At 37.3% G+C, this 60,948-nt stretch overlaps 3 protein-coding genes across 3 annotated transcripts; 1 reads left to right on the plus strand and 2 right to left on the minus strand.

Annotated features, from left to right (window-relative positions):
• Nucleotides 1–32,757: 32,757 nt before the first annotated feature.
• Nucleotides 32,758–35,493, plus strand: LOC110864991 (plastoglobulin-1, chloroplastic). Its single transcript, XM_022114166.2, has 4 exons — nt 32,758–33,452; nt 34,420–34,615; nt 34,719–35,034; nt 35,218–35,493. The coding sequence occupies exons 1-3, from the start codon at nt 32,887–32,889 to the stop codon at nt 35,028–35,030; spliced, it is 1,074 nt and encodes a 357-aa protein (XP_021969858.1). The 5' UTR covers nt 32,758–32,886; the 3' UTR covers nt 35,031–35,034; nt 35,218–35,493.
• A 15,072-nt stretch (nt 35,494–50,565) lies between these two features.
• On the minus strand, nt 50,566–53,707 carry LOC110864992 (binding partner of ACD11 1). The gene is made up of 5 exons (XM_022114167.2): nt 53,497–53,707; nt 52,004–52,107; nt 51,843–51,918; nt 51,393–51,476; nt 50,566–51,318 (listed from the first exon to the last, which is right to left on the minus strand). Exons 1-5 carry the CDS (start codon nt 53,500–53,502, stop codon nt 50,740–50,742), a joined length of 849 nt encoding a protein of 282 aa, XP_021969859.1. The 5' UTR covers nt 53,503–53,707; the 3' UTR covers nt 50,566–50,739.
• A 2,981-nt stretch (nt 53,708–56,688) lies between these two features.
• Nucleotides 56,689–60,244, minus strand: LOC110864994 (UV-B-induced protein At3g17800, chloroplastic). Its single transcript, XM_022114168.2, has 3 exons — nt 59,960–60,244; nt 57,809–58,071; nt 56,689–57,633 (listed from the first exon to the last, which is right to left on the minus strand). Exons 1-3 carry the CDS (start codon nt 60,110–60,112, stop codon nt 56,805–56,807), a joined length of 1,245 nt encoding a protein of 414 aa, XP_021969860.1. The 5' UTR covers nt 60,113–60,244; the 3' UTR covers nt 56,689–56,804.
• Nucleotides 60,245–60,948: the final 704 nt, after the last annotated feature.

Raw genomic sequence — 60,948 nt, forward strand, 5'->3', positions numbered from 1 at the left:
GGGCTACCGAACGTACGAGTAGCATGTAATTCGTTCACAAGTTTATATTGCATAATTATCCCAAGTTATAAAAATTATTTTATGCCATGTGCATTTAAATAAATTTTCAATCATTTTCAAAATGAGTCAGTTAACTTGTATTTACCAGTGTAAACTGACGTATTTTCCCAAAAGGTTAAGTGCAGGTACTACACGTACTAGGCTGGCTGTCTCCTAGAGCGTCCACAATAGTCTCGCAAGCTCGGACGACAATAACTGTTGAACAATTATCTTATTTTATTTGATCCGCCTGTGGATCCGGTTCAACTACATATGATATTTATTATTACATTTTATTTAAAGTTGAAATGAATCTATTCTGCTTCCGCTGTGCATTATTATATTGTGTTGTTTGTCTATGATGACGCCAACCACGTCACCTTACCCCACACCGGGCCCACCGGTGACACGTGGAGATCGGGGTGTGACAGGTTGGTAGCAGAGCCAACGCTGAGTGAATTAAACACTATCCTAATGTGTTTAATCTCAGTGACACGATTGCACATACTTGAGTCTAGACTTAACATAGGAATACTCCCGATTCTAATCTGGAATTTATTGCTTCCAATTATTTTATATATTGGATACGTCGCCAAGCGAAGGAGCCGTAATAGGAGTTCTCCACACCCGGAGCCCCGAGATGCTGAGCTTCGTACCACGGCTAAAATGAAATGAACATCCAAGGAGAAAGCATTCAGAAATAAAATATCGAGGAAGAGACTCCTTTTACTGAAGATCGTTTCCTTAGAGGTCTTTATAACGGTATTTATCTTTTGGTCCCTTTGAGGACAACATTATTTCCTTTAAATTCCTTTTAGGACAATTCAGTATTTTTAAAATCATTGGAATACTTTATCAAAAATTTCCTTTATTCGATATATAAGAATATAATATATGAAATAAATTAAAGTAACATTCCTTTTTGCAAGATCTACCATTATTATAAGATGGCAAAATCTAAAAAGGGCCAAGACCTAGCTCAGGTGTCATTTAAGACAGAGCCAAGATGGTATCTCCATAATTAGATTCAGATCCATAATTAACGTCTCAACTTAGGATTGATCTGCGTTATGTTAAAAAGAGAATCTTAGGGGTGAAACCTAGCCACGTGTCGTCGCAGACATGGCCAAGATGGTAGAACCTGTCAAAAAGATTCCAAATTTATGTTAACGTCTGAAAGTGTGTTAACATGCTGGGCAAATTGTGATGCAGTATAAATCACACAGGCCAAATTTGAAAATTGGGATTTATTAAAAATTCCCTGTAAGTAAAATAGCCATCCATTAAGGATGAAGTGCCTACGGGTAATAAATTTGAAAATTGGGATTTATTAAAAATTCCTTGTAAGTAAAATAGCCATCCATTAAGGATTAAGTGCCTACGGGTAATAAATAACGTCCTCTGGGACTAAGAGACAGTAGAAGTCTGCAACTCACTGTCAAGAAGGGTAATGAACTGTAACTCAGACCCAAATACCTCAATTCTGTGGAAATCCTGGTTATAAATTAAACTTGTCTACGTGACTAGGCTTTTATGCCATAGTTATATTTTAAATAAATGTAGGATAATTATAATCCTGAATAAAATAAATATCATTCTTCTCCTGCCAGTATTTATATTAAAAAAGAGTCTCAAAGGGTATAACCTAGCTTGAATGTCGTTAGGGACCTGGCTAAGATGGTAAGACCTGTTTAAAGAGATTCAGATCCTTATTAAACACTTGAAAACGTGTTAACACTCCCGACAATAGTGATACGATAAAATCACGATTGTCACCTTTATATTAGGAACTTCCAAACCCCTTAATTAGCCTATATGATCGGTAGGAATCATGGCTAATAAACGTCGAACATGATGTACACATCTAAACATCCACCTGGGATGTATACCTACGGGCAAAGATGCATACATGAAAACGATAGTTATATTTCATAACTTCTTGTCAAGACAATGAATTATGAAATTTTCCGATCCAAAGGAATCATTGATTATGTTTTAAAATTTCCCTAGTGACAAGGCATCTGTGCCATCGAAAAGTCCTATGGAACAAGCCGTTGTGCTATATAAGATGTCACTATGACATTGACAGTCGTGACTTATGTCGCCTGTCTAGTAAGTATAAAGGATTTTATTCCATTTAAACGCCAAGGATGGCTTATTTAAAAACCTAGGCAAAACATGATCAAATAAACTTAATACTATCTATTGGCCTATATGGTTTGTTGCACCATGGCTATTTAAATTATCAAGTTCGACAATTCCCTATAATTAAGTAAGCTATTACTTCTTGGTTTGTAGCCTTAGAAGCATCATCATGGCCGACCCCTCTGAAACTCCCAATCATCCAATTAATCAGAATAATGATGCAAGACTGAATTTATCGGGGACCGAGTTACAGACTATGATAGATACGGCCGTAAACAACGCTGTGGACCGTGCGTTGAAGGGACACAAGCGAAAGTCCGATGACACCCCGAGTAAGGGTTGTAAAAAGGGTAAGGCCAGTTCAAACTATAGCCAGTTCAAGCCAAAGGAGGCAAAACCCAAGTGTAAAACCTGCAAAAGAAGACATTGGGGGCAGTGTCGATTAAACCAAAAGATAAAGCAATGTGGCATCTGTAAAAGAGCTGGCCACCAGTCCCACGAATGTAGGGACATGAAGGATGCAAAATTTTTCAGCTGTGGTGAAAAGGGGCACATCAGTACTAATTGCCCTAAGGTTGCCAAGAAAGGAGCAGCTAGGTCTGGAAAGGACTCGAAAGACAACCGGCAGTTAGATAAAAAGCCCAAATGCAAAACCTGTAGGAAAAACCACCTCAGGAAATGCAGATTTGAATCCCGGCCTTTACTCTGTGGAATTTGCAAGTCCAAGGAGCATAAGACCTTGGATTGCAAGAAGTTTAGAGACGCAACCTGCTACGGTTGCAAAGAAATAGGGCACATCAAAACTAACTGCCCGAATAAAACCGAGAAGCCTGGAAAGACTAAGAAGAACAACGCTGGAAACTCTCAAATGGATGCTCAAGAAGCTAATCAGGATGCCAATATCGCAACAGGTAATTCCTTTATCAATAACGCTCATGCTAGAGTAATACTTAATTGAGGTTCAGATAAGTCTTTCATAGACAATGGATTTTATAAATCTTTGAATCTGCCTGTTAAAAAACTCTAAGCGTTAAGTATAAAGTAGGATTGGCCAATGGTACCCCAGAAACTGTTTCAAATATCAGATGGATATATCCGTTAGGAACCATCCTTATCCTCTATCCTTGTTTCCGCAGTATAGGAACTCGGCATAATAATAGTAATGGATTAGTAATCCTGTAACCAAATCTATAGTCAAGGTAATGAGAAGCAAGTAGTTATCAAGAGTTTTTATATTAAGCCCTTGGCAATTCAAGGAAGACTCATGGTAAGGACTGCCTGAGCACTTGTTGAATCTGGTATTTAATACCAAAGCTTCGAGTAGGGAAAACTCGTATAAGGCAAACAACGGTCGCAATGCTAGAGATGCGACAAATGTTGTCGGTGCATCGAGAGTAAACCTCAATATCAAGGGAGTTAATCTCCAAATCGGTAATTAACGCAGCCATTGGAAAGGCTGGGAGAAGAGCCATGAAAAGGATCGAGGAACTGAATGTTGTTTGCTGTTTGCTCTAAAACACATGTCGCTGCTCATGAGAGGAACTTTATTCGCGCTTCAAATGCGAAGAATGAACTCAGCAAAACCATAAATGGCAAGGAGCCCATTCTTTTTGGATGTACTTAAAAGTACTTCGTCTCGGGGAAGTCCAGAGACTTCAATGAGTAAAAAGGGGCCATCAATTGTAGGAAATTAATTGATGAAGTAGAAACCATTAGGTGCATCAGTGGTTAAGTTGAAAAGAACACTGTAATGTATGCATCATAGCCGTTCGATGGTAATACCCTTAATTAATAAGGACATTAATGAAGTCCACAAGAAAGATTCTCTTATACACTATGGGATGGGCCAAGTGTTAAGGACCTTATTAGAGATATCTATTATTCGCATCGAAATGGAAAAAGATGGAATGAGAATTTTCTGACTCTCACCACAAAAGTTTAGACTGTCGACAGTAGGTCGCGGATCGTAATTCATTGGCTGAGATAGTACCCTATTCCAATTACCCAAAGCCTAAGCTTAATGCAATAGTTATTTGTGGATAGCACCGGCGATAAGAGGGCACATTAAGGTTCAAAGCCTGCTTGTCATAAATCCATTATGGATCTACCTCAGCTACTCGCGTTATATAGATTTAGAAATAACCAGTCAAAGCTAAGACTGCCCCAAAATTGTTAAAGATTCTGTAGCTGAGTTTGAAAGGATTAAGAATAGAGGCGTTTAACCCTCCCGATTAATGATTAGAGGCAGTTCGCATTAATAATGATATTAGACCAATCCCCTATTGTGATTTTTAGTACTGAGAAATTTCGTTTGGGTTCAGGTACGGATAAGTTTCTCATAAAACCATAAGCTTAGTAGACTTTTAGAGAATATTCCGTAAGAACCCCAGATATTAAGTGTAAGGTAAAACTTACAAGCAAGATCGTAAGAACCATTTCTTCTGTTCCCATCAGAAACCTTCAGCCGTAAAATTTTTGAAGTATCTTCTCTATGGAGGAAGTGCGTCGGCATATACAGTTGATATTTCCTTAATCTCAATCGATTACGAATACCAGACGGTATGATAAAAACGCCATATGGGGATTTGTGTATCTTAATATGTCCCATAGATTGCTTCCATGCCTGATCAGTATGGAGGTTTAATGCATGGGACCACAAAGATGTTCGGATGGTCATATGGTACTAAAGTCAACTAATGGTATTCAAGGAAGATATCCAGAATGGAATTGCCAAAGTAAATGTTCCAGATTAAAGAATTCATGGACTTGTGACATAAATGTGTCACTTATCTGACACAGAATATGACAGATGAACGGAAGCCTGAGATTTGGAAAATCTCTGTAACCTAATTGTATCTTGACTTCCCTGTTTACCTCCTGAGAGGCAGGTAGAATTAAGATTTATATCCCATTTAGGGTTGTATCTTTATGAATCTCCAAGTCGGCTAGTACCATCATTGGATAATTCGAAACCCCAATTAAGTAAGTTTTAAAATAAAGGATTCATATAGCCTAACTCGATATCCTGAAGAAATCGGTATTGTTAATTAAGAAAGACGGTTCATTTTGCTTATGCATTGAATACCGCAACCCAAATTAGGCAACAATTAAGAATTTCCATCAGCTGCCCAGGATCGTCGATTGTTCGACTAACTGTGAGAATTAACCATCCCTTAAGATTAGTTTTAAGTAATGGTTAGAATAACCATTTCTCATTTAAGATAAGCTTTTCTATAATAGTTGATGTATAAGTATCAAGGCTGCTCCTTTGGAGACCTTGCTTAGATGGAATATTGATTATCTATTGTTAAATAGAAGATTGGTAAGTCCAATCGTCAGGTCTGATAATTGCCTTGGAAACAACGAATAGGATCCTACAAATCCTTGATCATCTGTAAGATTGCCAGTTTTGGCAGAAAAATCGAAGAGTTATGAAAATAGCAACCCTCCTAAGTCCTTGTTAAGAAATAAGGTTCATCAAAGACATCATTCTGGAAGGGTGTGCCAAATTAATAAGTATTAGGCTAGTTAAACCCTGATTATATATAAAAAATCATTCGAAGGAATCGAATGTATCATAGATCATATAACTTATGAGCTAAAAGCCTATTTAAGGAGCTTAGAGGAGCCCGCAATGTATTACACCCTAAGGATTAAGGGATATGTTTCGCCAATAAGTCAAAAGGCACTATCACATAACGGTTGGAAGACTTGTGATATTATGATAAACCCGTATCAAATGCGGATCCAAGGCGCAAAGATTTTCACGTCGAAGTAGGTGGAAAAGTGTTACTTAAGGTATCGCCCTGGAAGGGGGTAATGCGATTTGGTAAGAAAGGCAAGCTAAGCCCGAGATACAAAGGACCTTTCGAGATTGTCGAACGTGTCGGGTCAGTCGCTTATAAGTTAAACTTGCCTGAAGAGCTTAGCGCTATTCATAATGTGTTCCACAACTGTAATTTGAAGAAGTGTTTCGCGGACGAATCACTGGTTATACCGCATACATATATACACATAGATGAGAGTTTGAAATTCGCGGAAAAACCTTTGTCGATTGAGGATCGACAGGTGAAGAAGCTTCGAAGGAAGCATATACCTATTGTCAAGGTCAAATGGGATGCCCGTAGAGGTCCCGAATGTACGTGGGAAGTAGAATCCACGATGAAAGAGAAATATCCTCATTTGTTTCAGTAAATCTCGAGGTTGAGATTTCTTTTAAGGGGGTGAGGATGTAACACCTCGAAAATTTACGTCCAATAATGTATTGACACGTGTCATAGACTTTGCATATGCAAAAAAAAAAAAAAACAAACTTTAGAGGGACTAAAGTTGACAAACGGTGAAAACTATGGAACGTAAGGGTCCAAAGTGTCAACAATGGATAAATAGACTCTATAATAACCCTACATAATGTTTATGACCTTAAACGGATGGATCATGGATCATACGAAGCGGAAATTGCACAAAAGTGAGGAATTACAAACTATAGGGGCTAAAAGTGTCAACATGTTGAATTTATACCTCTGAGTGAACTTTTGGCAGACCCGAAGCTTTGTAATGCTAAAAGATACTCACTAGAATATGTGGTAAAAATTTCATGAAGTTTCGTTATCGAATGAGAAAGTTATGGCCAAAACCGTACTTGAGGGGTTAAAAGCGTCAACGTCGAATTTCATGGCTTTTCGGGTGAGCGCAAAGTTATCCGAGGACATTACCATGTTGGTAAATGTCCCAAGGTTCTTAAAAACCAAGTTTGGGGGTTTACGAGTCAAAATAAATAGCCGAAACCTCGCGTGCAAAGACAGGGACCAAAGCTGCCATTTTTAATCAAAGTTTGGCAGCCCCAGGTGCAGAATTCGCGATCAGCTGCTGTTAAGTCCGAATTTTTGAGTGTTTGACAGCTAATATCACCTCCCTTATGCACCAATGGATGGACATGCAAGTATAGACACATGTAGACTCCTTACAACATCTGATTTCCTTTATAATTCAGATCAAAGCTCACATTTTGGGCACTTGAGTTAGAGAAACAAGAACATAGCAACTATCAAAATTTCACAAGGCTTCTCCAGGGATAATCTGATCGACAAGGCAGCCTCCAAGTGTTTTCTAGGCTTCATTAGGACCTTTGTAAGCATTCATATCATTCTATAATTCGTTCTAGCTTTGATTATTAGCAAAAAGTCAATCCGTTGTTCATATAGTTTGACTTTTCGATTAAACGAGTTTGGCTCTGTCATTTCTCAAATTGAAACCACTTATAAGTTGGTATTTATGTGGGAAACAAACCCTCAAAAGGGCATTCTCTGATTCCCACTCTAAGCATGCTATTTGTCGAGTCAAAGATGTTCTTAAAAAGTCAACAGAAATCGTTTTTGCAAAATATAGCATAAATGGTAATGTAGATAACATGCAATCAGTTTGATCATCAAAAATAACTTATAATGAATATAAGAATGTGTTTTATCATAATCAACTCGACAATCTTTAGTATAAACTCGGATCAGAACCGAAAGTCTTATAAAACGACTTTTTCGTAGACTATCGATTCGGATCCGTGCATGCATGTTTGAGATCTGTATTAGAGTGTATTTTTGACCATTTTTATTTATGTATAACTTTCTGGAATTTTTACATCTTGAGTCTATGCTTAACCGATTCATATGCGTGTTTCCGATTATGCTTAAAAGTTGACTATTTTGCCCTTTTTGATATAAAACGTGATTTTTGGAAAAGTGAAAGAGTAGAAATCTTTATTATTAATTTATAAACTTGCACCGAAAATTTGAGATCAGTTGGTGGTCCAGATTTTGAGTTATGGCCGATAGCGTAAAACTATATCTTTATGTTAAATAAACGGCGCATTTAGCGTATAACCTATTTCAGGCCACTTTTCGATATAAAACTTTTTACCCACTGATGTTATATAATATTCTGGGATTTTTGAAGATTTTTATTTAATTTTTGGCTGATCGGATCATACGTCGCTAAGTCGATTCGGTTAATGCCGGTTTTGACCGTTTAAGCCATAAAATGAGTTTTATACATTCTTTTGACCCCAAACCTTTTTCTACTGATTTTATTTGTTAAATAAATTATTTTGGGCATTCTGGAAATATAAAAATCTCAGCTTTCTTTTAAAAAAACCGGAAACGGCTCTAAATCGCATTTTTAGCGTTTTTAGCGCATTGTAAGCGTTAAACTCATATTAAACATATAAGACTCATACCTACTGATGTATTTAGCATATTTTCATATAATAACAGTAAGTATAAGATTTTGAACTCAGATTTCCAGTTTTGACGTTTTTAGCCCTTGTGAAATTACTAAAATACCCCTACGGTGCATAGTTTGATTTTAAATGATAAGTTTTGTCTACGGGTCATACCCTACTGTTATAACATGACAAATTAAGTATATTTACTGTATAATTCAGACCCGTAACTCAGATTTCCAAATTGACTCTTTTATAATCTTTTAAATGACCAAAATGCCCTTATGAGGCGTAAATTGAGTTTAAATCCATTCGGGGCATAATAGAACATAACTTGCTGATATTATATCATATTTAAAGCATATTATCTCAGGGAACTTGCATATGACTCTTTTGATTACCCGTAACGCCCTTTTAGCGTTCGGTTCGGTTTATGTAACTAGTTTGCATAAATTGACCGAAACGGGTCAAACGTTATCATTTTTATCTCAAAATCCAGAATGTATTTAGTATACCCATATTATACAAGTATTCAAACTTGTCGGGTCTAAATCACATTCTATCCGGTCTTTCGCTTAATCGTGCGCTTGAACCGTATCGTCCTTAAAACTAACCGGTCTAAGCTTAGGCTTAAATAAAGACCCGTTAGGAATCTAATAGGTTATTATAAACCTCTGTTCCAGAATAGGAGAACCAGTAAAAGCTATCTGTACTTGCTTGGTGGTATACGGCTGAGATTGAATTTATATTTAGCTCAGGTAAATACATTTTAACTTATTTTCCCTATACGGGCTTGGGGTACGGTATATAGAATACCGCTTGATCGAGCGTACAAATCTTGCACCCTTGGGTATGCAATTGGAATAATTTGATCGGCTCGTTTAAACAGTCTTGTTTTACTTTAAGTCTTTGGGGGGTTAATGACCGTGTCCCGGATATCCTTGGCATTATCTTACGAGATGGCCACGACCTGAGCATGGGGTGTAGGCGTACACTCGTCATGTATAACTCATTAATGTGGTGTGTCAATTAATCTTTAACCCGGACAAGATCCCGGGCTACCGAACGTACGAGTAGCATGTAATTCGTTCACAAGTTTATATTGCATAATTATCCCAAGTTATAAAAATTATTTTATGCCATGTGCATTTAAATAAATTTTCAATCATTTTCAAAATGAGTCAGTTAACTTGTATTTACCAGTGTAAACTGACGTATTTTCCCAAAAGGTTAAGTGCAGGTACTACACGTACTAGGCTGGCTGTCTCCTAGAGCGTCCACAATAGTCTCGCAAGCTCGGACGACAATAACTGTTGAACAATTATCTTATTTTATTTGATCCGCCTGTGGATCCGGTTCAACTACATATGATATTTATTATTACATTTTATTTAAAGTTGAAATGAATCTATTCTGCTTCCGCTGTGCATTATTATATTGTGTTGTTTGTCTATGATGACGCCAACCACGTCACCTTACCCCACACCGGGCCCACCGGTGACACGTGGAGATCGGGGTGTGACACCCTAGTGGTTACGTAGTGTCATATAAGAGTGTAAGTCAAAGATGATTATTTTGATATCATACTTTATGTTATGTTAAACTCCAAATTTATAATCTTCCGTTATACGCCAAACTCACACACCTACGTTTCCTTGTGTAGAAGGACTAGGTGCTCCAACTTAATCCATCCACCACACTCGCTCGCGGGATTTCAAGTGGGAAAGCTTGCAACCACCGTGAGTATACTCGAACCCATTTTTACTTTTAAACAATTTGGGTGCAACATGTATTCTATATTAAACGCACGTGACACTTGAAACTTATTTGAAACATGCTCGATCCATTTAAACATGAAACATGAAACTTGTGATACTTGAGACTATTTTGTGCTATGTGAACGTTTAATCCCTGTGTGTAGTTCCGCCTTAACAATAGTAGCGCTATAGGGGTAATGCACCTCCCCCATTTGTAGTCGAGGGGTATTGTTAGGAGGAGACATATTAACCTCCCGTGAAACTTTGGGTTAGGTACTTTAACGCATTGGAAACTTGGGCTATCACTTGGACTGCGTAAACTAGCATGGCTCAAACTATTTTATTATGTTCATGTTGTATATGAGTTTTTATTCTATTATGCTATGTAAACAAACTTGTATACTCGCTCTTTGCTTTTGCATTGAAACTCTATTTTAATACATGTTGCAGGTTGATTATTGAAGTATGGATGATTGATGAAACAAGTTTAGGGTGGCTAGATACACACCTAAATTTATCTATCTTTTGTTGTTATGTTATTTGTTGAAACCATGTTGTTATTTCCTTTTGAATATTGTATAACATTTAGTTTTGAAATGAAATTTGAATTTAATTAAATATTGTCACATAGTGTTATGACGTCTCTAGCAATCTTTACACACTTCGTCTCATCCCGATGTTTCTGCCATCGGTTGGGGTGTGACATTAACCGACTCATTTGAAAAGGGTTTATGAAAATTGATTTAAGTGCACAAGGCACAAAACCTTTTATAACTTGGGACAATCTTTATTAAGATCTTGTATACAGTTTTACATGTTTGTCATACATATGGGGCCAGTTTGGAAGCCGGACATGATTAACTGACTCACCACTTATAGACCCACAAAGGAGTTATCCCCAACTTGTGTGTAATTTAATATTTAGCATTTGCATCTGTCAGGTGCATGCCTGCACCCCGTGCATAGGTCGTGGCCATTAATAACTTAAAAGAGCCGAGGATATCCAGGATACGTTCGTTAACCCCCAATATTTATGTTATCAAACAATACAGATTAAAACGGGTTATGCGGATTTATTGAATCACAATCCGACAAAATAATCCCATACCCGACCAAGCGGTATTAATATACCATATCCCAAGCCCGTATAGGGAAAATAAGTTAAAAGTATTTACCTGAGCTAATACTTGATTCACAGCAAAATAACTCAGTCGTATCCAATCTATCTACATGCAGGTAGCTTTTACCGGGTGGCTCTAGTCTGGAGTGATGGTAATATATAACCAATTCAGAATGCTAATGGTCTTTATTTAAGTCATAGACTTAGACCGGCTAGCTTGAAGTATCTAAAGCGGTACGACACGCTAGATTAAGCGATGACCGGAATAGAATGTTATTTAGACCCAACAAGTTTGGATACTTGTATAATATGGGTAAACTAAACACATTCCAGATTTTGAGACAAAGACGATAAGGTTAAACCCGTTTCGGCAAACATACGTAAACTAGTTACATAAACCGATCCGAACGCGTAAAATGCGTAACGGGTAACCAAATGAATCATATACAAGTTCCATATGTTATTATGCTTAGAATATGTCAATACATCAGTAGGATGTCAACATATACGCCCAAAAAGTATTTAAAACCATTTTAAGTCCCGTAAGGGTATTTTGGTAATTTTAATACTTATAAAAGAGATTTTATAACAAACTGTAGTTCTGGTCCTTTCTAATCAGTAAAAATATTTGATTTATTTCATTACATCAGTAAGACATTACATATATGTGAAATTTACTGTTTATGACCAAACTATGTCCCGAAAGGGCATTTTGGTCATTTCACATATGCTTTTAAGGGCATTTTTGGAATTCTGAGTTCATAACTTATACCTACTATAATGATATTAAAATTTGTTTAAAAATTCAGTAGGTAACAAGTCTTAGGTGTTAATTATGGTTTGAAACCATACTATGCACCTAAATAGCGTAAAAATCGCTAATTGACGATAATTAAGGGACTTTATGGAAATCTGAGATTTTGATCAGTTTTGAATGCTCAAAATAGTTTATTTAATATATGAAATCAGTAGGAAAAGGTTTGGCATTCAATTCATTGAGTAAATTACAAAACTCGTCCTTTATGTATGTCACTTATATCAAATCGTGTCCTTTATCTTCAATATATTCAAGAAACATACTCGATGTTTGCAAATCCTTACAAGTTATGTCCTTTAGCTCTAACACAGTTAGTTTTTATGGTTAAATCTGACCTAATGGACCCCACATGAGGGTATTTTAGTCTTTTTACCCTGTCTTTTATAATTTACTCTAAAATTAATAATCATAATCATCTTAACATTCACCTGCCACCACACCCTCTCTCTCACACACACACCAGCTTTCTCTCTCTCTCTCTCATCGCAAGACCACCACCACCACCACCGGCGTACACCTCAGCAGACCGACCACCACCGCCGTACACCTCAGCAGACCGACCACCTCCCCTCTTACTTTCTCTCGGATCAGAACCCTAGCTGCCGTCCTCTGGTTCAGATCCCCGCATCCTAGTTCAGTGCACCCCCACAACTGCCCCACTCTTTATAAGAATCGCCGCATCCTCTGGTTCAGATCGCCGCATCCGATATATAAGAATCGCCGACGATGTTGCAGTTTCCGGCGTCAAAGAGGTTCTGACTTCGATTCCGTTTCATGTGTTGAATGCGAGATTGAACTCCAGATCGACCAGATCTGCGTTTTAGTAAAAGGTTTTGTGTTGAACCTGATGATATTGTTGATTTTAAGACTCGTTCAGATGATTTTGATTGTCCTTTTGAAGGTTTTTATTAGTTTACTGTGTCGTGTTGATCGAGAAAAGTCATGTTTCTGGGTTTGTTTCTTGATTTGCTTGATTATGGACAAAATTCATGTTTCTCAGTCTCTGGGTTTGTTTCTTGATCTGCAATTGGGTTTTCGTTTTTTTTATTTTTTCTGTAGACCAACCCCTCCATTTTTTCTGCAATTGGGGTTTGTTTCTTGATTCTGGTTTTTTTTTTATTTTTTGTTGGATACCTAAAGTACATCTTAATGTCATTCTTGTTTTTGGATTTTGTAATGTAGGATGGAAGTGGTTGAGAGAGAGAGAGAGAGAGAAAGAGAGAGAAAATGGAGGTGGAGGTGGCAGCGGGTGGGTGAGGGTGGCGACAGGTGGGTGGGTGGTGGTTGTAGGGTAGTTTTAGAGAGAGAGAGAGAGAGAGTTGAGATAGTGAAGATTATTTCTGTATATGTATAATCTTTGTTAAAGATGATTAATCTATTTATTATTTATTATTTTTATTTTTTATGATTTTTTATTTTAATATTTAGGGTAAAATGACCAAGATACCCTCATGTGGGGTCCAATTGGTCAGACTTAACCATGAAAATTAACTTAGTTAGGGCTAAAGGACATAACACGCAAGGGTTTGCAAACATTAAGTATGTTTTCTGAGCTTATTAAAGATAAAGGACATACTTTGTAATAAATGACATACATAAAGGACGAACTTTGTAATTTACTCCAATTCATTTGTAAATCTCATTTTATGCATAAAAAAGGGTATTATCGTCCTTTACCGAATAATACAAGAACTCTATGATATGATCAGTTTATAATCTGATCAATAACTCCAACAATCCCTAAAAATAATATCTTAACAGTAGGTAATGAGTTTCGGGTCAAAATCCAAGTTTAAACATGCTTTATGCAAGATATCGCAATTTACTTAGTTAAAAGCCTCTAATTACGATATCGAGCATAACTCCTATTTAGGACCAAGAACTGATGTCAAATTTTCGAGACAAGCTTATATATCAGTAACAAAGGTTTTTGTCCTCTCACATTTCTAAAAGTCTCATTCTTATGTCAAAAGGGCAAAATAGGCGTTTATAAGCATAATAACGGAAACTAGCGTATAATTCAAACCACAAGGAACCATGCAATATAACTCCAGAGGGTTATACTACTGAATAATATGGTCCTAATGGAAGCTTAAAACATGGAAGAATCAAGCTTAATCGGGTCAGAACTGAAAAGTCAAAGCAAAGTCAAGCTTTTGCGACTTTCGGTTGTGAACCGACCCTAAACTTAGAATTGTCGAGTTGGACCAGCTTAGACATGTTCTAATAATCATTACCAAGTTATTAGAGTGTTAAAATATAATTTATAACATCTGAATCTATGGTTTTAATTAATATGCACAAAACTGCCAAGTTTGACTTTTCACCTATACGGTTTGACCCGACAATTAACTAAGCAAACGAAGGAATTAGGAGGTGCCCTTTCAGGGGTTAATCACCTACCTAACTATGGCCTTATATCCACTTTCAATTCGATCAGTGGCTGGACCATGAAAGTATAAACCGAAAGTCAAAGTTTATATGCGATATTTTGACTTTTCGGTTCCTATATCATAAAAGTGAACTAATGAGTGGGCTAAGGCACTTACAAATGGTCCACGCTATCTTTTCTACTAAGATTATGTTCCACTTCAGCTTAGGAAGTTCCAGAATTGAGAGGAGTAGTGATAGAATGGAATGAGCAATGAAAAGAATGATGATTTCATTTATTTATAGGTTTTGGGGGAAGTTAGAGATCATTCCAGGTGTTTGAGGAGTCCTTAGGATGATGACAAGTGCCTAGACATGTGTCCTAAGTCGGTTTGCAGCCCCTGGTTTCGAAAACAATGAGATAAGCAGATTAATTGGGCTGCAAGGAAACTTTTGTGAGCTGGCTTGGGCCTCGCGGCCCGCGTAACAGGAGACCCTTGGCCTACGCGGCCCGCCTAAGGGTGTGGCCAGATTATAATTTTGCCAAAATTGCTGAAATGGTCCCTGTACTTGCTCAATGCCATTTTAGATACATCTAAGGCCCGCCAAGCCAGGTTTAAGCCTATACAAGGTCATTAATGTTTAGAGGAGTCAAAATATACTCGGAACACTCTCGGATGTCGGTTCGTTTGGCCGTACGGTCACAATATTAGTCGAATTACGACGAAACACGCACGGACGCTAAAAATGGTCCAAATCACGCGACGAGTGGAATTTTATCATGCCACACACTAAAATAAGATATTTTAGTGCTTACATAAATTTTTGGGTGTCCGGGGATATTCAGAATGCGAGATATGCGCGAAAGTGCAAACTTGTGCACTTTTTGACACTTTTAGTCCCTGCATGACATAAAAGTTCATTTTTTGCGCACCAAACATCTCTAAGCCTATATCTAAGCTATATGAAGGATAATTAGGGTATGTTTAACTCATGGACATATTCCGGAAGGTCCGTTATCAAACGATTCGACCTACTTTTGCAGTTTGACGCAATTAGTCCCTTAATTGCGCAAAGTAGCGCGAAATGCCGTTTAATGATATTCAAGCCTTCCATAGCCCATAATGGGCATCCCCGAATGTATGTCAAATTATTACAACGCTCCGGTTCGCTTAAAAGGCCCCCGAGAGGCGTAGATTCAAAAGTTGACGCTTTATTGCGCAAACTTGCGCATATCATCGTTTAATAACTTCGAAGCCTTATCCAGTCCATGTTAGGCATTCTTGAGAGTATTATAATACATCACGATGCTTTGGGTTCGTTAAAAGGTCATTCAGAGGTATAATTAAACATATTGACAATTTTAACCCCTCTAACTTTCAAACTTGCGCGTAATTTCACTTATAGGCATAAAAGCCTTGCATAGCCAATATTTGGCATTCCCGAGATTATGATGAAACATAATGAAGCTCTCGGTTTTTTAAAAGGTCACTCAGAGGTAAGAATTAACATGTTGACACTTTTAACCCTTCGACGCGCAAACTTTCACATAATTACGCAAACGGCTCCTCTCGTCCAACAAGTGGCTCATTTGAGAATACGGACACCGTATGAGGTCACTCAGAGGCCTAGTTTAGGCATGTTGACACTTTCAGTCCTTCTATAGTCAAGGTTTTTGATTTTTGACAAAATTAGTCCCTCATAGTCAACGTTTGACTTTATTAGGGTTCATTACACGTGTCACCACATCATTGGACACGATTTTACGAGGTGTTACATCCTCACCCCCTTAAAAAAAATCTCGACCCCGAGATTTGCTCAAAAAGATGGAAGCACTTTCTGTCGTGAACTGAACTTAACTTCCACAGTCATTTAGGGACTTTTACGGGTATTCCAATTGACCTATCTAATAGGTGCATGCTCCCTTTTCGGAGTTTCTTATGTCGATCCTTGATCGATATAGGTCTTTCCATAAACCTCATGCTTTCATCAATCTATACGTCTTCATGAGACATTGCTAGCGATTCATCAGCTAGGCATTTCTTTCAGTTAAAGATGTGGAACACATTGTGAATTCCACCGAGCTCCTTAGGCATGTTTAGCTTACAAGCTATGCTGCCATCACATTCGATGATCTCGAATGATTTTATATATCCAAGGCTTAACTTGCTCTATATACCGAAACGTACGGTACTCTTTCATGTTTGATATTTTCGATAGAGCCTTGTTCCCCATTTGGAACTTTAAGAGATTTGCGCCTTTTGTTCGCATTGCTTTTCTGCTGATTATTGGCAGTTTTCAGACGATTACAGATTTATAATATCCTATCCATCGTCTTTAATATAAACCTTAGATCCTGAGAATTGGGCTTTCCCAATCTCCTGCCCAACAAAGGGGCGTTGACTATTTCCTCCAAACAAGGTCTCCAATGGAGCAGCCTTTATGCTTATATCACACTTTTGGTTATAAGAATTTATTCAGGGTGAGATAGTTATTCCAACTACTACCCGAATCAGTCTTAAGGAATCAACTATCCTCATGGTTAGTCGAACAAGTCGTCGATCCTGGGCAGCTAATAACGATTTTTAATCGTTTCTTAGTTAGGTTGCAACAACCAATGCACAAGCGTATTACCTTACGCTTTCTTTTGTCAACCATAATCAGAGCTCTTAAAATGATGAGCTAGGCTGTCCGAGCCTTTCTCCAAAAACTCATCTAGTTAGATCTTAGTTCTTCCATTTCTATTGATGCTGACTGATAAAGAGCTTCTGTAATAGATACAGCTCTCAATAGGATGTAAATCTTAATTCCATCTTGCCTCTCAAGAGGTCAAGCAGAGAAGTTCTAAGGAGAAGAAATCAAGTTATCCAAATATGATAAAGGTAGCTTTAATCTTTGACCTTGGTCCATTCACCGTCGATTGTGTCACGCAATGACATATCTGTTTTACGAGTGCACGGAGGCCTTAAGTAGAGACGCCTACTTAGGCATTTTATTATGGATATCTCCTTTGAATACCACTAGCTGACTTTAGTACAATATGACCATCAATATATCTTAATGGCCCCATGCATTAAAATTCCATACTGATCAGGCATGGACATAATCTATGGGACGCACCGGGATACACAAATCCTCATATGGCGCTTTTGTCAATCATAGTTGACACTCGCAGTTGATAGAAATCAATGAGAAAAGAAAATAATTAAAGATAACATATATTGTCGTACTCTATTCAAAGAAAGAGTACTCTTAGATTATACAGAAAGATCATTGCCGATAACAGGAGAATCGGTCTCTTAGATTTCATTGGTAAGTTCTACCTGATTTAGAATCTGAAGTTCTTATGAATACTATCATAAGTTTGCCGAGCTTGTGGTCTATGAAAGACTTATTATTGCCTGTATTTGAAACAGGATACTTGGCAGAAATTATCATTGTCAAAATGATAAGAAAAGTACTGGATGACATCATGTACTGTCTCTTGACATTCATCAGGTGAGTTCAGGCACTTCCTTCATTAGCCTTTCCAGACTTAGCTGCACCTTCTTTGGCAGCTTTCTGGCATCTAATTCTGATGTAGCCTTTCTCACCACAGTCGTAACACACTGCATTCTTTTTTCCCTACATTCATGAGACTGATGACCAGTTTCTTTGTAGATGTCATACTGCCTTGGTCTTTGATTCATTCGACACTGTCCCCAGTGTCTTTTATAGCAATTCTTTACATATAGGCTTCTTTCTGAACTTTTGATGATTCTTATTAAGCCCGAAATTTGCTCTATTGATTTCTGGGAGTTATCCTCCTCCCTTGGTTCATCCTTCACATTCGAAGTGCGAACAAAACTCTTTTCACGAGCAATTGATTGAGGTTTTGAATGAAATTCAGAGCGAGAAGCATTCGTGTAACAACCCGCACTTTTGTGCGTAGTTACTACTCGTTATACTCGTTACGCCTAGCACCAGAGATTCGGATCATAATGTAACAATATCAGGTACATCGCTATATCGAAGTATAATCGAATAATTACGCATATTTTGTCACTATTACAAAGCTATTTTCGCAAATAATAACGCTCACGATGACGTTGAGTGAGGACCTATTCTACCCTCCTCGATAGTCGTGAGGTGTCAAAACGTAAACAACCAACGCTAACAAGGACTATCGTGTGAGTACCATGTCTCCAGCCGTCATGACGATGATGGCAATACGAGCAAGTAGTACCCCGATAATCACTGTGGCACATCACATCGAAGAACGCACTCAAAGGCACGCGTAACTCGATCATCACACCGAATATTGAATATATAGATGCGTATATGCGACCCTTTCGTGATTAATTAACATAAATAAATAAATAAATAATATAAATATATGAAAATATGGCCCAAACAGTCGTAAACGCACCAAAAACGAGAATCGAAGGGCTTCCGTACGGACGGGCCAGCCAAACGGCTGGGCCAGTCGATCGAACGGACCAGCAGATCGGCTGGGCCGGCCGATCGAACGGGCCAGCCGATCGGCTGGGCCGGCCGATTGGACAGGCCAGCCAACCGGCTGGGCCGCCCGATCGAACGGGCCAGCCGATCGGGTGGGCCGGCCGATCGGACAGGCCAGTCGATCGGCTGGGCCGACCGATCGAGCGGGCCAACCGATCCAGCCCACTTTTTCTCCTCTTCCCTCCTCCCTTGCCTATAAATACCCCTCATTCACCCCCAAACACTTGTTGTTGCTGCTGCTGCTCGACCAAGACGTTCCAGCCCCTTAATCCCTCGATTTCTCGCGATTCTTGTAAGTTCTTAACTCAAATCTTGTACTTCCTTGATCTATATGCATTCCTTCACCTTTCTACCTTTCAAATCTTAACTTTCAACCGTGAAATCAACGGATTTGGAGTGTTCTAGGGATATGTCACCATGGAGTTCTTCAAAGGTGATGTCATCCCATGAAGAACAACTCAGATCCGAATGGTTTCCATATGATTTTACATAAATCTCGTCTAAATCAATGTCTCTAATCAAGAAACTATGGATTTGAGATGTTCTAGGGTGATGTCACCATGAAGTTCTTACGAACTTCAAGAGTTGGCCTCATTCCACCAAGAACGACTCGAATCTAAGAGATTCCACGAGTATAATCAAGGTTTTCACATCAGATCTACTCATAACCACGAATAAAAGGATTGAAGGATGGTTTTCCAACTTTCTTTCAACTCTTTTACTCTCAAAATACTTAAAAACGGTAGAACCAAAGCTTATACCGACCTTCTACTCATTCTTAGTGTCGTGTTGGTCAAAGATCTGATTCCTACCGAAGAGACGACCAATTTCGGGTTAAACACGGAAAAACCGCCAAGAACGGTCGGTTCTGATGGAACGGGGTGATTCCCGGCCGTTAGAACAGGTCGGAATTGATGGGATTTCAGTTGTTCAACACGTCACAACAACTTCTCGACCAAAACCACCGAAAAACACGTGAAAAATCGACGAAAAACAGCTGGACAGGCTGGCCGATCGAGTGGCCCAGTCGATCGAGCGGCCCAGCCGACCGAGCGGTCCAGCCGATCGGCCAGGCTAGCCGATCGGACGGACTGGCCGATCGGGCAGCCCACTCGATCGAGCTGACCATCCGATCGAACAGCCTATCCGATCGGACGGCCCATCCGAATGGGCCAACTTTCAATCTAACTGTCGTCCAATTTCGTGTATTCTGATACCATTTAACGCGTAATCCAATACTCATGTAATCAGTCTAAAATCAGGGCATTCTCAGGCATTACCCCGTCAATCCAACCAAATACGCACTGTGAGTATACTTGACCCCTTTTTATCGAATTTTGGGTGTAACATATACGTTCCTTATAAATCGAACTTATCAAACGAATAATTCAATTTGTCAATTTATCACTTGCGAATAACTATTTGCATAGAATTACGTGATGCTAGTTGCATGTATACTAGGACTTATACTCGTGACGTCCGACGGGGTCTAGTTATGCCATTGAAGAATCGAGCATCGAGGACTTAGCTGGTAGTATCAGTTTTGTGAGTATATATGTCGTGTATTAGGTTTATGCACATGGGAATTCGCAGCACTTTTAATCTACTATACTATTACATATCAAACCTGTATACTCGCCAATACTTTTGTATTGACAATATTTTAACGTATGTTGCAGGTTTAGTCGAAGTCTACATCAAATCAAGTTAGGAAGTCTAGAAACTCACCTAAAATCTAGGTTGTCGGATTTGAATTGTTCGAGAGGACAAGAAATCTGTGATAACTTATGTGATTGTATTGTTTGTTAGTATGGGATAACAAATGTAATGAATATTATCGCAATATAGTTGATATGGATTCTCTTGAGCAATCTGATTCGCCTAGTGTCGCGCCCCGATGATTCCGCCATCGGTTGGGGTGTGACAATTCGGCTCTTTGAATTGTTTCATGACCTTTTCCATGGTCTTTCAAACTGATGTGTCAACTACAGCTTGGAGATTAACTCCATTAATATTGAGGTTTACGTTTGTAGCATTATTAGCTTTTGTCGCCTTAATGGTACTGCGACTGCTATCCACCTCATTCGAGTTTGCCATACTCGAAACTTGGTACTAACCACCATGTTAAGCAATCGTTAGTCATCATCCTGATGACCTGTCATAGATCAGCCACGGCATCCATAAACCGTATAGGCTATTATTTTCCAAACATTCCTTAATGAATGTTATTTGAATGTATATCCATTACATTTAGCCTAGGTCACAAAAGGACCATCAGTGGCACTTAAGGTTTGGAGCGAGTCCATTACCCTCCTAACAGGGGATCATAATGTCACAACTGCCTTTGTCACAAGGACGATTATGAATAGCTCAAAGGCTAGCCTTACATGACTTTTATTATAGTTATATACATATATGGCATAAATGCCCGTCGCGAAGGACGTGGAAATATATGGCATAAAGCCTAGTCATGAAGGACATAGATGATTATATGGCATGAAGGCCTTGTCGCAAAGGACATTTAGATATGGCTCAAAGTGGCCTTGTCACAATGAGGTTATAAGATATGGCACCAAGGCCTGTCACGGAGGACATTTGTCAATGCTGGCACAAAAGGCCTGTGACTAGGAATGTCAACACTTAATATGTTAACTTGTCACGAATGACAAATTATAGCACATTGGCTTGTCATTGATGAGTTTAAAACATCACTCGTTGATTTGTCACCAAGGACATTAATTTATAAGTCGCAATCTTATAGGATTAAAGGCGTCCATGTTTGAACATAGTTCTTCACTTTTGGACAGGGAGTCATAAACTACAACTGTCATTGGCTCTAAAGACGACTTATTTAGCACAAAGATAACCCAATTGACATCACTAATGGATGTTCATATATCATTATTGCATTTGGTGATATTAGTCATGACCATACTGATCATATAGACTGTTAGGGTTGGGTATAACCCATTACTTTGTACAGGGGATCATAAAGACCACCACCATCTTTGTCTTATCGACAATAGAGTAAAGTGTAGCCCGTAGGCATTTCATCAAAAGGGATGTTATTATTATGGTCATTATATTGATGATACAAGTCAGGATCGCAATGATCATATAGACTTTTGGGATTCGAGCATGGCTCACCCCCTTTGGCAAAGAATCACAAAAGATTACAATTGCCTAGTCTCAGATGGACAATATAATATAGCCCTTAGGAAAAACATCATTAAGGATGTCAGATTTAATCATCGTACTGATGATTTTAGTCGTGATCGCATTGATCATGCAGACTATTAGGCTTGACCACAGCTCATTACCTTGGACAGGGGATCATAAAGATCACAATGTCAATATCATAGAGACGTCCTTATATAGCACAAGGCTTGTCTCAAAGGGCAGTTAGATGGCACAAAAGGCCTTGTCACAAGGACAATTAAAACATAATCAATGATCTCTCAGATCAGTGATCTTTAAGGGTCGAACATAGTTCATCGCCTTTTGACAAGAAGTTTATAAAACTATCATTGTCATGAATATACCTTCACCCAATGGCATACATCTTAATTGGATGTTTTGATGTATTCTTCATACTGTTGTTTGATAGCCGTGATTCGTATTGATCACACAGGCTATGAAGTGGCTTGGAAAAATCCAAGTACTTTTGGAAGCTAGTGTGGTCTCTCAAGTCACACAGCCAGGAATGTTAACATGTTCTCAGATGTTAACAAAGATTAATTATCTTAAGAGGGTTTTACCATCATAGCCATGTTCATAAACATATAGGCTAGGTTATACCATTAAGAGGATCTTTTTGAAATATTTCAGCTGATCGATAAAGTTCGAGTAAATTCAGAACTATTGTTGGATAAAGGGACGAAATGAATACCTACATAAAATTTTCAAAACTTTTCTAAATTATTAGGAATTTACAATAGTGCCTTAAACAGGACTTTTAGTAATATATTTGTCCACAGAGGACTCAAAGAAAAAATATAAGTCCGTATAAGGACTATAAAATATTACAAATCCAAATATGGATTATAATGAAATATCAATGTCCTCAAAAGGGACTAATTCAAATAGCGTATCCCCAAAGGGATCTTAATGAAATAACATGTCCATAAAAGGACTATATTGGTACAGCGTGCACACAAAAGGGCTTTGCTGTACAGGTGTCCTCATAGGGACTTTTAAATAACTCTAGTCCACGCAGGGACCAAAAGGGAAATATAAGTCCCAAAAGGGACTATAAAATATGTCCGTATAGGGACTTTTATGATATAACATGTCCTGAAGGGACGTCAATATACAATTGCCCTCGAAGGGACTTTATGATTAAATAATATGTCCGCGAAAGGACTATGATGAATCATTATGTCCGCCAGGGGACTCTGATAAAATAATATGTTTATGAAAAGACTTTTAATGAAATACTATGTCCATGAAAGGACTAAATAGCAAATGCCCATATAGGGTCTTAAGTCGAAGGTATGTCCACACAGGGACTAAATAAAAGAGATAGGTCCTTTTAAGGACTTAAAAGACAAGGAATATTATGAAGGAATGGTTTTCTAACGTCTTCCTTGCTCCAATCGATTGTTTCTCTTCTGTGTTTACCATACACGGTGAAGGTACAAAAGACCTCAGTGGATAATGTAGATGATAGCAAACGGTTCGGTAACGGCTATGAAATTAAAACTCTAAATAAAACGGATAGATCTAACGGTCTCTTGTGATACAGACACACCACACAAGAAATCGATTAGGGCAAACTAAACGAGAATCAAGATACAGATACACCACTTGACTCTAATCTAGGCTCCAAGAACACCATTCAAGTTGCCAAACTTGAACTAGCATGGAAATAATTAATCAACTCATAATCCAATGAGAAAATTAACCAAAGAAACTTTTCATAAACTCCAAAAAAACTGTCTGCATTTCATTTAACTTTCGATACATATAGATGCAAAAGAAACCCACCCACGTTTCCTTACATATAGGAAATTGAATAACTTACTTGAAAACAATAGTAAAACAGAACTAACAAATAAATAAAAATAACATTGGATGAAAATAAAAGTTAACTACTGATTGAAAACGTGGGGTGCATGGTCATGCATGGAATCAATTCATGTTGAAGACGTATTCGGGTCGACCCGGATATAACTGAACCAACCCTGGCCCGACTTTGCCTGACTCGTGAAGTTCCGTTCTTGGTCTGATTGTATTAACGATTAACCGGTCGCAATTCCTATCATTCTCTCCGTCTTCGACAAAGTTTGTCCTCAAACTTGGGACAATCGCATCAACAACAAATATTGTATTTTGCATCGGAGGCGGTTCAGGGGGTATTTCATGTAAGAAATCATACATGTAGCTTTCAAACATCCGATCAACCTCATCAACAAACTTAACAGTAAGCACAAATTTAATAGCTAGAGAAAAGATTGTTTTGACATGTGTTTCTCTTTCCCTAGATCCTGTTAAAGTAAAACTTGACTTTGAAATGTTGATAATACCAGCCTTACTTACAATAGTTTTTGGCATTTTGAGGAACGTCGTCTTTTCAACTTCTTCTACCACCACCAGCTCAGATCGCATTATGTGTACTAGACCACTTACATCCAAAACCGAGGTTTCATACGCCTCATTAGTAACCACATCTTCGTCTAGTTCGATCTCCTCCGGCTTGTTGTTACGATCAAATATAATTTCTGTTCTTGGTTCCTCCTCTTGAACAAAAGTCCCGTCAATAACTTTTCTCAAAAATAAACACTCTTTTTCATCTGGAAGAAACCCGTCTTCATCATACCAGGGTCCTTCGTCTTGTTCGGATTCACCAGGTCCCTTGTCTTTAGTAGGTGTTACTCCTTTTGGATCATCCTTGCTTCGATAAGGCTCGATATATGCTCGGATGGTTGTAAAATTGCTTCTGGTTGTTTGTTGATTGGTAACTCCATGAACTTTCTCAGATATCTCCCAAAGTCGATCTTGCAAAACCAACAAAGTGAGCTCCCAAATATGATCTTGCAATTCTCTAAGTTGTTATGACATCGATCTTTTTTTATAGGCCATTGACTGATACTTTTTTTTATTTTTTTTGAAAAATGGATGTTATACGGATGTAGGAAAATTGGAGTCGAAACGGATCGTTTCAGCTCTGATACCAAATGATAGCAAACGGTTCGGCAACGGCTATGAAATTAAAACTCTAAATAAAACAGATAGATCTAACGGTCTCTTGTGATACAGACACACCACACAAGAAATCGATTAGGGCAAACTAAACGAGAATCAAGATACAGATAAACCACTTGACTCTAATCTAGGCTCCAAGAACACCATTCAAGTTGTCAAACTTGAACTAGCATGGAAATAATTAATCAACTCATAATCCAATGAGAAAATTAACCAAAGAAACTTTTCATAAACTCCAAAAAAACTGTCTGCATTTCATTTAACTTGCGATACATATAGATGCAAAAGAAACCCACCCACGTTTCCTTACATATAGGAAATTGAATAACTTACTTGAAAACAATAGTAAAACAAAACTAACAAATAAATAAAAATAACATTGGATGAAAATAAAAGTTAACTACTGATTGAAAACGTGGGGTGCATGGTCATGCATGGAATCAATTCATGTTGAAGACGTATTCGGGTCGACCCGGATATAATTGAACCAGCCCTGGCCCGACTTTGCCTGACTCGTGAAGTTCCGTTCTTGGTCTGATTGTATTAACGATTAACCGGTCGCAATTCCTATCAGTAGATATTCCAATTAGGATCCGTTACAGAAGTAGAATTCAAAGGTTTAATGGTTAAAGAATAATATGGATCATGGATTGGATTTTGACTGATATAATCCAAGTCTGGGATTCCAAACTTGAAGGTAAGAAACAAGGGTTATCAGCAAAAACGGGAGTCTCAGGGACCAGCTGGTATGGACTCCACTGGTACAGACTTTAAAATTTGAGCCTCAGGGACCTCCGGTATGGACTCTGAAGTCTGATTCCAAATCAAATAGGTTTGGTTGTGGGAGTGAATCCATAAAGGTCTTCCTCCAAACCGGTCGCACGCTTATTTTAGCCGTATGGTGAAGCTTGGCATTCCTTGGCTTCGGATGAGGAAAATCTCTATTAACGGCTTCCTTGCTTGGCGACTTATTTAAAATACATAAAATCGAAAACAATGTTTACTTAATAGGGATGAGGGCATTCCTATGTTAAGTATAGACTCAAAAGGTCTAAGGAATATGCTACTGTGTCATTGAGATTAAACACAAAAGACTAGTGTTTAATTCACTCAATGTTGGCTCTGATACCGACCTGTCACACCCCGATAATTCCACATATCACCGGTGGGCCCAGTGGGGTATCGTGACGTAGTTGATATCATCATGTCAAACATACACAGGATAGCACAGCGGAAGTCTTGGAATATAAAATATTATTACAAACTCAATGTCTGAAAATATCAAAGTATTTATTATGGACGAGTCTGTAATATCAAATCCACAGGAGGATCATTACAGAATGTATAAAATGAAGCTTAGCAGACTTTATGGCATCTTTAAGGATTTGCAAGATCCTCTTTTTCGACATCGAGCAACTCCCAGCCTATTACGAGTAGTACCTGCCACTTAGCCTTTTGAAAATACGTCAGTTTTCACTTGTAAATACAATTTAACTGACTCATTTGAAAAGATTTTATGAAAATTGATTTAAGTGCACAAGGCACAAAACCTTTTATAACTTGGGACAATCTTTATTAAGATCTTGTATACAGTTTTACATGTTTGTCATACATATGGGGCCGGTTTGGAAGCCGGACATGATTAACTGACTCACCACTTATAGAACCCACAAAGGAGTTATCCCCAACTTGTGGGTAATTTAATATTTAGCATTTGCATCTGTCAGGTGCATGCCTGCACCCCGTGCATAGGTCGTGGCCATTAATAACTTAAATGAGCCGAGGATATCCAGGACACGGGTAACCCCCAATGTTTATGTTATCAAACAATACAGATTAAAACGGGTTATGCGGATTTATTGAATCACAATCCGACAAAATAATCCCATACCCGACCAAGCGGTATTAATATACCGTATCCCAAGCCCGTATAGGGAAAATAAGTTAAAAGTATTTACCTGAGCTAATACTTGATTCACAGCAAAATAACTCAGTCGTATCCAATATATCTAAATGCAGGTAGCTTTTACCGGGTGGCTGTAGTCTAGAGTGATGGTAATATATAACCAATTCAGAATGCTAATGGTCTTTATTTAAGTCATAGACTTAGACCGGCTAGCTTGAAGTATCTAAAGCGGTACGACACGCTAGATTAAGCGATGACCGGAATAGAATGTTATTTAGACCCAACAAGTTTGGATACTTGTATAATATGGGTAAACTAAACACATTCCAGATTTTGAGACAAAAACGATAAGGTTAAACCAGTTTCGCAAACATACATAAACTAGTTACATAAACTGATCCGAACGCGTAAAATGCGTAACGGGTAACCAAATGAATCATATACAAGTTCCATATGTTATTATGCTTAGAATATGTCAATACATCAGTAGGATGTCAACATATACGCCCAAAAAGTATTTAAAACCATTTTAAGTCTCGTAAGGGTATTTTGGTAATTTTAATACTTGTAAAAGAGATTTTATAACAAACTGTAGTTCTGGTCCTTTCTAATCAGTAAAAATATTTAGTTTACTTCATTACATCAGTAAGACATTACACATATGTGAAATTTACTGTTTATGACCAAACTATGTCCCGAAAGGGCATTTTGGTCATTTCACATAGGCCTTTAAGGGCATTTTTGGAATTCTGAGTTCATAACTTATACCTTCTGTAATGATATTAAAATTTGTTTAAAAATTCAGTAGGTAACAAGTCTTAGGTGTTAATTATGGTTTGAAACCATACTATGCACCTAAATAGCGTAAAAATCGCTAATTGACGATAATTAAGGGATTTTATGGAAATCTGAGATTTTGATCAGTTTTGAATGCTCAAAATAGTTTATTTAATATATGAAATCAGTAGGAAAAGGTTTGGCATTCAATTCATTTGTAAATCTCATTTTATGCATAAAAAGGGTATTATCGTCCTTTACCGAATAATACAAGAACTCTATGATATGATCAGTTTATAATCTGATCAATAACTCCAACAATCCCTAAAAATAATATCTTAACAGTAGGTAATGAGTTTCGGGTCAAAATCCAAGTTTAAACATGCTTTATGCAAGATATCGCAATTTACTTAGTTAAAAGCCTCTAATTACGATATCGAGCATAATTCCTATTTAGGACCAAGAACTGATGTCAAATTTTCGGCACAAGCTTATATATCAGTAACAAAGGTTTTTGTCCTCTCACATTTCTAAATGTCTCATTCTTATGTCAAAAGGGCAAAATAGGCGTTTATAAGCATAATAACGGAAACTAGCGTATAATTCAAACCACAAGGAACCATGCAATATAACTCCAGAGGGTTATACTACTGAATAATATGGTCCTAATGGAAGCTTAAAACATGGAAGAATCAAGCTTAATCGGGTCAGAACTGAAAAGTCAAAGCAAAGTCAAGCTTTTGCGACTTTCGGTTGTGAACCGACCCTAAACTTAGAATTGTCAAGTTGGACCATCTTAGACATGTTCTAATAATCATTACCAAGTTATTAGAGTGTTAAAATATAATTTATAACATCTGAATCTATGGTTTTAATTAATATGCACAAAACTGCCAAGTTTGATTTTTCACCTATACGGTTTGACCCGACAATTAACTAAGCAAACGAAGGAATTAGGAGGTGCCCTTTCAGGGGTTAATCACCTACCTAACTATGGTCTTATATCCACTTTCAATTCGATCAGTGGCTGGACCATGAAAGTATAAACCGAAAGTCAAAGTTTATATGCGATATTTTGACTTTTCGGTTCCTAAATCATAAAACTGAGCTAATGAGTGGGCTTAAGGCACTTACAAATGGTCCACCTTATCTTTTCTACTAAGATTATGTTCCACTTCAGCTTAGGAAGTTCCAGAATTGAGAGGAGTAGTGATAGAATGGAATGAGCAATTTGAGAGGAGTAGTGATAGAATGGAATGAGCAATGAAAAGAATGAGGATTTCATTTATTTATAGGTTTTGGGGGAAGTTAGAGATCATTCCAGGTGTTTGAGGAGTCCTTAGGATGATGACAAGTGCCTAGACGTGTGTCCTAAGTCGGTTTGCAGCCCCTGGTTTCGAAAACAATGAGATAAGCTGATAAATTGGGCTGCAAGGAAACTTTTGTGAGCTGGCATGGGCCTCGCGGCCCGCGTAACAGGAGACCCTTGGCCTACGCGGCCCGCCTAAGGGTGTGGCCAGATTATAATTTTGCCAAAATTGCTGAAATGGTCCCTGTACTTGCTCAATGCCATTTTAGATACATCTAAGGCCCGCCAAGCCAGGTTTAAGCCTATACAAGGTCATTAATGTTTAGAGGAGTCAAAATATACTCGGAACACTCTCGGATGTCGGTTCGTTTGGCCGTACGGTCACAATATTCGTCGAATTACGACGAAACACGCACGGACGCTAAAAATGGTCCAAATCACGCGACGAGTGGAATTTTATCATGCCACACACTAAAATAAGATATTTTAGTGCTTACATAAATTTTTGGGTGTCCGGGGATATTCAGAATGCGAGATATGCGCGAAAGTGCAAACTTGTGCACTTTTTGACACTTTTAGTCCCTGCATGACATAAAAGTTCATTTTTTGCGCACCAAACATCTCTAAGCCTATATCTAAGCTATATTAAGGATAAATAGGGTATGTTTAACTCATGGACATATTCCGGAAGGTCCGTTATCAAACGATTCGACCTACTTTTGCAGTTTGACGCAATTAGTCCCTTAATTGCGCAAAGTAGCGCGAAATGCCGTTTAATGATATTCAAGCATTCCATAGCCCGTAATGGGCATCCCCGAATGTATGTCCAATTATTACAATGCTCCGGTTCGCTTAAAAGGCCTCCGAGAGGCGTAGATTCAAAAGTTGACGCTTTTGGTCCCTCTAATGCGCAAACTTGCGCATATCACTGTTTAATAACTTCGAAGACTTATCCAGTCCATGTTAGGCATTCTCGAGAGTATTATAATACATCACGATGCTTTGGGTTCGTTAAAAGGTCATTCAGAGGTATAATTAAACATATTGACACTTTTAACCCCTCTAACTTTCAAACTTGCGCGTAATTTCACTTATAGGCATAAAAGCCTTGCATAGCCAATATTTGGCATTCCCGAGATTATGATGAAACATAATGAAGCTCTCGGTTTGTTAAAAGGTCACTCAGAGGTAAGAATTAACATGTTGACACTTTTAACCCTTTGACGCGCAAACTTTCACATAATTACGCAAACGGCTCCTCTCGTCCAATAAGTGGCTCATTTGAGAATACGGACACCGTATGAGGTCACTCAGAGGCCTAGTTTAGGCATGTTGACACTTTCAGTCCTTCTATAGTCAAGGTTTTCGATTTTTGACAAAATTAGTCCCTCATAGTCAACGTTTGAGTTTATTAGGGTTCATTACACGTGTCACCACATCATTGGACACGATTTTACGAGGTGTTACAATATTCGAAATAATCCCAACAAGCACTTCATTTGTTTCAAACCATAATGGGCTTCTTTGGTCTTCGACTTCATTGAATCGTTTCTTTGAATCGCGATCACCTTGCGGTGACGTTTTCACAAATTTGAAGCTTGCGCTAATCTCATTTGCATGCATCATGTACAGATTTATTTATTTATTTATTAGTTTAGATTAAATCCGCTTTGTTGGTTTATCATATTAAAGCAATCTTAACACAATCATGTGTTAAGATAGTGGTACACAAATTCATGTCGCGCCCCGCGAGGGCACCCTAGCTACGGCTAGGGTTGCCCGGTCAGCACCTAGGCTCGACACGTGACACGACACGTGTCATAAGCAGTGTCCGGCAAGCAAAGGGCCGTCGCGCCCCACGACCGACCCCCCCTTAATCCTGTCACGGCGCGCGACAGGTAATAAAAATTTGATTTTGAAAATTTTAATTAAAATTAATGTTACGTGGGTTCGGTTTTGTAATTACGGAACGTTATAGGGTGTTTTTAAGGGTTGTTATACTCCGGCTCGATTGTAGTTTTGTATCAAGCCTTGGACCTAAGACACATAACACTCAAACAATCGGGACAGAGACTGATTGGTGCATGTACCCCGTGTCTTTCAGCTATCAACGTCACCACATGATGCATGATTAACCATCCGCCGCTTTTAACGTTATTTTCACGAAATTAGTAAAATAACGTAAAATTAGTATCATTTCACTTTTGCCCCCCGAGCGCCCACATATATATACATTATATGTGTACACCGCAAGCGGGACATGAGATTACATAAGTGTAAAGGGGCTAAAAAGGGTCCAATGTAGATAGCCTAAAGTGAGGATACACAAGGTAGGGGGTAGGGCAAGGTTTAGTCAACCAAAGTCATGTTAAGTAAGACTATGGGGTATGGGGCGGGGTTGGGGCGTGAGTTGGAGAGAAACGACCAAGTCACCACCCCGGGTTGGCTTGGGTTTGGACGTGGCCCCTTGGGCGGGAGTTTAAGGTCGGGCGTGGGGCATGCTAGTGATTCTATATGGCCGGCTCTTACTGGCTTGTTGGCTAGGGCATAGCGATCCTATGTGGCTTGGCAACGCCAGCCCAGCCACGCCTACCATACCCCTATGAACTTGGGTTTGTGTATTATGATAATCCACGTGTCAACCCATGCCCCAAACCCCCGCCCCACCATACCCCACGGTCTAATAGCCTAAGGTGAGGTTACACAAGATAAAACAAGTTTACGTAAAACAAGGCTAAGATAGGTAGCCTGAGGTGCTTATCCTTAGTCATAAACGTACTTGTGTCATTATATATAAATAATAAAATGATTTTAACTCGTTTGTTAGAATCTTTTAAAGCAACTCAAGATTATTGTTGACGATTTCTCTCATGTGTTCTTTTTTAATTTGATCTTTGTTAGACATTTGGCCTTCACTCTTTATAATATATGTCTCCTTAAGAGCATCCAACGTTGCCGTTCTTGGCTATCCATGGCTAACGTGACGGTTGACGGGAGCCGATGTGCATAAGAGACCGGAGAAAGGGAGAAATAAATTTATGGAGGTGAATACCTATTGTTAACTAGTAGGACGATTCAGTTTTCAAAACATTGTCTAATACAAACACCTTTAACAACATGTATCAAAATAAGGGACACAATTTCCAACTCATCTTAAAATTAGACAAAACCAATATGAGCATGTTTTGGGTTAGCCACTTTAACATGTATGTTTTAATAAACCATCTTTTTCATATCAACTTAAAAGGAAATTGGTTGACCAATCGATCCATATTTAAAATGATACATCTAACACATGATTGGGTGATTGACACCCTACTAGTCTCCTTAACAAAATAGGGCAATAAAAACATGTTCACATGCTCATGACTTTATAGCCTAGTGATATTTTAGGGGTGGGATAAGGCTTTAGGACCAATAAGTCCTGGGTTCGATTCCTACAAGAGGGTTTTTCCCATATTTATCGGGTTTCCTCCTGAATTGGTGTATAAGCATTATGCCTAGTAGAGATGGATATGATCGGGTGATTCCACTGGTAACACGATGATACTCCAGTGATCCGTCAGTAATCCAAATTTGCCGTTAAAAAAGAAAAACATGTTCACATCCTTAAAAAACCAAGGGTTGAACCTTCAACTTAAAAATGACAAGATAAACAACATAAAACAACTCAAAACAAGTGAATCACAAAACCCATTCACCACCACCAACCAGAAACACAAACCACCATGTCTCTCCTCTTCTCCCACAACCCATCACTCCTCTTCTCCTCCCCCACCACCATCACCACCACAACCACCAGTAGCACCACCACAATCCCCATCTTCCACCGCAAACCAATCAAACCCACATCCATCCGATTCTCCTCAAACAAGCCCCCATCTTCCCCAGGATGGAACCCATCCGATCAAACCCTCAACGACGACGAAGAATCCGACGGCTCACAACCCATCACCATCACAGACGAGTGGGGGGAGAAATCTGAGCCGGTAAACGAACAATTGACTAAATTATCAACCTCAGATCCTCCACAAGAAATAGATGAGTGGGGAACGGGTGGTGAAAAGGTACAGTTAGAAAGTGGAAATGGAAGTCCGGTGGTTGAAGAAAGTGGTAAGATTGATGAGCTGAAGAGGTGTTTGGTGGACAGTGTGTATGGGACTGGTCTTGGGTTTAATGCTTCGGTTGAGGAGCGGGCGGAGATTATGGAGTTGGTGACTCGGTTAGAGGCGGTTAACCCGACACCAGCTCCTACTGAAGCTTTGGAGCTTCTTGAGGGTAACTGGGTTCTGCTGTAAGTACACTAGATACTTCAATATTAGTTAGATTGTGCATTAGTTGTTACTTGAAGATCAGTTTATTAAAACTGTTGGGTTTGGTTTGGGTTGGGCTGAATTTATGAACAAGTCGGTTGGATTAGATTAGATTAATTCATAAGTCAGATGGATTAGGATAAAGATTTAGACAAGTTGGTTAGGAATGATAATTAGAGTAGGATTAGGTTGGTTGAGTTATAAGTTTTTAGTCTTATAAATACCGGCCGGAGTTATGGGAAGATTATTGTAATGCGGTTTTGTTTTGAGTTAATGAAGGTTTTCAGGATTGATTTATGATCTAAACCTGCGTTTTATTTGTTTGTATTCTTTGGTTCGGGTTTACCAATTCTTAACAACCATATGTTAGCAGTAATTTACAGTTATCATTATGAGTACTTTTCTATGGTTGTTTGCACTAATTCTTTTAGCTTCATTTTATACGGTAAAAAATAGGTTTTTGGACCCGGGGGTGTGAGTGAGAGCCGTTTCTTTACCCTTGGGATAGAGGTAAGGTTTTAGTAATGGCTCTCCTTGGACTCTATAACCAACTGGGGTAGCCCAGTTGGCCACCGACACCCACCTCTTCCCAGAGGTACTGGGTTCGAGTCTTGGGAGTGGCATATGTCGCCCAGGGTAAGAACTCGGCATGGGGAAGTCACCGCGGAGCTAGCTTGGTCGGGTAGCGACTCCCGGAGTGAGATCACTCCGGCGGTTGGGAGGACCGTGCACTATCCCCCCCCCCCCCCCCCCCCTCCTCCTTGGACTCTATGCATATGCTTCATGAAAAAAGTTCATCCTTTAGCCCAATATCTCATCCAATGATGACATGAAGTGGATATCTTGTGGAAAGAATCAATGTTAATTTTGTGATGAAGTGGAAAATAAGTAATATTGTAATGAAATTTTGATAGCTTATGTACTAACGATGGTTTTTAAATCTTTCAGGTACACTGCATTTTCTGAATTATTACCACTTCTTGCAGTTGGCACAACTCCATTGTTGAAGGTTGACAAAATTTGTCAAGAAATATTTACGAGCAGCCTTACGATTGATAATTCCATTACATTTTCCAGCCCTTTTGCTACTTTCACATCCACTGCATCTGCAGACTTTGAAGTGCGAAGCCCGTCAAGAATACAGGTACCCGTTTTTTTTTGTCAAAATGACGTATTTACCTATAGTCATCATCTCTCATCGTTGTTTTTTGGTCCACAAGACTTATAATACGTCGTGAGCTTTTCAGGTTCAGTTTAAGGAAGGGAGTTTTCAGCCTCCAAAGATAAAGTCAAACGTAAGCCTTCCTGAGAATGTTGACATTTTTGGTCAAAATGTCAATTTGTCACCATTGCAGCAAACTCTCAACCCTTTGCAAGAGGCTGTGGCTAATCTAGCTGGTGTTATTTCGGGCCAGTCTCCTCTTAAGATTTCCATTCCGGGTGAACGGTCAAAGTCTTGGCTGCTTATTACATACCTTGATAAGGATTTGAGGATATCAAGAGGTGACGGTGGCCTTTTTGTTCTTGCTAAAGAAGGAAGCCCTCTTTTGGATCAATGATCAGGTATTCAAATATAAACCTAATTCCTGGAAAGATGTAAACTTTGACTTTTTAAGGTCAAAATGTTGATAATTTTGTTGAACACACCTGCAATTTTCGACATGAAATTGCATTGGTTTTGTTATCCTGTTGTGAGTGGTTACAGAAAATTGAATCCATCCTCAATATGTTGTTTATTTTGGGCAGATCGTTAATTCGTTATATGCGGAATCGGTTCAGAAGTGTTGAATGAATCTAAGGGGATTGGCAAGCTTAAAGATTCATATATTTATTGGATAGAGATGAAAACATGTAATGGAAGGCTAATAGATATGATTATGAAGGACGTTCATGTGTATATTACTTACTATTGATGATGATTCTAAGATCTTTTACCACCTTTCTATGCAGTGTTTGAGCTTTCTTAATATAAAGGGAAGTATGCATTTTATGATGAAAATAAAGTTTGAGATATTTATTTCACACTGATCGTTATTTGTCCTTTTAACTTTACATCAACTTATACCGTGTGTCTTTTGTCTTTAGAAATTACAGCGAGTTTCCTTTATTTGAAACTTTTGCACACCACATGTCTTTTACACTAAATTTCATCCATTTTTTTGGTAAGACCAATCATGTGCCCCTTACATGAGGAGTGAAACTGTCATTTTATCATTTTTATGTAAATTACATGTATTGTCCTTAAAAAAACATCACAGGTTAATATATACAGTCCATTCAATCGTCTCCTTATCTTCTCACACACGACCAGCTGATTTTAAGCCCTAAAATGACGTGTTTTTTTATCAAAACTGCAATAAGGTAGTCCTCTTATCTTATTTAAAAATAGTTTTTTTTTTTTTTTTTTTTTTTTTTAAATACTCGAACTACCACTATCCAGGTGGATACACAAGGTATAATTTTTTTCATTTGAAAACAAATGGTCAATCTCAATGTGGAAGTGAATACAAGGGACCATTTTGTGATTTGAAAAGATGGTGTGGTGGATTCATTCAATCAGTGGGGTTTTCTGTCTCCGTGTCAACTCAATTGACTTGTGGTTTTGAGTCTTTTAACATAGTATACGTGGCCTCATTGCATTGGTAAGGGAGTCTTAGCCGCTTCTATAACTCTTTTTATTTTTCGAACACGTGCACACCTTCACTCCACTGGGGGGCTCTTTTTTTTTGAACAGCAGAAGAAAAATATATTAACTATGAACCGACTAAAAAGCCGGGACAAAATTTACATCACTTGGAGAGGGTTTTTAAGCCACTCGTCCCATCCCAACTTAACTTTTTTTTTGTATCTACTCCTAAACCACAAAAAAGAGTAATTAACAATTAAATCAAATATAGTTTCTCAGGTCGGGTCAAAAATTATTTTATTCCAGAATCTCTAAAGCACCCACCAAGTAGAGAAACACATTGCCTCGATTAACTCCTTTTTCTTCCTAGAAATCTGAAGAGAAGTAATATGATCAATCACCACCTTTGGCCGGTAGGAAATAGATAAGGAAATATCAAGCGATTTAAAAACTGATCTCCACGCTTTGCATGCAATGTGACAATCACCTAGGATATGCTCCAACTCCTCCACATAGTCTGAGCACCAAGGACACAGAATCGAAGGAATACAGTGGCGGATCCAGTAATTTTTTTCACCAGCCGTAGATTCTTACTAATTTTTTCCAAATCATACAAGGTTTCTACTAATTTTTTCCATTTTTTACCAAACCGAGGGGTTCCTGTGAATCCCCAAAATACCTCTGGATCTGCCCCTGAAGGAATATCCAACCCCTTACGGCTGAGATTAAGGTTGTAAACGAACCGAACGAACACGAACAAGGCCATGTTCGTGTTCGTTCGTTAAGGAAATTAACATGTTCGCGAACTGTTCACGAACACATACCGAACATAAGTTTATGTTCATGTTCGTTCGTTAAGGAAATTCAGTTGTTCACGAACAGTTCGTGAACACGGGTCTCGAACACATACGAACACTTAACTTAAAAATAAAATAAAAATAAAAATATGGGGTTATCCTTAAACATTGGATATAAGTAGTTAAATACAACCATCAAATGATAAATCAAAACACAAGAAGTCTAATACACCACCAAACGATTAATCAACTTTAACTAACTTAGACATAATTATCCCCAAAAATCTCTTACCATGTCCAAATTTTTGCTAACTTAGAAAAAATAGGTTTTAAGTTTTCAATATGTTTAGATAAAATGTTTATTATTTATTATTTTTTTAATATAATCAAACGAACACGGACGAACGTAACCGAACATATTACCGAACGTTCACGAACACAGTCGAACGAACGAGACCTATGTTCGTGTTCGTTCGCTAAGCTAACCGAACGAATTTTTTTGTTCGTGTTCGTTCGTTAAGCTAATCGAACGAACATAAACGAACTTCCCGCCGAACGGTTCACGAACTGTTCGCTAAACGTTCGGTTCGTTTACAGCCCTAGCTGAGATTGATTCTAGTAGGAGGGCGATCCAATAGAACGCGCCAGACCATAATATTAACTTTCCTTGGCACATACTTATTCCATCTCGTCAATAAGTAAGAATTTGGCAAGAGCGCAAAATCGATATCCCGACGAATAGATTTAACCAGAAACTCATCATTCCCATCAAAATCCCAAATCCAAGAATCGATTCTATCAAATAGAGAAAAACCTTGTAGGATTTGATCCAGATCCTCCATTTGAGCTTGCTCACATCCACCTCTTAGAGCCCTACGCCACTCCCAAGACCATAATGAACCATCAAATCTATTAGCAATAGAGTAACTTTTATTTATCTCCAAACTGACGTGTGGAATCTAGAAGCAAGAGAAAAATCTCTGTTGGTGCATACGTCTGTCGACTTCGTCTTGTATCGAGTCTTGTATTAGATTAGATAAATCAGGGTACATTATACGAGAAAAATGTCAAAATGTGTTTGGAGGCTATTTCGCACTAAATGACTTTGTCATTTCGTATGAAATGAACCTGGTCATTTCGCATGTGCTGTTTCGTGCGAAATACCCTGCCTATATATAGCTGATGTGCCATTTCATTTGTAACTTTCCGGTTTCAGTGCTGAACTGCTGCCGAAGTGTCTACTCGCTGTAAAACTTTGTCAAATCAATCAAATAGACAATTGAGGTGAATATCTAGTTGTTTCGAACTCGATATGTTAGTTTCCGCCTCTCGTATTGAGAAGAACACCTCTGAACGACTCGTTTCGGTCGTGAAAACGATCCTACAAGTGGTATCAGAGCTCAGGAGGAGGAGTTCTTACCGAATTCAGCTTGATTTCATCAAATTTTCTGTCTTCTACACCTTCTTTTCAAAATTAAATAAGATTTAACGGTTAAAATGGATTGAATTTCTCACATTATAAGCGAATTACTGTTTTAACAAAGCCTTGAAAGAATTGGACCAAAATTCGAACTAAAACCTGATCAATTTGACAAAAATATGGCCGAAATGATGACATCAGCAGTATTTCGCACGGAATAGATCTTTGATTTCGAACGAAATCACATTTGTGACTCATTTCGCTTGAAATTGCAGTTCATTTCGCACAAAATCAGTATTTCGTGTGAAAATTGATTGATTCCGCAGGAAATCACCATTTCGTGTAAATTATTTCGTACGAAATCAGTATTTCGTACCAAAGAATTCTCATTTCGTGTGAAAATCATTTCATTTCGAGCGAAATCAGTATTTCGTTTGAGCATTGAGTTGATTTCGTACGAAATCAACATTTCGCTTGGTTATTTCGCACGAAATCAGTCATTTCGTGTGAAAGTTTTGTTTTCGTGTGAATCATTTCGTTTGAAGTCATTGTGCAGGTCATTTCGCACCAGAGGTTCATTTCGCTTGAAGGATCATAGTGTGTGAAAGTTGTTTTCGTTTGAAAGTGTCTGATTTGAAAAACTTGTTATAAAATCATGGAAGAGGAATTCTCTACCGCATTTGCTACAGCCCCGACTACTCCTGCTGCCATTGCTCAAAGCATGAATATGGAAAATGAGACTGGAACTTTGCAAAAACCCTCGAAGTTAATGGGCATTGAGGAGTATTATGGTTGGAAAGATCGATTCGAAAACTGGGTTCAAGCTAATCATTTGAGATCTTAGGAATGTATCGAGAAAAAGTATGTTAAACCGCGTACAGATTTGGGAGTTATTAAAGCTATTTCTGAGTTGATTGACAAAGAACGAGACATGTACAAAGCAGAAAAGATGATGATCAGTTTACTCCAGCAAGCGGTGAAAGAAGACATCTTTATTTTGCTTCAACACGATAATACTTCACGTTCGATTTGGGAAGCACTTCGAATTAAGTTTGAGGGAAGTGAGAAGATGATTAGGAGTAAAAAGGCATTGCTAAAGAAATAATTTGACTTGTTTTCGAGTTTGCCGGGTGAATCTTCAAATAAGTTGATTGAAAGATATTGTCACTTAGTGCGATCTATGTCTTTGTTAGAAATTGTCAAAGATCAAGAAGAATGGGTCGATAAGTTAGCTGATGCTTTACCTCAGAAAGAATGGGGTACATACTTGATGATTTTGAAGAACACTGGAGAATATGACAAACTGACAATTTCTCAGTTCATTGAAAAGATTGAAGGACAAGATCTGGAGCAGCAAAAGATTGCTAGAATGAACAGTCCGAGTGGTCAACAAGACATCAAAATGTATTACAAAGGAAGTGTTCAGGATGTTGAAGCTACTCCGAAAGTCCAAACTGCTTTCAGTGCAAAAAACTCATCTGGATCAGTCAATCAAAGTCCAAATAGTACCATTGGATTTTCTTCATATCCGGGTGTTAATCCAAAGGTTTCTACGTCAAGTCATCAGTTTCAAAGTTCAAACAACAGTAATGGTGATGTTTTAAACTGCAACATCGCGTTGCATCTTTAGAATGGTCAAAATTTCTCTGAAGAGGTCGCAAAAGGTCACATGTCATTACTTGCTACAGTGTTAGAATCTTATGAGGGATTGGTTGCAGGAAGGATCGGAAATCCTATGCTGACAAAAGAGGATTACGATCAGATCGATGCTGAAGAGATGGAGCTTATGGACATTAAATGGTGTTTAGCTAGTGTGTTGAGAAGAGCTGAAAAGTTTAAAATGATTACAGGAAGAGATGATTTTAGGGATGCTAATGTTTCTACTTTGGGTTTTGATAAATCTAAAGTTACTTGTTTTTGATGCAGGAAGAAAGGACATTTTAAGAGAGAATGTAAAAATCAAGAAGTAAGTGGAGCAAAGAATCCTTTTGTTGGTAATAATTATTATCAGAAAGCTATATATCAACAAGTTTCTCATCAACCGTATCAACAAAAAGAACCACAAACTGCACATGCTAAAATGATCGAAGAAGCAAATAAGAAAGCTTATTTTGGTATAGTTGATCAAGATGATGAAAAAGTGGCAGAATGTTTTAGTTGGGACAAATACATTCCACCTGATTCAAAAGTGGTAGCTCTCACTGCACAAATCATTCAAGAGTCAGATTTGATGAAGGAATGGATGAAAGGAATTGCTGGTGATGAGAAGAATCAAGATGGAGATTTTGTTTCTTCAGACGATTCTTCAGAAAATACTCAAGTCTTCGATCAATCATTATCTGATGACAGTGATGATGAGGAAGAAGTTCAAATAAATATTGGAAAATCTTCATTATCTCCTGAAAGTTTTTAATTTTATTTTGCAGATCGATTGGAGAAGCTGAATGAGAGACGAGCAGCAAAAAAACAGAAAAAGATGAAATGTGAGAATGTTGCTGAGACAAAGAAAAATGAAAAGTGTGAAGAAGTTAAAGTCGCAGAGAAGATAGTTGAAGTTGGAAAAGTTATTGAAGTAGAAAAGATTGTTGAAGTCATCAAACCATGTTTAAAGTGTTCAGAATCTTGCAAGCAATGTGAAAAAAGGATGAGAAGTTGAATGAGCAAGATAAGATGAAAGAAAAATTATTGTTCGATCTCAATTATGTGAAAGAATCGTATGATGTGTTGAATAGAATAGTGAATGGTTTACAAAAGACAAACTCTGAAAGAGAAGACGCATTAACGGTGATGAATGCAGTAATGATGACGAAGCAAAAGGCTATCAATTACTACATTGAAGAATGTGCAAAGCTGAAGCAAGAGTTGGAGACAGAAAAGATTGAGAATGAAAGAATTAGACGATTACTGCAAAGTTATTCTAGTTCTGATTATTTGATTGACAGAATTTATCCAACTGTTGCAGGTTTAGAAGCCTTTCAAGATGAGAAGCCGAAAGAGAAGGATACTGGTAAGAAACAAAGTGTCAGTTATAACAAGTGTCCGCCTCCAATCTGGGAAGGTTATTCTCCCAGAAAACCGAATGAGGAGCAGGTAAAAAAGGCAGTCAATATAAAATTGAAGTCTGAAACAACTGATGAATTACCAGAAAACATTGACGTCACGTTCACATCGTCTGACACTGATCATGAGTCTGTGTTAATAAAGAAAGTGGTCGATCAAGTGTTGGATAAAGATGAGGAGTCGGAGTCAAAGTCAGAGTCAGAATGTTCAGGATCATCATCAGTTGAAAGTCCAAAGTCGTCAGTCAAACGAGTTTACAATAAAGAATTTTTGTTACCAAAATCTAATTTGAAGGACGAGCCAATCAGAGTGGCATACACTTTGAATGATTCAGACAAATTATATTTTAATGAGGAATTTCCAATAAGAAGTGTTCAAATTGAAAAGATTAAAAAGGTTTTCAAATTAACAGAAATTAATATTTCTGAAATAAAAGATGTAAATCTTAATGAAAAACCTAAAAAATACACTTCAAGAGTCCAACAAAGACTAAACAAGAAAAAGGGTTACAGTTCTGGTTCTGGTTTTCAAAAGAAACCAAACCATTACGGTAATTTCAAAAAGAAAGGTTTGGGTTTTGATGCAGAAAATTATAAAAAGGGAAAATTACCAGACTAGCCGCTTGACCAGCCATTTTACGAAAATAGCCATTTGACCGGGCTTAATGGACCTTCCCATCGAAGTGAACTCCCATTTTTATGCACCTTCAATCCAGCCACAAACAAGCGGACACGTGTCCCTCTTACCTGACCAGGCTTTATGCACCTTCAATGTCAGCCGAGCCGCTACAGGTACAAGCCGAGCCGCTTTGCCCCATTCCAAGCCGCTACACCCTGGATCTAAGCCTCTTCAGCATGCCACCTACCCCCAAGCCTTTACATTTGAATTTATGAGCTTTCAACCCATGCCCAAGCCGCTACACCCTGGATCTAAGCCGCTTCAGCATGCCACCTACCCCCAAGCCGTTTCATTTGAATTTATGGGCTTTCAACACATGCCCAAGCCTTTACATGTGTTTTTTATGTATAATTTCGTAAGTATATATAACATCTGGATTTTGCACACATGTGTTTTTTGTCTTCTCGTTATCTTTGTTTGAATACATACTTTGGTCACGTTTAGTTTAATTTTTTTTTCTTTTTTTTCGAACAATTACTTTAAAAAAATATGCACACATCCATAAGACTATATATATTTCGAAACAAATAAAAAAATATTTATTTTCAAACCTATGAATATTAATTTTAACTTACGAACAAGACATTACATTTTTATAAAAAAATAATAGTTTTACATCTTGTGCAGGTTATATTATAAAAAAAGTGAGTTTTTTTTTATAATTTTAACCTATGAATAAAAAAATAATAGTTTTTTTATAATTTTAATAAAATGTATATCAAGACATTCAGGAAAAAAAACTAAAAAATATCGTTTATATAATTTTTTAAATAACTAATCATGATATATATCGGTAATTTTATATCGGAAATTTATATATATTTTTATTGGTAATTTATGTATATTTTTTAAAATATTATCTAACTTACATATAAATGTACAGGTTATATTAAAAGTCACCGAACTTATTTGTTGTCTACCATTTTTTGAACCTTTGCATATACACTAACATAACTTATACATATATAGCAATCAAATTGATTTGTTCACATATTTCTTTATTTCGATAAGAGATGAATTAGAAACAATAAACATTATACTTATATCAATATTACACAAAACGGTCTTATAAATCCTAAAAATATTACAATATTAAATAATTTTGATACCTGCAAATTAATAAAAAGATAAGTAATTTTGAGTAATGTTTATTTGGCCTGAAAACAATAAAAAAATATGGCTAGAAAAAGAAACACTGTCCACATCAATATTTAAAAACGATATTTCTTAGTTAAAAGATATAAGCTAGTATGTGTATAAATTTTTTTATATTTTTCTTAGACGGCCTTCATAAAAAAATGGAGAAAAGAGTATTTTGATATTTTTTTTTGATGTATTTTGATATTTTTTTGATGTTTTTTGAAATTTAAAAAAAAATACTACTGAAGCGGCTCGGCTTGTACTTGTAGCGGCTCGGCTTGTACTTGTAGCGGCTCGGCTTGTACTTGTAGCGGCTCGGCTTGTACTTGTGGGGCAGGGGGCGAAGCGGCTCGGCTTGTACCTGTAGCGGCTCGGCTGACATTGAAGGTGCATAAAGCCTGGTCAGGTAAGAGGGACACGTGTCCGCTTGTTTGTGGCTGGATTGAAGGTGCATAAAAATGGGAGTTCACTTCGATGGGAAGGTCCATTAAGCCCGGTCAAATGGCTATTTTCGTAAAATGGCTGGTCAAGCGGCTAGTCTGGTAATTTTCCCTTATAAAAATATGAAAAATGTTAAACCAAAAACTAAATTTGTTTCAGGATCAAGTTCTGAAGAATAAGCAAAAAAACTCATTCTGGAAGCAATCGAACAAAGAATTCCTTGCGAAAAGGCAAGAGGGAATGAAGAATGGAGCTTGTCAGAGGAAGGAAACAAGAACCTGTTATCGTTGTCAAGAAGTTGGTCACATTGCCTGGAATTGTCCAATGGCAACCAAAATCAAACAGGAAGTTGTTTCTAAACTGAAAGAAAAAGTTGTTGATAAAATCGAGCCACAAACTGAAAAGTTCAAAGTTTTCAAAAACTTAACATATGAAGTTGCTGAATGTTCGAAAAGATTTTACAAAAGAAGTGTGAATCTTAACAATCAAACATGGGTTGTTAAGAAATCTGATGTGAAATCTGGCGATGAATCTGATTCCACAAAATTAGAGGAGCCACAATTTGTTTCAAAAGAAGAAAACTCAGTTTCTCCAATGGATGATGTGAACTTTCCACCATTGAGAACTGAAAATTTTAAACAGAAAGTGGGAAAAGTTGAGATCTCGAATCAATTCTATTCTGAGAAAAAGAATTTGATGTCGAGAAAGCGTTCAATGGGAAAGTAAAACACATTTTTGAAAAAAATGGTTAATGGTAAGGCAAAAGGGGTAAAAGATTTTTATGAAGAGAAAAGAAATGTTGGAACCCCAAGTGAAGTTGAGAAGGTCACACCTAAAGCTGGTCAGGCTTGGGTGTCTGTATTCTTTACTTAAAAATCTTGACTTGCCGGAGCTCCCAAGTTGGTAATCATGGAGCAGGAATCGACATCTTTCTTGAGAATTTCACTTTTGTGATATTTCGAAGTTTAAAAAGATTAACCAGGGACATTAAGTTATACTTGATTCATCTTTCCTACAAGTGGTTGTGTTGATAAAAATCTAAAATTGTTAAATTTTTCCAAGAGGTTGAAGAGAACAAAGTGATGAGTAATCCCCTAACCTACTAGTGGTTTGTGAAAATCAACAAAACTTATTTTTCGGAAAAACCATTTTGATTAAAACAAACTTAAGTGTTTTAAAATCATAATGGGAAAATAGTTTGTTGTAAGGGGGAGTTCTGATTGTTTATGCCAAGTGAATGGCGATTTGAAGCAATTCACAACAGTTGTCACTTTCTTGTACAGTTTGTTTTCAAATTTTTCCTGGAAAATCAAAATTGAAACATATTTTGATTTTAGGGGGAGTAAAATTTAGAAATTTCGAAAATTTGAAAAATCCAAAAAACATGATAAAATTCAAAAAGTCAAAAACATTAAAAATTCAAAAATGAGTTTCGTTGTGAAAAGAGGAAATGATAGTACATCAGTGGACTATCACAGCACGCTAAAGAATTGTAAAGTCAAAGATGTGATAAACGATCTCACTGCGGATATGCCAGTAGGTTTTTACACATTTAGTAGATTGTTGTCGAGATATAAACCTAATTCAAAATCTTACTTATCTCGTGGGGAACATCTCTCGGATATATGGGTAACCCCCGAAATCTTGTTTGAAGGGCTTTTTATTTCTGACATACTAGGTCTTTGTGCGTGGTGATATCTGGGGTATTATACCAGGACTTCTGATTTTGTGGGAACAATAGCCTAGTCCTCGTATAATACTTTGCATAGCTTTAATCATAAAGCCAGCCCTCAGCATAAAAAATGATGAAACATTGCAAAATTCTAATCATGTGCTGTTGAAGAAAAGAACTCCAAACGGGACACACCTAAAGACGAGCTGTCATCTCTTTGTACAAACGGAAGTTCTAGCCTGAGCTCTCACGGTCTCGCATTTACCCGTTTACAGATATCATTAGTATACACTCACCTGTAAGACTGAATATAGAAGTCTGGATACAGGAGTATATTCTGAGGTGGGACACGCGAATAAGTTTAAGTGACTTAAAACACTAAATTCGTATCTCAAAACAGTTGAACTTTGTGTGAAAATTTAAGTGGATCACTATACTAGCAATCTAAGTGAATTATTTAGAACTGAAAATGTTTAAAGCTTAACGGTGTTAGTGATTTGTCTCAAAACTGATATGATCCTCTTACACAAACTCACAAAAATATTGTTTGTAAATATTTCTTTATTGCATTGTATTTCTTTACAATCAAAAATCCAAAAAGATTTTAGTGTGTTCTCGCATAAAGTTTTGAAAATTCAAAAAGAGTTTATTTCATCTTATTTTCGATAATTGATGTTGAAAAGTTGATTTTCAAAATTCCATGTGCTGAACATGATGAACATCAAGTGAGGGGGAGTCTATTTGAAAATGAAAAAAAATGTTATTTTTACAAGTGGTTCATCAGAGATTAAAATTGTAAAATCATTTCTTGGTTGATTAATATCTGCAAGTGGTATATAAATTTGTCAAATTTTAAATTTGTGAAATTTATTGTGAGGTAGAGATTTGTGCAGGTCTTCATGTTGAAACTTGAGCAGAAGGTGAGCCAGGTTTTGATCCCGGAACAATTTAAGGGGGAGTCTGCTAGTAGATCAACATCCATGGGGGAGGTTATCTGTTGGTGCTGATATAAAGAGAAGAGAGAGATTGAGGATCCTTTACACTGTCAGATACTTTGGTAGAAAGCAGAAAGACTGATAAAGACTGAAGATTGTGAAGACTCGACACCGAAGACTTCATCAACATCCGGGGGGAGTCTGTTGGTGCATACGTCTGTCGACTTCGTCTTGTATCGAGTCTTGTATTAGATTAGATAGATCAGGGCACATTATACGAGAAAAATGTCAAAATGTGTTTGGAGGCTATTTCGCACGAAATAGACCAGAGTCTATTTCGCACGAAATGATTAAGCCATTTCGCACGAAATGAACCTGGTCATTTCGCATGTGCTGTTTCGTGCGAAATACCCTGCCTATATTTAGCTGATGTGCCATTTCATTTGTAACTTTCCGGTTTCAGTGCTGAACTGCTGCCGATGTGACTACTCGCTGTAAAACTTTGTCAAATCAATCAAATAGACAATTGAGGTGAATATCTAGTTGTTTCGAACTCGATACGTTAGTTTCCGCCTCTCGTATTGAGAAGAACACCTCTGAACGACTCGTTTCGGTCGTGAAAACGATCTACAATCTCTCAACCAAGAATCAAGCCAAAACCGAGTATTATACCATTCCCAACTTTTCTTCTGATAGATGAAAAAGGGATAATACATTTTTCATTTAGAGAAAAAATGGATTTGACAATCTGGTTCCACAGTCCCATCCCCTTAGGCATAACCGAGAAATCAAAAGACAATCCATTAATACCATGAATAACGTTAATAATTTTAACCCAAAGGGCATCTGGATTATTAACTAATCTCCATCTCCACCTATATATAAGGGCAAGGTTAAGGGCATCCAAACTTCCAATACCCAAGCCCCCTCTCTCTTTACTGGCCAAGACTTGTTTCCAGTTCACCCAAGCTATTTTTCTGGCCTCATTATCTCCACCCCAAAAAAATTGGAGCGAATTGATCCTAGAATCCTATGGATTTTAGCCGGCATCCGGAAAAGAGAGAAATAATACGTACCAACCGAGCCTAGAACCGAAGCAATAAGAGTAGAACGGCCACCTATAGATAGCAAATTCCCTTTCCATTTAGAGAGCCTCCGTTGGAATTTCTGAATGATACAATCCCAATTTTTCAAACGAGACATATTAGAACCAACAGGACTACCAAGATAGCAAAAAGGGAAACATCCCGGTTTACAACCCGATAACTTCGCAAGTCTACCCACCTCCAAGCTTTCCAAGATAGCTATTGGGTTTCGGCCCAATTTACCAAAACCCACCAAACAAAATTATTTTACTATAAAGTTTACTAATCAGTTACATTATAATAGCCCACACGTTTAACATATGAAACACGGAGGCTGAGTTGGCTCACTCTATGGACGAGTCGGGACATGCATTGATGGCGAACGAGTTGACGGGGATGATCAAGGAGGCGGATACTGACGGTCAGTGGCGAAGCTTGAGATTTCCGACCCGGGAGCGGAAGTCACCGGAACTAAAAATTTCTATAGAACCGGGGGTCGAAAACGTATATACCCAAAAATTTCTATACGAAACTACATACTCTCCACTACTGAGCGAAAAGTTCGGAGGGTTGTCCGCACCCTCCCGCCCCTTAAAAGCTTCGCCCATGCTGATGGTGATGTGTTGGTCTACTTTCGCGAGTTCTCTCAGGAATTAAAAATAGTTTTTGTCGCTTTATCTACTGCAGATATGGAATGGGATATTATAAGGGGGAAGGGACAATCAAAGGTTAAAATGTACCCAATATTCATGTCAAATTTGTTAAAATGTACCCGGTAGTCATAAACACACTGACGGCGCTTTACCCTTCACATAAACTTTTTTTTTTTCCAATTTTAGTTAAACATTAAATAATTAAACATAAAACTTAAAACATTTCATAAATATTAAATAATACATAAAAATTAAACATTAAACTTAAGCATTACATAAAAATTGAACATACAACCTAATAATTTGCCACGCGGAAACATGTACAAAGTCATGGCCGTACGTATGTTTGTAGTCCACAAGGGCCACTTGAAAGACGTCAAATTCCGAGAGGTCATTGTTGGGATTTTCCACATTGTTGAACATCGAATGAAATCTTGCAAATTCAAACACATAATCATGAAACGTGAATTAAGTTGATCACGGTTCGGTTAGTCTCACCAACATGAACACAAAATTGTTGAAAAACCTAGTTCCAAAATGAAACCCTTGCATTAGCAGACCCAAGATGTAGCCAACGTAATATCTTATTCTTTAGTCCACGAATTCCTTACCATTTGAGAGGAATTTTTTGTAGAGAGAAATATAAAATTGAGAGAGTGTATGTGATAAAATAGAGGAATGGGTTAGATTAAAATATTGGAATGAGTTGGTTAAATACAAAAAGTTATTTGATTTTTTTTTTAATCAGCGGTCATAACAATTCAAACAGTCATATTGACCTCATAACCATCACCACTTACATGAGTAACTCTTGTGGCTAGCTGAACCCGCATGGGTGGCGACAGTGTTCTGGCACTAGCTCCCCCCCCCCTCCCGAAATCAAGCGTCAAAGTCTAATCTCAAATGTATGTCTGACATCTTTTAGGTAGTCCTTTGTTGACTAAACCAAACGTTCTTTTGGTTCTAGTAAATGGTATGGCAAAAGATGCCTTCCATGTGCTAGGCACTACGACAAATTTTGTACTCAAATTTGATGATTACAAATTACTAGCACATGGAAGGCATCTTTTGTCATACCATGATGATCACAAACTACTAGCACAAATGATTTTTTAATTATAGAAACAGACGCTTCTCATGATTATTGGGGAGAAGTTTTGAAGGCCAGAACAACCGAAAAAGAAGAAATATGTAAGTATACTTCTGGAAGCCCGAAAGAAATTACCACAATAATGAAAAAGAATTACTTGCGGTAAAAAACACTATTTCTAAATTTTCTATTTATCTTACTCCTGTAAAATTTCTAGTCAGGACAGATAATAAAAATTTTATTTATTTTCTGAAAACAAAAATTTCTGGAGATAACAAACAAGGCCGTCTTGTCAGATGGCAGATGTGGTTTTCAAGATATTCTTTCGACATTGAGCATCTTGAGGGGGCCAAAAACGTGCTAGCTGATTGCTTGACACGAGAATTTCAAAATACGTAGGCAAATACGTACTTCAAATGTCTTTTCATGCCTATATAAGGACCACAAATCCTTCAAACTAGAGCATGACCCATCACGAGCATGACCCATCACTTTCACAAAAGCAAGATTTATTCTTAAAAAAGATATGGAGAATTTAAAGGCTTTACGCCTAAAATAAAAAATTCTTTTGATAGAATTAAAAGCTATTCAAGATCAAATAGCTCTCTATGACGAAAGTCTAGAACCAAATCAAGCGTCAAAGTCTAATCTCAAATGTATGTCATGTAGGTTATTAAAAAAATAGCTCTATAAACATTACAAAGAATAAATAGTTATAGGCTGTGAGGACGTCTACAAGTTAATAGCACATTCAAAGGCAGATCATATGTATTCTTCTGCGTTAGTAGAATACATATGTTTATCGGTTCAGTTCTGTTTCTTACCAAAACAAACCATAATTTTCAGTTTTTACAAAATGACTTACGGCTCAGTCAATTCAGCTACATTTTGACAAATTCGGTAATTTGCTCACCCTTAGTTAAAAAAGGTCATATTAACTCTTCCACAATTCAAAGGTGACTCATTGATAGAAGTCGAAGGTGAGGATGATGACCGCAGTGGCAATGGTCGAGATCAGCGTTAAAGAGCAATTGGGTACCTGTTAAGACACGATTAGACCTGTTTGACTGAAAAATACACCCTTTGACTTTTTTAATTTTTAAAATAATTAAAATTACAATGTTAGGATCTATCATTTATTCATCTTTGTACATAAAACATAAAACTGTTTTATAAACATGAGGTAAAAAGTAGTTAAACGAGTCGTAATCATGTTTGAAACTTATGTTGTGCGCGCCGTCAGAAACCTGTTAAACCTGTTAAGACACGATTTGCCAGCCTTAGAACCGTTGGTGCAAATCTAAACAAAATTATCATGATGCCAGATAACATTATTTGGAATTAATGAGTTGTCAATATAGATGTGCACCATCTATAAAAATTTCTGTATGGATCATAAAGAAAATTATCGGTTTCCGCTTTACGTGTAAAGATCATGATTGTGATGAGGTAGAATATGGATCAAGGAAGACAGGGAACTCAAAAGCTTCAACAATGTACAATTCAAATAACAACAATATATGATTTATTAACTTTACACACCCAACTGCTTTTATACAATTCACATCATATAAACGGAAACAAAAATACAGAGATCATGTTCCATGAACACCAATTCATGACAATATATAAACATACAAAAAAAGTCCATGATCCAAGCATATAGGTGTTCTAGAGAACCAAACCTGTAACCGGTGCGGGTTTGGAAGAATGCGGTTGCTGAGTAGAATCAGGAGCGGTTGGAGGCTCGGATAAATGAACTTGAGCATAATCATCAACCGTTTTCCTTCTTTTATCCTCTTCTGCCTTTTCTACTTTCTCTTTAGTTTGTTGCCCAACTTCCACAGCTGCTTTTTTAACCTTACTAAAAGCGCCCGTAACCCAAGAAGCACTAGTAAATACATACCGGTTTTTCATCATGGCGGATCCCGCGCTGCTTACGGTATTCTCAGCGGCTGTGAAGGCTGATTTGGCTTTCTCGGAAACATGAAGCTTTTGGTCAACTACTTTGACTTTATCAGTCACGACCGACGTACCCGCGCTGACTTTTTCGGTGAATCCAATTTTCTTGTCGAATGAAGAAACTTTAGAAGACGCTGTGGAAGTCAAACGATGTTTCTCGTCAAAGGTTTTTGCTTTACCGACTGCGTCTTTACCTAAGACGAAACCCTTTGCAAACATGCTGGTAACAACGTCTTCGGCCTTACGTAGAGTAGAGCCATTTCTATCAGGAACATTGCTTCCAAAATGCTACAAAGTGCATTCAACTTTTAGCGGGAATATTATTTAAATTTAAATAAAAAGGTTTGTAAAATTAATCTTACCTTAGGTGCAGCGGTAGCAGCTGGTGGAAGCTGGTATTCAGGGTCTAGGGTTACAGAGACAACAGTATCAACAATTGTTGCACCCTGATATAAAACAAATGTTTGAAATTTTAAATCGAGTGATACTCGATTTATAAAGAAAATGAAGTACAATGAAATTAAGAATAAGATGGCATCTAGGGTCAACCGAAATTAAGAGTTGCATGACAAATTATTATTGACCAGATCTTCAACATACTAGCAGAAGTATCACAACATACAACAGTAACACAAATATGTCCAACTTATGTCCATTTTCCCTTTGTGGTATATTGGTATCCAACTTTTCTTAACATAAACGCACACCTGCCCATCCACACACACACAACACGCGCGCACACACACAGACACGCTCACACGCACATATTTTGCATTCAAGCCAAAGCAAAGCAAAACTGAACATAAAATTACCGAAAGAAGAACAGCAGTCTCTGCTCCTTGACTATCTGTGAACGTGACAAATGCGATTTGGGAACGCTCATCTTGACTGCAAACAGAGCATTACAATAGCGTTAAAGTAAATAAAACGTACGTTAAAAATTAAAACTCATCCAGTATACTAAGTTACTAACCTTTGTGTCTCAACATAAACAATATCTCCAGAAAAAGAAAAGAATTCCCTTACATCTCTATCAGAAGCTCCTAGTGAAAGATTACTAACTTTAACAGTCTTCACCTGCACAAATAGCAGATTAAACATCTTCATTAAACAAAAAATAATACCATTTACAAATGCAAGTGAAATCAACATTTCTAAGCACATACATATAACATATCCAACATGAATATAAGATATGCTGATAAACCTGTTCCAAAGGTTCCAATACTCTCAACTATTAGGTTTTACCGGGGTGTAAACGAGCCGAGCCCTAGCCTGACAAGGCTCAAGCTCGGCTCGTCATATTTTTACGAAGCTCGAACTCGGCTCGGTTCGAGCCTACTATTTTGAGATCGAGCTCGGCTAGAAAGTAAAACCCAAGAGCTCGAGTTCGGCATGGCTCAGCTCGAGGTAAATTGAGAACAATTTTAAACGAGCTAAAAGCTCGGCTCGAGATCGCTTCGATAGCTTAAACGAGCCAAAGCTCGGCTCGCCAATGTTAAATAATAGGTATATTATACATAAAAATAATAATATAAAATTGGGTTATTGGATTTTATCACCCTAACTATTGGTTATTGGCCGCGGCCACCCCCAAGTATCACTTTGACGCCTATCACCCCCAACTTAACACTTAGTATGTTCTATCACCATGTCGTTAACTGATCACTAACTTTTGATCTTGGTACTATACTTTAGGGATGAGCAAATCCCGATCCCGTCCCGATCCCGAATTTTGCCAAAACTGGGTACTGATACCGAAATATGTCGGTACGGTATCGGTACGGTAGCGGTATTTGAAGGTAAAAGTCTTTACCGTTACGGTATAGTATACTTTTAGGGGTGTCATTGGGATCTTATGAAGGTTTTAGGGATTTTAGGACACCCCAAAAGTATAGTAACAAGATCAAAAGTTAGTGATTAGTTAATGATGTGGTGACAGAACACACCAAGTGTTAAGTTGGGGATGACGGGCGTCAAAGTGATAGTTGAGGGTGGCAACGGCCAATAGCCAATAGTTTGGGGTGATAAAATCCAATAACCCTATAAAATTTGTTTGGGCTCGTTTAGGCTCTTTGTGTGTAAAGCTCGAGCTCGGGTTCGATAACTTAACGAGTCATATTTCAGGCTCAGGCTTGGGCTCGTTAAGGCTCGGCTCGTTCAAGCTTTTTACCGATCCGATCCCGAGCAGCTCTCGAGCGCTCCACCTCGTTTACACAACTTTCATTTATATAATTATATCAACAAATTATGTACATCAAACTTGTGTATTACATCATCAAATATTCGATAACACTGATAGATACTAACTTTAATATCTAGTTTCAAAAAAATCTGGATCAACTGAATCATCCAAAACTCAAATATGACTAAACTTTAGGGTTTCAGGTAGTGAATTGAAGAGAAATCAAACTATTTCAAAGATATGATGAACATATAAAACATTTGGATAAGATTTATACTTACAGACATTGTAAATGCTCGATTAGATGGAAGAAAACTGGAGATTTTGTACTAGCAACGGAAACGTTCACCGGAAAATTAACGATGAGATTTGAGAAATTGGGGTTTTGGAGAAGTATACAATATGTGCAAGAAGGGGTTTTGTTGACGGAGTTGTGGTTGAATTTTTGAAAAGTATTAGCTTTTGATTTGTATGCAGTGTGCCTAGTCGCATTTGTTACGTAGTGAGCGTTGACTGGTTGACGCATTTGTATGCTTGATGTAAAATGGCAACTTGGTTGGTTTTTTTTTTCTTTTTTTTTTTTCTATTTTTCTTGTTTGTACGTTTTTGCTTTTGGGGTTTACTGACTTGTTATCTTTGTTTTTGAATTAAACTAGGTTTAAAGAAGTTCGCCTCGATACGGCAAATTTCTTTTGTTATTTAGTCTGTGTTTACATGTGTTTTGAAATCACTACGAGCGTGTTGCGAACGGAACCGCTGACAAGAATAAAAAGAAAATGTAGAAAAAAACACTAAAAGATAACCGAAAGAAAATCAACCAAAAAAGTTGTATGCTAACGATGTTGTTCGTATGAAACCCGTGGTCAAAGATGAGCAAATTGTTCTGGGTACCGGTATCAAATTTGCCGAACCGAAAGATCTTAAGTACCAATTCGGTACCGACTTTTGGCATTCCTGGTACCTGTTCACTACCATTTTTTACCTTCATATACCGGTACCGTAACTGGTATTTTCAGTATCAGTACCAATTCTGTATCGGTTGGCACCGAGCTCATCACTACCTCTGAAACTAAAAAGAAAAAAATTAAAAGTTGAAGAAAATTAACAAAAAAAAGTTGTGCGATACCGTTGTTCGTACGGTAACTGTGATCAGGGATGAACATATGGTATCGGGTAGCAGCACTGAATTTCCCGAACCAAAAGATTTCCAATATCAATTCGGCACCAACTTTTGACGTTTTCTGTATTAGTGCCGGATTTTACCTTCATGTACTGATACCGAACAGGACCGTCCCGGTATTTTCGATACCAATACAGGTTCGATACCGGTTGATACCAAACTTATCACAATCCCTGATATAAAAAAGATTAAAGTTAAAAAGTAAAGCAAATAACTATAATTATAATATTAAAATAATAAAAGTATTAAAAAAGTTATATATTATTATAATATTAAAATCACTATTCATTTCATTTCCTTTATTAATATATACTAATATATACTAACTAGTATTAACCACCCCGCGTTGCGGCGGGGATGAACACCAATGCCACACTACTATCAGCGACCACCAACAATAAAGTTGCAGCGTGTTAGTACGAAGAAATTAAATCGAAACGTAAAACATATAAAAAATAACTAAGTCAATCTAGGACCCGAGCATTACGATTAACCTGTCAAACGGAAAAAAAAAAATAGACGACGTAAAATCGTATAACCACACACGCACTTTGTGCCCTGTTAACTCGCAAAATTATTTATAGTATTTAAATGAAATACAAAATTATTTATAGTATTTAAATGAAATACAAATTTGTCCTTAGTGGATACAACCCACTAAGAATTATGTGACAAATCATAATGCATAGATATGTTGCAAATTATATACCCCCATCTTGTGGTGGGGGCGTAAAACCGTGCTAAGTAGCTCCAATATTATATCACCGTGAGCGACCATCAACACCAGAAAGGTTCGTGTAAAAAAAGAAATAAAAAACGAAATATAAAATCGAACGAAAAGTAGACGATGAAACAATGTTGAACCACACACTCTAAATGTAAAACATAGAAAACAATAACTAAGTTGTTCTGTGACGGAGTGTTAAACACGAAAACTACACATCAAAAGATTGAATCATACACACACGTTGTAGCATGTTAACTCGCAAAATTTGACCAAAACGTAATACAAAAAATCTGTATGGGGTTAAAAGTGATTGGTTAAAATGTAAAACATATAAATGTATGGGGTTAAGAGTAAAAAATTAAAGATAAAAAAGAAAGAAAAAAAAACTAAAAGTGTGTACAACCCACCAAACATATGAGTACAACCCCTTATTCCTACAAATGTTAATTTGTATATGCTTAAAAGTGATTTATGGTTAAACTAAAACAAATTAAAGATAAAAGAATCAAAATAGAGTACAACCCATAAAACATATAATACAATCCTTGATGCCTACATATGTTTCAAATTGATAATATATAAATTTGTCCGTTCAAAAATAAATAAATAAATAAATAAATGGTTTACAAGTTAACATGTTATACGTGCTAAAAATATGTAACCCGAACACAACATGTGTAACTTTGACATATATATTTGTTAGTGTCAATATATCATTCTTAACTTGAACATACTTAAAATTCTCTGAAAGCACCGCTATCCTAACCACCCGTCACTGCCGCTATGGTGTATGTAGCTCAATGTTACAAGTCAAAATAAGTAACACCCTTGTTTTGACGTAGGCTAAGTGTGATGTATCATTTTTAAAACAATATCAAATAAATAGTATATGTAATTACCAAAACTAGTCAAGATAATGACAAATATAAATTGTATGGATAGTCCTATTACAAGTCAGTTACGTATTTGATCCCAACTTTTATTAAGTTACCCATTTCAACCAAAACAATTATATATACTTTTTTATTTGAGGGAGTTTTTAACAGTGTTCAAATGCTAAAATACGACAGAGATCCTATTCCTATATGTTGACGCGTGCATTTCAAGCCCGGCCACGCATGCCCTACGTTGTTCATCTTCTTTGTCACATGACTCCTCTTCAGCCTTCTTTGACATTTCATTTTAGAGCACCGCTGTCTGAAATACTAGGTTCGTGCTTTGTGCTTTTCTAATGTGTCTCAAATCTCTAGTTTAACTTACCTTAGTGTGAAAGAAATGCAAACATATAGCTGTCTGAAACACCAGGTACGTGCTTTGTGCTTTTCTGGTGCGTCTCTAATCTCTAGTTTAACTTACCTTAGTGTGAAAAAAATGCAAACATATAGCAAGCGACCTAAGAGACTATATAATATACTTGAATTATTTTAGACCAAAGAAGTATACTTGAATTATTTTAGACCCATTTTCTTTTTAGTATACCTGAATTATTTTAGACCTAAGAGACTATATAGTATACTTGAATTATTTTAGATGACACGACCCATTTATATTTACAAGTCAAGTAAATAAGTTAAAATTATTATATGCATCCTTTGTATTATGACCAATGAATAAGGCAAGACATTCGGGACTGTCAAAATAATTGGAATGTCACAAGTAAAATACATGCTAACCGATTTTTTTCAGCTTTTAAAAAATGGGTACTTAGATTCCATATAATTTTCAGCATCCCACAAAAACGACCCGAAAGCAACCGCCTCAAGAACCAGCATTGCCAATCCTGAAAATGTCACGGAAACCGCTTCATCGTTGGCGGCACCCAACGAACCATCTTCGGAAATCTTAATATCGGGCCTGCCAAACAAAGCCTGAGTTTGCTTTTCTATCAAAGAGATTGCTTCCTTTGATCTTATCGTTGCATATCTTTGAAGCGTCTCTGCATCCAAATACTTCACATATGATCTCAACTTATATGATTTACCATCATCATCGTCATCATAAGAAACCGTGAAACCCTCATCCTCATAATACTGATCAGGTTGGATTCGGATCAGCGAATCCGGATCCCAAAACGGGCTTTGTGGAATCGGTGGTTCCGCATAACTCGACTTCCCCTCCTTAAAACCTTCTGGAAGCGTGTTCATGGACCTCTCAAGTTGAAACCTTTCGTCAACGCGTTTTAAAAAGTATCCATACATGATTGAAGCAGCGTATAATTTTCCAAGTTTGATTTTGCTGATCTCAACAAGGGACTCTAACGGGCCCACCATGCGTTCCCCAATGACCAGGTCAACATGGTTTTGAATCATCTCCAGTGCTTCGGTTGAGTGCACTGATTCCAGTTTCATTTCTTGGTTCGGCCAGAAATCGATCCGTCCTGTAGGATCTGAGGTGGGTTCTACTTTCGGGATCAGTGTTATTTCTTTTTCTATAAACTTGTGAACTATCCAGCAGTATATTATTTCTTCTAGTGCCTTTTGTCTATCTTTTTCTTTCACTTCAGCTATTCTCCTGAAATTTCATAACTGCTACATATGATATTTCATATAATAATTAAGGGGGCGTTTGGCATTGCGTCTTTACACTACCATCTGATTACTGTGTTTTTAAGTCAGTTTCTAATGTTTCAAGTATACTGAAACCGATTTATGAATAGCTGCAAAAACAGATTTAAAAAGTTACTTACTTATAAAGGCTATCTGTAGATGAGGAAGCAAGTTCCTGTTTTTGAGCATCTCTCTCGTTTTGAAGGTTGTCGAGTTGTTGATCAATGGCTGCAGGGAGCAGATGAGGGTGGTTTTGCAAAATTTGTTCCAGGAGCTGACCAACCGAGGACTCAAACTTAACTGGTGCTACAGGAGGCAAATTATAACCTGAACCTGAACCAGAATCACTTGATGATGCTTTTGCTATACAACTCCTCGCTCGGGATGATTCAACTCTAGAGCCCTATCATTCATAGAATTATCAAGACACTTGATAACATAGAGAAGAAATAACATTAGGAACTCGAATTTAACTTTCATCTTTTCACATCAAGTTCATCAAAACCTCAACATTTTATTTCATGTGCATCCCTCTCCCTGGACACCAGGGCAGGACCTGTCACGCACTACAAGAAATTGGACATTTAGCAACAAAACCTTTAGCGACGGAAATTAGTTGCTATAGGTCAACGTGTAACGACGAACCTTTGTTGCTATAGGTTTTTCAAGAAATGTCAATTTGTGGCCCTATAGCAACGAAAATTAGTTTCTGTAAACTTGGCGGGTTGGAGGGAAATTATCCTGATTCCTGAAAATATGTGTACCATCGAAATTTCGTCCCAATAGAAAAAAAGTTTTAATTTTCATTTTTTTAACCAAAATGTAAAAAAACGAAAATAAAAGAAAATTTATTTTTATTAAGCTATGTTGACTAAGGGACTGTTTGGTAGCCTCTTAATGACCATTCAGATGCTACCTCTTAATGGTTTAAAACCTCTGAATGAATAAGAGGTAACCTCAAGTCTGAATGGTTAAGAGGTAACCTCTGAATGGTAAATCATCACATGTCACATTCTTCTACCTTCTCATTGGTAAAATTCTTAATTGTTCCATTAAGATGTAGCCTCTTAATGACCATTCAGAGTTGCAACAGGTCGGAGCATTATATTTCATTTATTAAAGAGACACCGAAAATAAATAACTGGTCCATTGTGACTTCTAGCTCCATCCCTAAACACTCCAACAAGAAACCATCGCCCTCAAGATTCCCGACTGTTTTCCGACGATTTTGGGCAAGAAACCACCGCCGTCACTAGTCGCTCGTAAGCTTCATCCTCTTTAGCTTCTTTTCCGTTCGTTTAGGACAACCTATAACGACGCCTGTATAGCGACGAAACTAGCAGCCTGTTACGACGGAGCAATAGAAACGACCCTGTTGGACTAATTTTGGTTGCAATAGGCTACAGGGACGAAATTTCGTCGCGAAAAGCCTTTTCGGTCGTCGCTAAAGGTCCAATTTCTTGTAGTGACGTATACAAGTAGTATAGGGCAATACGACTCGTATAAACCCATGTTTTCCAACAAAGTTGCCGCTCTGTCAAATCAGTCGATTCGTATGTCTCTCGTATATATATGAGTCGTATGGCTCCTCACATGTGACTATAAACCCATATGAGTCGTACAGCTCTTTGAGAAAACACATCTTTTTATTATTATTTTTCTATTGATCATCACAAAGAAAATATCAAAACAGTTGTCTAGTTTCATTAATATAAGCTATATTTTTATAAAAAAAATATATATATATCATAATTTGTTTAGTGTATTACAAAGTATTACGATGGTTTACTTTTATTAAAAATAATTATTATTTCATATTATAAGATATCATAAGGCTATCTAGTTCCATTTAGAAAAATTATATTTTTGTAAAACAAAAAGTATAATTTGTTTAGTTTTGTTACAAAGTGTTACATTTCTTTCAAAAAAAAGTGATTTTCTCAAAAAAAATCAAGATAAATACGAGTAGTATAACCACCATATAGTGTCAAATTAAATCAAGTTCATCCAGATTAAGAAAAATAATAGCCTGATTACTAAATTAACATAACAAATTCACATCAATTGTATACGAAACAAGTAACATACACGAAAGTATAACTTAACTATATAATTTTGCATCTGAGAATTTGAATTTGAACTCAACGAGCTTCACTTTAGCTAACTGAATTTCACGCACCTAACCACCGAAACTAACTACTACCGCACCCGCACCCGCACCCCAACCAACACTTGATACGAATTTGAAAGAGGCGTATAGAAATGAAAATGCAATGAAGAACATTACTTACTCTATAAAAGCCGCCGAGTGAGGGGAAGAACTTGGAGTCGGAAAAGGTATGGAGATGTCGGAAGTCAGGGGACCTAGCACAGCAGAAAGGAGGAGTCGGAGACGGATAGAAGGTTAACGTCACGTCGGTGAAGATGCTGCCGGAGATTTGCATAGTTCCGGTGAGAAAGAGGGGCGTGGAAGCAAGCAAGGGGGGAGATATTTTGGTCGAGTGTTCTCAAGAAAAGTCCGGTCAGGAATTTCGCTGGTTCACGGCTTCTTTGGTATATTTTCTTTAGAGTAAGGGCATGTTTGGCTAACCTTATTCAAGTTAAAGGCTTATAACTTTTTGAAAATAAGTTTTTAAAAATGTGTTTGGATTAGCTTATTAGATGGGTGGGAAAAGCCAATAAGTCAATAATTTTTTTTTAAAAACTGTTTGATTAGTTTATTGATGTAAAATGACTAAAAGTGTTTGAAAAGTTATAAGCTCCTTAAAAAGTCACAACATCCTAACTTCTTAAAAATGACTTTTTGTCCAATACAAAAAGTCATTTTGAAAAATCCTTTTGAGGATAGTTTTTTTTTTTTCTGGGTCCTTGAGTTTTTCATTTTTTTTTTATTTTGATTACACTGTCTAACTCAGTCTAAAAACCTGGTTATAACTAGGGGTATTTTTGGTATTAACAAAAAAAGTTTCTAAATTATCATTTTCATCCAAAACCATTTTTGTATTTTTTTAGTTCATTTATATAGATATTTATATATAATAATTATAATATATATTAATCATTTAAAATTGGGATATTGGATTTTAATAAATCTAAGTTTCAGCAGTTGGTCGATAATAATCCCAACTTTAAAAATTCCCTCCAATAATCCCAACTTGTAAAAGTTTGGCCGCCATTGATCATTTTCTAACATAAGTGCACTTAAATCAATTAAAGAGTCTCTAGGTGTAATTGAATCTATTGAGGAGACCAAATTCTTATATGTTTGAAAAGGATCAAT

The sequence above is a fragment of the Helianthus annuus genome, chromosome 6 (genome assembly GCF_002127325.2).
Source record: "Helianthus annuus cultivar XRQ/B chromosome 6, HanXRQr2.0-SUNRISE, whole genome shotgun sequence".
NCBI lineage: Eukaryota > Viridiplantae > Streptophyta > Magnoliopsida > Asterales > Asteraceae > Helianthus > Helianthus annuus.

Coding starts and splice junctions, on each gene's coding strand:
- LOC110864991 (XM_022114166.2), top strand. CDS start 32,887: ATGTCTCTCCTCTTCTCCCACAACCCATCACTCCTCTTCTCCTCCCCC. Junction 33,453..34,419: donor GAGGGTAACTGGGTTCTGCT/GTAAGTACACTA, acceptor TAAATCTTTCAG/GTACACTGCATTTTCTGAAT. Junction 34,616..34,718: donor GAAGCCCGTCAAGAATACAG/GTACCCGTTTTT, acceptor TGAGCTTTTCAG/GTTCAGTTTAAGGAAGGGAG.
- LOC110864992 (XM_022114167.2), bottom strand. Junction 51,919..52,003: donor GTTTATGTTGAGACACAAAG/GTTAGTAACTTA, acceptor CTCTGTTTGCAG/TCAAGATGAGCGTTCCCAAA. Junction 51,319..51,392: donor CTGCTACCGCTGCACCTAAG/GTAAGATTAATT, acceptor TGCACTTTGTAG/CATTTTGGAAGCAATGTTCC.
- LOC110864994 (XM_022114168.2), bottom strand. CDS start 60,112: ATGCAAATCTCCGGCAGCATCTTCACCGACGTGACGTTAACCTTCTAT. Junction 58,072..59,959: donor CACTCGGCGGCTTTTATAGA/GTAAGTAATGTT, acceptor TATGAATGATAG/GGCTCTAGAGTTGAATCATC. Junction 57,634..57,808: donor TCTACAGATAGCCTTTATAA/GTAAGTAACTTT, acceptor ATGAAATTTCAG/GAGAATAGCTGAAGTGAAAG.